This window comes from Odontesthes bonariensis, chromosome 14, assembly GCF_027942865.1.
Source record: "Odontesthes bonariensis isolate fOdoBon6 chromosome 14, fOdoBon6.hap1, whole genome shotgun sequence".
NCBI classification, from domain to species: domain Eukaryota; kingdom Metazoa; phylum Chordata; class Actinopteri; order Atheriniformes; family Atherinopsidae; genus Odontesthes; species Odontesthes bonariensis.
In genome coordinates this window covers 30,930,104-31,000,447 of record NC_134519.1, presented here as the reverse complement: position 1 = coordinate 31,000,447, position 70,344 = coordinate 30,930,104, and the positions used below count along the sequence as shown (strand labels likewise).

The 70,344-nt window shown below is 41.3% G+C and overlaps 5 protein-coding genes and 4 non-coding genes across 9 annotated transcripts; 6 read left to right on the top strand and 3 right to left on the bottom strand.

Moving 5' to 3' along the window:
* Positions 1-19,921: 19,921 nt before the first annotated feature.
* On the bottom strand, positions 19,922-32,374 carry ccdc39 (coiled-coil domain 39 molecular ruler complex subunit). Its single transcript, XM_075484007.1, has 20 exons — positions 31,886-32,374; positions 29,032-29,151; positions 28,774-28,920; positions 28,514-28,672; positions 28,281-28,373; positions 26,748-26,876; positions 26,410-26,601; positions 26,223-26,326; positions 25,994-26,126; positions 25,515-25,709; positions 25,228-25,392; positions 24,997-25,134; positions 23,418-23,626; positions 23,174-23,297; positions 22,945-23,104; positions 22,734-22,840; positions 21,214-21,354; positions 20,886-21,065; positions 20,668-20,768; positions 19,922-20,395 (listed from the first exon to the last, which is right to left on the bottom strand). The coding sequence occupies exons 1-20, from the start codon at positions 31,982-31,984 to the stop codon at positions 20,218-20,220; spliced, it is 2,874 nt and encodes a 957-aa protein (XP_075340122.1). The 5' UTR covers positions 31,985-32,374; the 3' UTR covers positions 19,922-20,217.
* Positions 32,375-35,134: 2,760 nt separating this feature from the next.
* dcun1d1 (DCN1, defective in cullin neddylation 1, domain containing 1 (S. cerevisiae)) lies at positions 35,135-45,452 on the bottom strand. The gene is made up of 7 exons (XM_075484006.1): positions 45,384-45,452; positions 44,552-44,765; positions 44,217-44,385; positions 36,192-36,322; positions 36,019-36,101; positions 35,835-35,931; positions 35,135-35,743 (listed from the first exon to the last, which is right to left on the bottom strand). Exons 1-7 carry the CDS (start codon positions 45,384-45,386, stop codon positions 35,667-35,669), a joined length of 774 nt encoding a protein of 257 aa, XP_075340121.1. The 5' UTR covers positions 45,387-45,452; the 3' UTR covers positions 35,135-35,666.
* Positions 45,453-45,706: 254 nt separating this feature from the next.
* On the top strand, positions 45,707-46,723 carry setd9 (SET domain containing 9). The gene has a single exon (XM_075482403.1). The coding sequence runs from the start codon at positions 45,747-45,749 to the stop codon at positions 46,593-46,595; it is 849 nt and encodes a 282-aa protein (XP_075338518.1). The 5' UTR covers positions 45,707-45,746; the 3' UTR covers positions 46,596-46,723.
* Positions 46,724-48,004: 1,281 nt separating this feature from the next.
* eif4a2 (eukaryotic translation initiation factor 4A2) lies at positions 48,005-52,814 on the top strand. The gene is made up of 11 exons (XM_075484005.1): positions 48,005-48,108; positions 49,023-49,080; positions 49,182-49,314; positions 49,525-49,664; positions 50,047-50,215; positions 50,311-50,420; positions 50,720-50,863; positions 51,246-51,383; positions 51,473-51,562; positions 51,843-51,922; positions 52,001-52,814. The coding sequence occupies exons 1-11, from the start codon at positions 48,080-48,082 to the stop codon at positions 52,143-52,145; spliced, it is 1,236 nt and encodes a 411-aa protein (XP_075340120.1). The 5' UTR covers positions 48,005-48,079; the 3' UTR covers positions 52,146-52,814.
* LOC142399571 (small nucleolar RNA SNORD2) lies at positions 49,354-49,429 on the top strand. The gene has a single exon (XR_012772877.1). It is a non-coding gene; the product is annotated as a small nucleolar RNA SNORD2 (small nucleolar RNA).
* Positions 49,880-49,954, top strand: LOC142399570 (small nucleolar RNA SNORD2). Its single transcript, XR_012772876.1, has one exon. It is a non-coding gene; the product is annotated as a small nucleolar RNA SNORD2 (small nucleolar RNA).
* LOC142399569 (small nucleolar RNA SNORA81) lies at positions 50,460-50,638 on the top strand. Its single transcript, XR_012772875.1, has one exon. It is a non-coding gene; the product is annotated as a small nucleolar RNA SNORA81 (small nucleolar RNA).
* On the top strand, positions 50,948-51,131 carry LOC142399568 (small nucleolar RNA SNORA81). Its single transcript, XR_012772874.1, has one exon. It is a non-coding gene; the product is annotated as a small nucleolar RNA SNORA81 (small nucleolar RNA).
* Positions 52,815-65,487: 12,673 nt separating the features above from the next.
* b3gnt5b (UDP-GlcNAc:betaGal beta-1,3-N-acetylglucosaminyltransferase 5b) lies at positions 65,488-69,410 on the bottom strand. Its single transcript, XM_075484004.1, has 2 exons — positions 69,104-69,410; positions 65,488-67,546 (listed from the first exon to the last, which is right to left on the bottom strand). Exon 2 carries the CDS (start codon positions 67,265-67,267, stop codon positions 66,110-66,112), a length of 1,158 nt encoding a protein of 385 aa, XP_075340119.1. The 5' UTR covers positions 67,268-67,546; positions 69,104-69,410; the 3' UTR covers positions 65,488-66,109.
* Between the last annotated feature and the right edge of the window lie 934 nt (positions 69,411-70,344).

The following is a 70,344-nucleotide window of genomic DNA, read 5'->3' as shown; positions in this document are numbered from 1 at the left end:
ACCTACCTGAGCATGATGAATATGTGGCCTCCTCATCCTCACCAGAAAAATCAGTTGGAGTTGATCGAGATGAACAAAGACTATGAACGCAGGCTCCAAGGTAAGTACACCTGTATGAGAAACTGCAGCTGAACAGGTGAGTCAGGTGACCTCCATGTACTGCAGCTGAGCTTAATGATCACATGACTGATGAGATCACAGGTGATCCCACCTTTCTTTCATCTCCTTCCTTGTTTATTTCCATTCATTTTTATTTCTTCAGCTCCTTCCATCCTTCTTTCTCCTTCGTTTATTTTTTCTCCTTCCTTCCCTCCTTTGCCTCATTTATCTATTTTCTCCCTTCCCTTCCTCTGCCCTTCCTCCTTTTCATTCTTCCTCTCCTTCCTCCCCTCCTTCCCATCAGCTTTCTCTTCATCTTCCCTTCCTTTTTCTCCTCTCCACCTATTCCTTTCTTTAAACCCTCTACATAAACAAACACGGCCTAACATTTTTTTCCACCTCCTCAGAAATGCATGTCAATTATAACCAGAAGATGCAGTCTCTGATCGAGGCGAAAGAGAAGGACCAAAACAGGACCGCCAGTGAAATAGACAAGCAGATGAAAAGTCACGTGGCATCTCTGATCAGAAATCACGACATAGTGCTGGAAAAAGCAAAAGCAGAATATAACAAAGTTGAGAAGGATCAAAAGAAGAAGATGACGTTGCTGAAGGTGAGCGGAGAGACAAGCACCAAGTCCAGTCTAACAGGACAGCAATGTCATCAGTTTTTTGTTGTTTGATGGTATTTATGTTGAAATCAGCTCGTCACTGAAGGCTAAAGCTGCTGAAGCTAAAATGGATCTGATGACTGACTTTAATATTTTCTTGAATGCCCGGATTTAAAGAGCTAGTAGACTAGCTCTTTGCTATTAGGAAACGTGTTAATGAATGTTAATGCAGACTAGAAGGAAAGAGAAACTCTTCCTGACCCTGGCAGCAGTCTCATGATACCAAAAAACTCACCTCCGACTTTAAATTTAGAGATCACCTCCCATCGAAAATAATTTAGTTCAAAGCTGATTTGTCTGTTCCCAACATATTTCAACAAGAAAGTGATAAAAGTATTACATTTTCACATTTAGTTTTTCATGCAGATGGTTCTAAAAGTCTTGAAGAACCTGAAAACGTTCTTCAGAAACAGCACAAGTGTGTTTATTGTTCATTCTCTCTCCAGTTTTAAAACGATTGGCCAAAACTGATGAAGCTCAGGTACCCCATCTTTTCTTTTTCTGCGGAGCAAAGCTGGAGCCTAAACTTTAAGGACTTCCACTTTGCTTTTGTGTCGCGACATGTCTCCTGTTGGGATAAGAGGGAGGAATCCTCCGTTCCTTTGCATCTGTCTAAAAATCGTCAAAATATGTGCTGCATATGGAGTAGTAGGATTTATCATATATGTCACCGCTTAATAAAACATTTTTGTTTCTGATAAGTTTGCCTGCAGACAGCAAGAGAGGGGGCAGAGCATGAAACTTCAAAATCCTTCAGAACAAAACTAAATTGTGAAAACAACATGATGCTGGTTTTTGCAAGCATGATTACAGGCTTCAGAGGGAGCTACAGAATTCGTTATTTTTCCTTAAATGACGCGGGCTGATATGAAAGTTATCTCTACAAGACAAACAAATTGCAATTTCAGCCTGTGTTAGACCTCGAGAGAAGTCAAATCTGATGCGTTGATCTATGTCGGGTTCTCCAAAACAGGGCCATATTAAGTCAATGTGGTGCCCCTGGGCACTAAACCTCAAGTGCCCCTAGGCTACATTTTCAAACGTATTCATTCAAAATCAGTAACAATTAAAGCAGCATCCATCTATATACAGTATGTAGGATTAGTCAAATATCTCCATTTAAAACCAATCAATTCAATTCACTATCAATCCAAACAGCATCCATATATTAAAATGTACAGATTCAAAATCTGTATCAATTTGAAGAGCATTTTGTCTATATTGAAATATATTATCAATTCAAAGAGCATCCACCTATGCAGCACTAACAACACTCCTATTATCATGGGGGACGTCATTGCCACAGCCGTCCCAGAGCACCATAAGTTGTCTCCCCGGAATGCCAAACCACGCACACTTAAAAACTTAATCAGGGTGCTTGCTCTTTTTCCAAATCAAAATTCCAGACTTTTTCCAGACTTTTTTAAAACTGATACTTTTTTTCCCCAAGACCTTAAAGGATAAGACCGGTTTTTTGACATTGGACCCTTGATTTCACATTATAACATGATGTTCTACTCACCCCTGCTTGTTGTTGAACATTTGGAGCTGTTCCGAAGATATTCGCGAGGCGTCTGGCTGCTCTCTTGAGATATTCGGCCATGAAACGGTTTCCTATGGGCAAGCTTATACAGGTACAAACTATGCTGTTTATAATTTATTAATTACTGTACACTAGCACTGATAACGTGGAGGTGCGTCGCTTACTTAAAAAAATCCGGGTTACTAATTTTGAATTTTAGCCGAATGAATAAATAGGCAGCCGGTCTGTGGGCTGTCTGTGGTAGTAGCACGACGATGACGTCAGTAACACCCACTTTACGACAAAAAAATCAAAATTACAATAACCCGGATTTTTTTAAGTAAGCGACGCACCTCCACGTTATCAGTTCTAGTGTAGAGTAATTAATAAATTATAAACAGCATAGTTTGTGCCTGTATAAGCTTGCCCATAGGAAACCGTTTCATGGCCGAATATCTCAAGAGAGCAGCCAGACGCCTCTCGAATATCTTCGGAACAGCTCCAAATGTTCAACAACAAGCAGGGGTGAGTAGAACATCATGTTATAATGTGAAATCAAGGGCCCAATGTCAAAAAACCGGTCTTATCCTTTAACTTTATGTAACTTGTGTGCCTACTGCCTACTTCAGATTGTACCAACTGTGTTTATTAGAAATGTTCATTTTCATAGGCTAGTATTCAATGAACAAATGCATTATTCACAGTAAATTATGCTTATACTGATGAAAATGTTTCAAAACATGAAAATCACAAGTACATGAATTTCATATCAAACAAGAGTCACAAAAACTATCTATAAAAATGAATGGATGGATGGATGAATGAATGTAGAATTCAGTCTCTTCACTCACATCTCATCCCATTAGGCTAATACAGTAAGTGAGCAGTTAGTAAAATTATAGTTTTATAGCCCACCTTCCTATTTCTCATTTCACAATGCCTTTGAGCATATTGTAACATTTTACCATACATTTATTTTCCATACTTTATTAAGACTTTCACACAAAATCTAAGACTTTTCAAGGTCTGGAAAACAGTGCTTCAAAATTCCATACTTATTAAGACTTTCAAGACTTGCGCAAGCACCCTGTTCATCACGGCCACAATGCGTCGCAACACCTCTCCAATACTTCGCCGCATCCTCTTTTTGTTGTCTGAGAACAACATCAACCGTACCGCATTCCGTGACCTCCTGAGAAGTGCGAGCAGACACTCGCGGTGGCTTGCGCTCTTCTCGTGGGCTGTGACTCTGTCCGGGTGTTTCCAGTCACTGTACCCCTCGGTGAAAGCATTTTGCTGCCCGGCCAGGCATTTACACGCAAAACAATACACCATGCCGGTTGAAGGGGAATAGATTAGCCAATCTCTAGACACTGACTGTTTGTTCGGCAGCTGGCATTGGAAGAGATCATTTGTAAGAAACCTGGTTTTCTTACTGCCGTGCCGTGCTGATGCTGCATATTTAGCCGCCCGGTTGTGGTAGATGGTGGGACCGTTAGCAATAGCCAGCTGGTTGTCAGCAGTTGTCGATGTTTTTATAAGGAAACGATCTAACACTGGAACATTTTTAATTGCCGCTAAACGCCTGGAGTCTTTTTATTTTTTTATTTTTCTCTTCGCACAACCACTCAATTGATGTCTATCCATTTATTTTTATTTTTACCGCGTTTTTTAAAAAACATGATGCATTTCACCATAGGTGGACTGGCTCAACTGACAGGGTGAGGGAGGGGGGTTAATGTTCACATTAGGCCACTATTGCTCAGAATTATGATATATCGTTGCTGTTCTTATCACATTAGTTTTAATAATGAATTTTATATGAATATTTATGTCAAGTGTCAAGTGTAATCATTTTAAGTGTACAAACATTCATGAAAAAAATATTTTTAAAGTTTGTCGTGTGGTGCCCCCCCACTGGCTGTGAATGGTTGGTGCCCCTGGGCACTGTGCCGCAGGCCCATACAGTTAATCCGGCCTTGCTCCAAAATCTGACATTTTCAGCTTGAGTCCGTTCTTGGAGAGGCTTTAAGAACACTGAGAAACTGATCATGAGCATTCAAGAAAAGATATCTCGTGATCTGGAAAACCATCTGTAAATTAACTCGTTATCTCGAGAAAACCATCAAAAAAAAGTTTATACGTACCACTAGGCTTCCGTAGTTCCTAGTTTGGATCAAAGCTGGACAGTTTCTGTGTGGATTTTGCATGTTTTCTGAGTGAATACGTGGGTCCTCTTCAGTTCCTCTAGCGTCCTCCCACAGAACATACATCTTGGGTTAATAAGTGATTCTAAATTGACCCCAGAAGTGAATGTGAGTGACCATTTGTCTCTGTGTTGGCCCTGTGATGGACCTGTCCAGGGAGTGTACCCTGCTTCTCGCCTGATAGAGGCTGGGACAGGCTCCAGCCCACCCATAACTTTGGATTGGGTTGGGCAGGTATAGAAAATGGATGGACAGATGTGGCTCATTAACACATGGGTAATACGCATAAAAGTGTCAGTTAAACCCGCACCATCCACAGGGAGGAAATGTGAGAGCAGAGAGTTAGCTCTGCAGTCATGCTGCTCTTCTTCTGCAGATGAAGCAGGTTTGCATCTGTTGACCTGCTCTGAGAGGTATAAAAGATGAAGACGTAGGAAATAGAACGAGTGTGGGAGTTTTCAAACAGGCAGAGGAAGGGTTCTGCCTAGAGAGCTTATGTAGAAATAACAGTGCAATACAAATACAGCATCATCTTTGAGGTGGAGATTGATGAGAACATTTTTTCACATGGCTGAGGTCTAGCCATTATGTAAAGAGCTCAGTTCCCAAAGATTTAAAAGTATAATTAAATGAAAACTTGATGTTACTTTGTGGTACACATGCCTCTCTCCCAACTTTTTGTGAGTGTGTTTCTGGTATAATCTAGATTTTCTCAACACAATACAGTTGTTCAGTGAAGACAATGATAATCAGTTCATGTGTACTTGTGTCTGTCAAATAAAACTTCTAATGAATTAACAACTTACATCTAATCTAGGTGTGTTTAAGTGCACTTTAGAAAACTTTTCTCGGATGGGGTTTAAAGAACCATTTGAATGTGCTAATTGGAGCCCCTGCATGTCATCTCTCACTACTGACGCAAACACAGGATGACCTGTTGTAATTTAATGACACGGAATCATTTGAAGGCAAACAGCATTTGTTGTCGAGCCTTGAAAAAAAATTCAGTGAAATGCAAACAAAGAAATTGTCTTTTTAAGTGAAGATTGATGCAAAAGAGTCATAAAATGGAGCAAGGATGATTGGTTTCACCATTACCATGTGTGCCATCTAGTGGCTGAAAGTGAAACTGCCGAAGGGATATCTTGCTATATTTGGACTGTACCTTAGAACTAACTTTTATATTGTTGCATTTTATTTTTCTGAACTATTTGTGTGCGTGCGTGTGTGTGTGTGTGTGTGTGTGTGTGTGTGTGTGTGTGTGTGTGTGTGTGTGTGTGTGTGTGTGTGTGTGTGTGTGTGTGTGTTGTGTCCACAGAGAAGATGGTAGGTGATTTCTGACTTTGAAAAAGAACATCTTGAAATGAGATCGTGCCAGCTGAGACACGTTAACATTAACATAGATTCCTCTGAGTGTAAAGGACTACTAATATGTTCTGTATTATAAATTGATTCATAGGTGTTTGTCGTTCTGCTGCAGCTGTTGCGCAGCCAATGCTTTTATTTTGAAAAGCTTAGAACAAGGAAGGTGTCGTAAATCGATTGTCGCAAACTGCGGTAGTAGCGCGAACTCCAGGGAAAAGAGAGGCGACGTGCTCCACAGCACGCGCGAAACTACCAGGGTGGCACGGGGTGGCTAGCCTGGCGACGCCATCCTACGTACTTCCGCCCAAAGATTTTGGCTCCGCACATAGTCTGGCCAAATCCCCCTACCTCGATTCGCTCAGTGTTTTGCCAATCAGCAAACAGTTGCGAGTGGTGACGCAGAACTCACGCGCGGAGTCCATTGTAGTCCATATAATTGTAGTTCAACCGCAGCGAAAATAAACATGGCGACGGAAGAATGCTAGAAGCTATCCATGAAGTTGTCTCAACTCTGGAGATCATTACACAATTAAAACGAGAGCAAGAGGAATGCCTCTTCAATTTTGTTAGTGGCAAGGATGTCGTAGCTCTCCTTCCAACTGGCTTTGGGAAAAGTTTGATTTATCAAATGGTACTGGTATAATGAAAGCGGATGTGGGAAGCGTGATTCGCGAGCTAGAGACTCGCGAGAGTAAGCATGAACCTCGGCGCATAACCAACGTCATTTCTAAACATTATGATTGGTTAAGGGAACTCCGTTACTCCAATGAATTTAAGTTGCTGGGTAAGGTCCTGCCCTCCATGGAAACGGATTCCTCTTGGGTTTTCCCAGACTGTTTGACAAAGTCAACAGTCGGCTTTCGCCCAGGCTACGGGGTGGCAGCCGCCACCCCTGAAAAGGGGTCTGCGTCTGCCACCCCAGTCAAACAATACCAACTGATGATTTATTGAATAATTATTGTTAATATCGTTTTAAAATCAAATCAAATGCAAAACAACCCGAAATCGGTGTCAAATTGCAGAATGTTACATTTGAAAAAGAAACACGTTGGTCCAACCCCCCCACCCATCACGAATGGTTGCATCCATATCGCAGCATCTCTTTGCCTTGACGTGGAGTCAGTGCAGACACAAGCTGTCAGATGGAGCCTGTAACATGCATCGAAGTGTAATATGGTTTCGAAACGTTTATAATTCCTCATCGATGGAAGGCACTGTACAAAATAAAAGTAGTATTATTATTATTTTCAAGCCAGTTCGGACAGACATCCCAAGTCTCCCGGAAAATAACTCGTGCACCATGCGCGTTTCGACTGCGCAGGCACGAGAGAGAGAGGGGCGTGGGGAGAGGTTGCTTGTGAAACCTGTGCGTATCTGTCCGAAGCGATGCTCTGTTCAACGAGCGTTCAGGGCGACTGCTTGTCAGAGGGCGGTTTATTCAGCAAAATAAGCCAATAACCTTCGGTGTGGGAGGGCTTCGATTTACTCTCTGACAGTCACCTAAGTTACCACTCAAAACTGTGCATCCTGCCAAATGGCAGAGGTAAAACCTATAGAAGCAAAGGTATACTTTAGCTCCTACAATGGGCTTCCTAAAATAATTGCCACCCTACAATATATGCCTGCCACCCCTCTGCCACCCCATGTATAAATCTCTAGAATCGCCACTGCTCCACAGTTGAACGGAACATATTACTAAGGTGATATTGTGGATTGCAAAGGTCCTTTAGCACCTGGTTGATGGAGGAACAAGGTTGTTAGTAGTGTTTTATTGTATAAATGTATATTTAATTATATTTCACGGAGCATACAAGTTGCTATCAAGCTTAGCAGTAATATTTTTCCCAGTAGAGGGCGCTCATGTTTTATGTTGGTAAGTTAGTCATGTTTAGCATATATAGGTTTATAAGTTTCAATGTTATATGCTATGTAAGGTCACAGACGGTTTTATCTTTGTGTATTTTGTTTTATTTCACAGTACAGTAAAATATTGAAGGAAATATTAACGAATAAAGGTAACATACTGTCAGAGTTACTAATAATGTATTTTATTCTGTATGTTTGTAGCTCTTACGGTGTGTTCACATGCAAGGCTGTTCAATAAAGGATTGTGAACCATCAGTTTGAGAGACCATCTTTTCAACCGGGACGCTACACTGAGTACTCAGTGTTCATCACTCCATCATTACATGAGAATTCAGTATTTATAGGTCGAACCACACCTATATTTGGACTCCACCATTATCTTTATTATCTTCATTATTACCTTCACACTTGTAAAGCTTCATGACTGCATCTTGGACGGTAAAAATGATCCAAAAAAATCAGAGAATCTGTACACAGATACAGAACAGTATTCTTAACGGCTTTTGTGGTAGTTTTTTGCAGTGGTTGTCAGAACCTCATTTTGCCTCGATGACACTCACACAGAGTCCCAAGGGGGGGATAATACCATGTGAACCACTGTATCAATCCCCTGAGCAGTCTCTTGTCCTGACACCCTCTTTTTGTTCGACTCCTCTCTCAGTCTCATATGAATAGGTGGGTCTACATAGTGAGCAGCTCTGGTTTCACTGTTCACTTCCTAGACACAAGTACACCCTTTGTCGAGGTCAAGGTTCTAAGAATCAGAGCAGAAAAGAAAAACCTCTCATCGTCACCAGTTTTTTTATATATATTACACAGAGTGTAATAATAAATAGATAAACACATTATCTGTTTAACAAAAAAAGTGATCATTTAATTTAAAGTGAATTACACATCAGTGATACAAATTGGAAAAAGCTTGCAATATTCAGACTCTGGTGATGTTCTTTAAAGTCAGAGTGAAGTCCATGTCTGGTTGAAGCCTCCGGATGATTGCATGGATCTGAAAGACACATCTTAAAGTAATTCATACACACTCACACACGGACAGAATTTAATTCCAGTCTTCCTGAACAAGGTTAATGAGTTACCGTGTTTAAGACGGGAGCAACTGTAGTTTCATTCAGCTCGTGGAAAGATTTAACAGAAGTCTGAATGATTGCGATTACTGCAAGACAAATATAAAGAAGAAGCATACATTAAATTAAAAAAAAACAACATTCAACTTCAAAGTCTATCTTATTCAATTCAATTCAATTAATTTTTATTTATATAGCGCCAAATACAACAAATGTCATCTCAAGGCACTAATAAAGTCCAATTCAAGCCAATTGGAATTTAATTCATTGTAACCATAATTATTCATAAAATAATCCAATTCATTCATATAGAGCCAATTCAAAAACAATTTCCTAGCTAAGGAAACCAACAGATTGCACTGAAAACTTTTCTTTTTCGGTCCAATCTCCCGGCCTGAGCGTGCCTGAGGCGACTGTGGAGAGGAACGATTCCCTTTTAACAGGAAGAAACTTCTGGCAGAACCAGACTCAGGAAGGGTGGCCACCCGCCTCGACCAGCTGGGGTTTGAGAAGACAGAAAGGGGGGGAGGGGGCCGCGGCGGCACTGTAACACCATTCAAAGGATATCTGTTGGAACAGGGAAACACGAGTTAATGACCACAATAATGTCACATATACATAAAGAGAGTAAAGTGAGGAAAGGTGTGACAGATGAGGCCCCCGAGCAGTCTAGGCCTATAGCAGCTTAACTATGGGATGTTTCAGGATCACCTGAGCCATCCCTAACTATAAGCTTTATCAAAAAGGAAAGTTTTAAGCCTGGTCTTAAAAATGGAAAGGGTGTCTGCTTCCCGGACATTTACTGGCAGCTTATTCCACAATAGAGGGGCCTGATAACTGAAGGCTCTGCCTCCCAATCTACTTTTAGAAACTCTGGGAACCTCAAGTAAACCTGCAGTTTGGGAGCAAAGTGCTCTGTTAGGAAAATATCTTACAATGAGATCTTTAAGATATGATGGAGCTCGGTCATTAAGAGCTTTATATGTAAGGAGAAGAATCTTAAATTCTATTCTGAATTTAATAGGGAGCCAATGAAGAGAAGCTAAAACTGGAGAAATATGATCTCTCCTGTTAGTTCTCGCCAAAACTCTGGCTGCAGCATTTTGGATCAGCTGAAGGCTTTTCAGAGAATATGTGGGACAGCCCAATAATAAAGAATTACAGTAGTCCAATCTTGAAGTAACAAATGTATGGACTAGTTTTTCTGCATCACTCTGAGACAAGATGTTCCTGATTTTAACAATATTATGAAGGTGAAAGAAGGCAGTCCTAGAAACCTGTTTTATATGCGAGTCAAATGATAAGTTCTGGTCAAAAATAACTCCAAGGTTCCTCACTGTAGAAGTAGAAGCCAAGGAAATACCATCTAGAGTAATTATATAGCTAGACAATTTCTCCCTGAAGGCAACGCTCAGGTCCAAAGATAACAACTTCACTTTTGTCTGAATTTAGCAGCAGACAGTTCTGAGTCATCCAGGTCTTTATGTCTTTAAGACATGCTTGTAGTCTGACCAACCTATTGGGTTCATCTGGTTTTATAGATAAGTACAGCTGAGTATCATCAGCATAGCAATGGAAATTTATGCCATGCTGTCTAATAATGTTACCTAATGGAAGCATGTATAAAGTAAAAAGAATCGGTCCAAGCACAGAACCCTGAGGAACTCCATGACTTACTCTGGTGTGTGAGGAAGATTCTTCATTTACAAGAACAAACTGAAATCTATCAGATAAATATGACTTAAACCAGACTAATGCAGTTCCTTTAATCCCAATAACATGTTCAAGTCTGTGTAATACGATACTGTGATCGACCGTATCAAATGCAGCACTGAGATCCAACAGGACAAGCACAGACACAAGTCCGCTATCAGAGGCTAAGAGGAGATCATTGGTAACTTTCAGCAGTGCAGTTTCTGTGCTATGATGCACTCTGAATCCTGACTGAAACTCTTCAAACAGATTATTTCTGTGTAAATGATCACAAAGCTGAGCTGCAACTATTTTTTCAAGAACTTTAGACATAAAAGGGAGATTGGATATAGGTCTATAATGAGCCAACATCTCTGAATCAACAGTTGGTTTATTAAGTAAAGGTTTTATTACAGCAACCTTAAAAGTCTGAGGTACATATCCTGTCAACAAAGACAGATTGATCAAATCCAATATGGAAGTGTCAATTAATGGGAAAACCTCCTTGAACAGTCTGGTTGAGATTGGGTCTAAAACACAAGTTGATGGTTTAGAAGAGACCATTGCTGTCGTTAGTTCAGAGAGATGGCAGAGAGTGGGCAGAAGCCGTCTAAATACAAATCAGGTTCTAAAGATACTTCTAAAGCTGCTGTACTTGATGATACATCACTTATAATAGTGGGAAGGACTCCACCAATCTTCTCTCTAATAGAAACAATTTTATTAATAAAGAAGCTCATGAAATCATCACTGCTGAGAGTTAAAGGAATAACTGGCTCAGCAGAGCTCGGACTCTTAGTCAGACTGGCTACAGTGCTGAAAAGAAACCTGGGATTATTCTTATTCTCTTCTATCAATGATGAATAATAAGCAGTTCTAGCTTTACGAAGAGCTTTCTTATACATTATTAAACTATCTTTCCAGACTAACTGAGGGCGTATTCACACCTACCTCGTTTGGTCCGGACCAAACGACCAAACGGACCAGATTTTCGTTGGTTCGGACCTTTTGGGATGGTCTGAATACAAACCACCGAACTCTGGTCCGGACCAAACAAGCGGACCGAGACCGAGCTGAAAGGTCGGACTCGGTCCGGATCAAACGAACCCTGGTGCGGATCTTTTGAAGGTGTGAAAGCAGACCGGACCTAATCCCAGACTTTTGCTTTTCTGTACCTCGGAAGCATCCGTCGTTTGTCTGCTGCTAGGTAACAGAACAGAGCGTCGTTCTTCTAATTACTAGACCGGCTGTGGTAAAGCTAACGAAAGACCGAATCAGCGTTCTCCTCCGTAGCCGCCTTGCCCTTTGTCGTCGTTGTTGATAAATTACTTGTACAACAGCATAGTAATTACACAGTTGTGAAAATAGCAAAACGTTAAAAAAAACATATAGTTTTGATTATATTAAAAGCAATAACGGCACGGAAAGCGTCCATGGCTACATTCACTTTTGAACTTAGCACTTTGTGTTGCGCGTGTCGATTCTGACTAATAGCCGAACGACTTCAGGGCGCGAGGCTTTGTTGACATATTTTGGTCCGTTTACTGAAATGTACAGTCTGAGAGCAAACCGCACCAAAATGAAAAAAAAAGGTTCGGACCAAAGCAAGTGAACTATCGGACTTTCCTGGTCTGAATACGCCCTGAGACTCTTCTAAATTAGAGGAACGCCACTGTCTCTCCAGCTTTCTTGCAGTCTGCTTTAAAGGACGCAGCTGTGAATTATACCAAGGAGCCAACCTCTTCTGACTGATTACCTTCCGTTTCAGAGGGGCAACATTGTCCAGTGCTGTGCGCATTGAAACTATAGTGCTGTCAACTAGAGAGTCAAGTGCTGCTGGAGTAAAGTTTAGGTAGTCGTTCTCTGTCATATCTGCACATGGCAGTGAAGAAAAGGATGATGGAATTAACTCTTTAAATCTGGTTACAGCATCCTCTGATAGACACCTTCTATATGTAAATTTCTTCTCAGAAACTGTATAGTCAAGTAATGTAAACTCAAAGGTTATCAAAAAATGGTTAGATAAGACAGGGAACACTGTTAACTGTTCACTCTCAATGCCATAAGTCAGAACAAGATCAAGGGTGTGATTAAGGCAGTGAGTCGGTCTGTGAACACTCTGAGAAAATCCAATAGAGTCTAATGTAGAATTAAAGTTCATATTCAGGCTGTCATTTTCAACATCTACATGAATATTAAAGTCTCCCACTACAATGACTTTATCTGTACTCAGCACTAACTGGGATAAAAACTCTGAGAATTCAGACAGAAACTCAGAATAAGGGCCAGGTGGACGATACACAACAACAAACACAAGAGGTTTCTGGGATTTCCACTTTGCGTGGGAAAAACTGAGAATCAGAGATTCAAAAAAGCTCAAACAAATCTTGGGTCTGGGACTGATTAGTTATTCTTTTTTTTTGTTTGTTTTAAACCTGCTTACCATTGTCTGCTGGATTAGTAGAGGGCAGGGCTGGTGTTGCCTGACCTGACTGAGTGAGGAAAGTAGTAGTCAGGGTTGATGTCTCAGGTTCAGACAAAGAGTAGGAAAAAGAAGCTGAGGAGACATTGACCGCATTTGAAAACTTATCACAGATCATACCTTTGTGACACTATCATTCCTAAATTTTCCAATGATCCCTTGCTGAGTTACTCACTTGTCTGTGCAGCACATGAGGCCAAACATCCGGCAAGCAGGAGCAGAGGCAGCATGATGAAGCTTGTTTCCATAAAAAAGGACAGAATCCAAAGCGGGACAATGGATCTTTCTGCCCCGCAGAGCCTCTGCGCAAGTATTATAATACCTTCACAGAGGGTGTGGCCCCTACGAAACAGTGCAGAATTTCCTCTAAGTTTGGTCTGAACTGGCTCAAATTCAAGTGGAGATTGAGGGCAAACAAAGCAATCAGTGAAACATTAATGGAGCCATTCATACAAAACACAGAGGGTATCATTAACCAGAGGAAGCCAAACCTCATCGGCCACTGAGAAGCCGAATATTTTGAATGACATCAGTGAATTTGAAATATAGAGAATGACCTGAAAAAGTATAGCAGCTGTACCTACAATTATAGTGTCTGTCAAAGTTTTCATCCCTTGTGGAGTCTTTGCTACTTGTTGAATAACAGCTTATAATTTGAATGGATGCATTTTTTAGATTCAGAAATACACAATATAGTCAAAACTTGGTGAGTGAAATGAAAAAAAAATCAAAAGTAGTATGGACACCCCATTGCTTTAAACCCCACAATTATGATCTGCAGATGCCAGTTATGTTCAAAAGTAATGGTTTTACTTAAGTCCACCCATGGGAATCAAGTGTCACATGATCACAGTCTATTTACACTAGTTATGAAAAGATGGGGTGTCTGCAAAATCCCTAAGCAAGCAGCACAAGGAGACCAACGGGATTTCCAAACAGCTAAAGGCTCCAGCATGGTTGCCGCGTCTGCTGGCGCAAGCGTTGTTGATGACGTCACGATTTCGTGCCGGCACAATATAGTGGCGCAAGTCAATGCGCCAGTTGTTGCAATTTTCTCCGTCACAGAGGTGGCGCTGCTACGTGAAGGTTACTGCTAACTACTATACAACGAAAAAAGTCGAGAAGAAAAAAATGCCATTGTCAAGAGCAGGAATACTGTCATCAATGATACTGCTGTAGTAATTGGATCATTTAAATTTTTTAATTCAGTTAAATGAGGTGAAGGTCTGAAGCCCCCGGCATCACCACTTGGAGTCTCTGCCCTCTTCTTTGCCTTCACGTATCTGTCCCGTAGCCTCTTCCACACATTCTTACAGAACTCCCAGAACTTCCCAAAGTTCTGCCAATCTCTGTCCACGAGTTTTGGGAGTTTACGTGCTCCCTGTGCTGTTTCACTGCAGTTTCACTTTTTCGGCGCAACCAAGTTACAAAAATCGACTGGTGCACGACAACGCCCTGCGCCGTCTTTTCAAGCCAAGTGCCATGCCTGAAACGTCATTTGATGTCACGGTCCGCCACCGCCGTGAGCGACGCGTCAACTGTAGCGGTGCGTTCAGACTGGACGTGGCGCGAATTTTTCACGCGACGTGATTGCACACAAAGTCAATGCAAAGATGCGAATTTGCGCCGGCGGCGCGAATGCCGCCGCACGAATGACAAGACGCGAATTCAGAAAATCCAACTTTGGCGAAATATTCGCGTCACGACAGCCTATCAGCGTTGAGATTCTGGACGACAGTGAGAAAGCAGAGAGGAAAATTCAACCGCTCCTCAAAACTCCCTGCGATGGACCTCCACTCCTCCGTGGTGGGCACAGCCATGAACTCCTCCACAAGGCAGTCCCAAAAGGCACTGACCACATCGCTGACAACAGAGGAGACCCCGACCCTGAAGCTGTTGGTGATGGTCCGGAAGGAGTCCCCAGTAGCTAGATATCTGCAGCACAGAAAATAATTCATTTAGCTGAGTTGTTAAAAACTATAGCAGTGGTTTTATTGACATGACTGCCTTAAATGCTCACTGGGTGTTGGGTGTGAAATTAACTTTTCAAAATATGAACATTAGTCAAATTCACCAGCTACTCAATAGTAAATTATTTCTTTATTTTCTGTATCTTAGTTAATGAGTAAAATATCATTTAAGAAATAGTTGTATTTAAGTAAAAGTAAAATGCCACTGTAGTAAACTAGGTAGGCTACATTAATTCAGGCGACATGAGTACTAGATAGTGATGTTTTAAATAGATCTTTTAAATTGATTTATCTGCCACTCACCGGAGACAGAGGGACAGGCGCTCATCCAGACGCAACTCCTGGAGAAGGAGGTGAAATTCTCCGAGCTTAGTGCGCCTCCGGAGGATGTCACTGACCCAGACACGACGGTGTGTGCGTTTCAGACGAATCTCGGACTGCCACAGCAGGTACAAGGACGCGATGGTACTTATGTCAGCCATGTTTGATGAGAGAATGAAATGGCGCCAACACACACACACACACAAATGCCAAGAGGTTTCCCGGTACTGGGCCAGCTCAGTCATCTCAGGCAGTCCAGTCCCTAATGATGATGTCCTTCTTAGTGTCCTGTGTGTTGCTGTTAAACAGTTGAATGGCCCATGGGACAAAGGACCTCCTTAGCCTATCTGTCCTGCAGGTGAGGGCACGGAGTCTGTGGCTGAACAGACTCAGCTGGTTAGTGAAGGTGTTGTAAAGGGGGTGTTTCTGATTGTCCATACAGCTGTACTGTAGGCAGCTATCCTCCTTTCCTATTATGTGTATTTTGCTTATTGTATTTTATTATGTATATGTGTGTTATGTCTTGTTTTTCTTTTTATATTTTATGGTAAAACCACGGTTTGCAGTCCTTTCTGTGTGTGTCTGACTTCATTGGACATCTTCATACTGGTCTGGCCGGCCAGCCTGTGGTGTTTGTTGTATACCTGCACAAGCACCTTTCTATATAGGCCTTTAGCCATCATTTTCACTGTCCCCACACACCCGCATTACATTTTTTGCCGCGTTTGTTGATCTAGCCCCGTTCAATAAAGTCCTTTATGGGTTCGATCTGGTCCTACAAGCCAGATATACCACGCACAATTTTTCCATAGTCCCCACTGGTTCCATTTATTTCAATGTAAATTCTGTAATATTGATCATAGGTCTGCGAATCTTCAAAAAAACTTTAGCTTCAAAAAAACTTGAACTTACATTAACCTGACTGAAGGTATGATTTTCATCCGTGCACCACAGTCTTTGGCCAACATCTGTTTCATTGGCATCACACTGCTCAGTCCCTGCTCCATCCTATAGGGAGCTCAGAAGGTGGGGCGGAGGGAGTGAGAAAGACTGTTAATATTGTAAATATAAATAAATATATTTTTTCTGGTTCAGTTCCTTCAGCATTATGAACTACATGTACACAGAAACACAGGCTACATTGTTAGCTTAGTCATTGGTAATTTTACATGTTTTCTGATGGGCATTGAATTAATTTGAAGCTGAATAAAACATAATAGTCAAGCTGGAACATCTCCTGGATAATGGTAAGTTCAGTGTGGCTACTCCTTATAGAATAGTTAGGCCCGTTAACAGGAACAGATGGATATGAAAAAGAAATCATTTTTGTCCAATAACACATGAAAACTAGATACAGCTTAATTTGATGGGGGGGTGCATAATTGAAATGTATGGAGCAACTGCTCCAGATTGATTACAGATTGTTATCTGTAATCAACTTACATTTTAGCGAGAGTTCATTGAAGTTTATAGAGCCACTGCTCCTGATTGATTACAGATAACATAACTCATGTAAGCAAGAGTTCACACGGGATTCGAAGTGCTACTTTAAGAGGCATGTTGAAACATGGTCGCTGGCCTTCGGCCAAGGGATAGCCTAAAGAAGAAAAAACTTAAAAAACGGGCTTGGTTAGAGACAAGAGAGAGTATGAGGGGAAAACTTGACATTGTGGGATTTGAACCTGCACTGCCGCAAGATATTTGCATGCCAAAGCAGTCACTATAACCACTGTACCACCACTTTGTTCATGTACAAATGTGCATGTGTAGGACTTGTATTCCTAAAATTAAATCTTTGTGAAACGACAATGCAGTGAACTTTGGCAACATTGCCACACAGAGATCTGTGCAGAGTTTTCCACAAAGCAGATCTGTGCTGAACTATCTTGGTCTGGCTGCCTTGATCAGCGATTGGCCGCAACCACGTCAAATGCATTGGCTGTCGGAAAAGAAGGAAGGACATTATTATCATATTAGGAAAACGCACGTCTTGAACGCGCGTATTGTCAGGTCAATACGCGCGTTCCTTACGCGCGTCGTTACCTAGACAACGCGCGTTCCTTACGCGCGTTGTGCGGAACCATCATTGCGGACGTAAAAAGCGGGCGGAACCACCATTGCGGACGTAATAAGCGGGCGCTTTTAGAGGATGAATTGCAATCTTAACGTGATACTTATATGCGCAATGTGGCACTTTAGGCTTGCCATACAGCCGGTCTGAACGCACCGTTACTCCAGCTTAAAGGGACACTATGTAATTTCTTCCCCCATCTAGTGGTGCAATTTTATTTTGCAAAGTTGAATGAATTTGCTCTCTAGCGCCTCCAGAGAGTCTCTATTATGAGGAGAGGGAAAACTGGCGGCTATTTCCGGGTGGTACTGCACTCTAGGGGCGCCAACGAAGCAGTGCAGAGCACGCCGAACTCTATGGTGGTACTATGAAATCCACCTTAGATGCAGCCATTGCTTTGGATATAATTTTTTATATTTTTTCATTTTAATTTTCCTAAAGGCATGATAAATTATCCTTTCAAACGGCACTTGGTTTGATTTTTTTAGACTCAGTAGATTTGTTTAAAATACACATTTATTGTCAGTATTGCATTACGAGTGACGTCACGCATGTGGCATCACTTTACGGCATGGTCAGTCCTAGCGCTGAGCTAGCAGAGAGGGGTTAGCTCAAATAGTTACAGATTTCAGCACAGCCCTTTTACATACTCTCTGACTAGCCTCTGGTTTAGCTTTGGTTCTTGTTAGCAGCACCAGGTTAGCACTCTGGCACAGTGGACGAGTGCCGTAAAGCAGCCGGTCGTAATCAGCTTTCTTCAGATTCCGTTAGCTAGATGCTAGCGGATACTGACTCGCAAATGCCAGACCTGTAAGAAAACAGAAAGCTATAACTCCCAGGTTATTATACTTTCGATATACATCCACATCCCTCTGTCAGAAATCACAGTATTATTTCCAGGTTTCAGCCGCTAGCGGGGACATTTTTTGAGTTATTAGCGCCAGCCCTATGGAAAATAGTCATTCTGCACTCGCTCGCCAGCGCCCCCAGAGAAAATCAACTGAAATGCAGCCAATTTTTTTATGATGGGGCGAATAGGAAGTGGAACGGCTGTCTGTAAAAGGGCTGTGGCACCTCACGTTTTCAAATGTGCGCTGCAACTTCTTGAACTACGGCAAGCGGAATGTGTCAAGATTCAAGAAGCTATAGCTTCAGACTCAAGGTCCATACAAACAAAAATAAATCAAGACACACAGTACAAAGGATTATATAACACACATACAACAACACTATGAATACAGATGACAGGTTACATGTCAGATAACATAACATCTCCTTTGGTGTGCAAGCAATGCAATTAGTCATATTCAGGGAGTTACCGGAAGTGACGTCGATGCAGCATTAGCATTAGCCGGCGTTAGCAATAGGAGCATTAGCAGCGGTAAATAAACTCCCGGTAAACTTACAAACTTTCTAATGCCTCGTTTTGTGAGTTAAGAGCCTATGTGTACTACGACAGAAGTTTGGTAACAATCAATGCATTATTAGTGGGATAATTTACGAGATAAAATCTATTTAGCTTTTTTTTTTTTTTAACTTTATTAGTAAATCAACAAAATAACAGTTTACAAATGTGAGCATAACGCCAAAAAGAAGATATCCAGGGGGAGCATAGGAATAATAATAAAAAGAAGAAGATGATGCACTTACAAAAAGAAAGCTAATGAACACAAAGACATATGTGCCAAGGAATAAAATCTATTTAGCATTAGCGGCTGTAATAAGTCATTTGGCTGAAATGACGTCACAATGACGTCATTTCTGCTTGTAGGCCTGGTGGGGAAATCGCGATTCGAAGTGCTTTATGTCCCTCTCGGCACTTCGTCATTTTTCATAGACCGGAAGGACATGGCAGCCTCCATAGAGCTTACCTGCTCTATGTAGATACAGACTAGTTATTCTTCACTCAGGAGGATAAGTGAGATTTTTGACAGAGATCATTTTACACCAATGAGGACTAACTTATGAATGAATATGTTGATTTGAGCTAATAAATGACTTAATTTATTACATAGTGTCCCTTTAAGGGGTTGTTTCCTGAAGAGGTTCATAAGGGGTTTAATTGAATTGAATTCAGTTTTATTTATACAGCGCCAAATCAGAACAAATGTCATATCAAGGAACTTCAGTGACACAGTCCAATTCATTGTAATCATAATCCCATCAAATCCAGTTCATCAAATTCAAAATGAGTCCACTTCATACATACAAAGCCAATTCAAAAAACAATTTCCAAGCTAAGGCAACCAAAACCTCTGAGACAGAGAAAGAAAGAAAAGAACTCTGAGGCCAATTAAAGAAAATGTCTTTCAGACATAACAGAAAGCATGTTATTTTCATTCTCATATCCGGGCAGAAAAAACATCTAATCTGGTTCTTACCAGGATTTAAAATGAGGTAAATAACCATGCACACTCACTCCATGGGGTTAATAACTCTGTCATTTATTGTCCAGTCAGATAAAATAACTTACTTCCTTTTAAATCATGCACCAATCATCCATGTCAGGGAAGTAAAGAGTAAGATTATTCTTTATCTTAAAATACCAAAAATCGAATTACATATGCAAACAAAATCTCAGTTTCATCAGCTCCTTTTTATTGAGATTTCTTTGAGTGAGTTACATTTTTAAAACAAGAGAGCATTACATAACTGTAATATCAAAAGAAAAGAAAAATTGACATGTGAAAAAACAGAATAACTCCTGAACCTTCTGTCTTGAATGAAAGCGTTAACACATCTTATAATGAAGCAGTAATTCTGTGAAACTTTACAAACTGTAACCCTCCCTTTCCACAAGTGTGTGGTCATATTTTCTCTTTACATCTGTGACTGAAGAGTGATAATAAATCAGCCATCAGGGGAACAGTGTACTAAAGGTTCTTTAACTTCTTGCTGCTGCCGTTACTACTTGTGCTGCTTGCAGAGCATCTGGAGGTGGTGAGAGGAGGGGAGGCTCCAGGCAGCTCCAAGCCCAAAACCACCGTCTTCAGCGAGGGGGAGGGAAGTCCAGAGGCTCTGGAAGTGCTGCTGGCTGGGGACACAGGACCCCTACAGTGCAGCAAGGGCAAAGATACAGAGTCAAATCTCCAGTCTTCAACTCTAAATATCTTATCTATAGATGAAGATTCTCTTTATGAAGGTTTTGCTCCCCGCATCCCTTTATATATTCCATTTACAAAGAAGCAGTATTATATTCATATATATATATTCTTATATTATATTCCTCATGCACATTTTCATCACCGGACCAATAGTTCATACTGATGACCCTCTGAAGGCAAACCTTCATGTCTCTAACATCCACATTTCTGAAGTCTGACCTGAGAGAAGCAGAGCTGCGGCCAGAGCTGCGGCCAGAGTTTACGGTGGAGCTCCGGCGGCTGGACGGAGTTGAAGGAGGAGCTGGAAGGGACAGACTGGCCTGAGAGACACAGAGGGAGGAAGTACCAAACTTTAACAGTAACCTGCAGAGACCACATGCTTCATGAACCATCCTCTAATAATGTAGTGGTAATTATTATTTTTTTTTACTTAGTACCTGCTGGAAGTAACTCTGCAGCACCGCTCCGAGGTCAGGATCTTCCTCCACTGCCTCACTCAGCATCTTGTCGACACTTTTGTTGAATTCTTTCAGCTCCCTCAGCTTAATGTCTAGCTCCTCAAAAGTCTCAGTTGTGACGTTCTTAGCTGAGCGGATGTCTTTGGTCAATGTGGAGCACTAGAAAACAACAGGGCCATACAACATTACAATGTCACAGAAACACCTTGTATTCAGAGATACCTGGACTGTATACTCACACAACAAAGTCTGTGTAAAACTCTAGAATCTGTTCTTTAAAAAAAAAAAAAACACCTGCACATCAAACCTGTTTTACGGCTCTGTTGACTTTCTCTTGCAGGCTGGCCATTTCTTTGTTCAGTTTGCCAATGAGAGACTGTTTGTGAGCGATCTTATCTTTCTCCACCCGCTTTTCTTGAAGCAGACTCTCCAAGGTATTGTTCATGTCCTAGAAATGAGGAGCAGTACACAGACACACACATAAACACAGAAATTGCTGTTACTAAAACTTTCTGATGTCTTATTTAAACAGCATCCCTGTAACTGACCTCAACAATAACTGATAAGACATTTCTCTTCCCATCATGAGAACCTCTCTGGATTCTTGTTCATGAACCTAAACAGGGTTTATTTTTCAATTTCGCCAACAACTATTCTGAACACTGGAAGGATGACAATAATAACAGTAATAGATAGGGGTGTCAAATTATCGCATGAATTGCAATTAATTAATTGCAGTCATATTTAGCGCGTTATGTTTTTTAATCGCATTAATCTATGCGTTGGGCTTCTTGTGCTTGTGTTATTAGGGGTGGGAAACAATGGTCAGTACCTGAAGTGGACATTGATTGGCTGTCATTGTGTTTGGGATGGTTTATCATAAGCTGATGGGCTCCCATTGTAGTTGGGAGAGCAAGGTGAGGAGCAGTGAGTAGACTTGAAAATGGAGGAACATGTGAGAGTTGTCGGTCCAATGAATAGAAAATTTACATTTCATAAAACGCCCCAACGGCACCTTTGATAAACGTAAAGTGATCTGTGTTCTTTGTAAGAAGGAGTTTGCTTACCACCGAAGCAGCTCAGGTTTAGCCTACCACATCAACACTAAGCACCCAGTCGCGAGTGCAGCCACAGCTGACGTTAGCAGCGAAAACGTTAACAAAGCTCTTCCCCATACTAAACTCCAGGAGAACACCCCGCGTGATGTGCTAACGGCACTGTGACTACTGCGTCTGTTTTATTTATTTTATATCATCTGAAGCAGAGGAAAAGCAACAAGTTCAGTGTTCAATGCTTATATTGCTCAGAAAAGTGTTCTTACTGTTTTTTGATGTGTTAATTTACAGCACTTTATATAGACCTGGTGTTTTATTTTATTTTTATTTTCTAATTATTTGGAGATTGACAAAAGGTTGAAACTTAAGGTTGCAGGCAGCACTTTGGACTAGTCTCAAATAAAGTGTAATTTAAAATGGCTAGGACTGCATCTGTTCAAATCTGTTAAAAACAATAAATTACTTTATAAAGCCACTTTATTTGTTATTTATCCATCTTTTGATCTGCCACAATAATGTAATCTATTTAAATGAAAATACCAAATTGAGGGCTTTTCTCAGCAATTTTTAGGTGAGATTAAAAAAGAGATTAATTATATCAATTAATTACAGATCATAATTAATTAATCTCTCATTTTTTTAATCTCATGACAGCACTAGTAATAGATAAGACATGTAGCTCATGAATACATGTAGCTCAACAATCTAAAAGTAATCTGAGTCTTGCTTTGAGTATACGGTCAGTGCTCTACACTGATTTGAAACAGCTCACCTGTAAGTCCTGTTGAAGCTCTTGGACGTTCCTTTTTTTATGCTTAAGCGTCTCCTCAGTCGCCCTTAGCTGCTCCTGCAGCTTCAGATGTTCCTGGTACTCTGGACCTTCAAGAAACATAGTCAACATTAAGAATGGGGAGATTCATAAATCACACAACACGACGAAAGGTCTGTGTTTCTAGCTTAGTTTAATTCACTGTCATACATACCAGATTTATTCACTTTGCTGAGGGATTGACGAAATGTAGAGCTACGGGTGTCGAACAACTGGATGGTGTTCTCCAGAGCTGTAGTTTCCAGCTCCATCTTGCAGATTTTAGCATCTAAGTCATCTCCCTTCCGCCTAAGCTCCTCTTTCTCTTGTACAGCCTGGTGAAAAGCACACAGTGGTGAGTCAGCAATGTGTGTGCCACATCAGAATGTGTGAGGACCTTTTACCTTTGTGATGTAGTAGGCCTGTGACTTCTCCTCTTCCCCCTCAGGAGGTGCCATTGAAAGCGCCATAACCTCAAAACGTTTCCTCATTATGGTGACCTTGGTTAGTTTCTCATTGAGTCCAGCACTGAGACAGAAACGTTTGTTAAATAAAGTCATCATAGTTTCATAAACTGTTCTCTCGGAGGATGCTAACAGGTTGACATAAAACATACAGAGAAGCAACACGTGTGGTTGGCCTTCTCACCTGAGCTTCTGCCTCTCCTGCTCGCTGATCTTGAGCTCCTGACTGACAATTTTTATGTAGACTTCGATCTCCTCTTCCTTCTCTTTCATGGCTCTCTGCAGCTCCAGCTTCCTCTTCTCCAAGGACAGCACACTGTCTGCTTTGTTGTACAGCAGGTCCCTCACACGCTTGACACCTAACTTTATCATTTTGTGCTCCACCATGTTGTCCTGATGAAGGATACATGAAATAAAGGGACAATGCAACATTCTCCAACCAGTCCAGAGTTCACACATGTTAAAGCTGATTTCTCTCCGAGACTCCACCCTTGTGCTTTCCTTGTGCTTAAGAGAACGGCGTTTTTTTGTGTTTTTTTTTGTTTTGTTTTAACGGCTCTGAAGGTCCCCTGTATGGCAGAAATAGTTATTCCAACATTTGGTTCATGATATTTCCACAGTACTTTGGTTTTATGATTGAATACATGCAAGCTAGTTGGCTAGTATTAGCATTCTAATGGGCTACATAAAGATGGCAAACACGGAAACATCAACAACAATCCTGAAAAGTTTTGAGACCTTTGCAAGTGTTCCACATTTTGTCACTTGGATAATAAAGTCCAATTCAAGCCAATTGGAATTCAATAATTAATGTCATGTTTCGGACTCAACCTAAAATGTCTTCAGTTCATTTTATTTTGATCAATTTACACAAAATTCTCCACAATGATGGAATGTTGGCCTTTGAAAAATACAACTATGAATGTTCAGACTCAATTAATTCAATACTAGGTTAAAGAGGCTTTTTAGAAAAAAAGAAGTGAGGTTGTGTGATGTACCTACGTGGAGTCGTTGTCCAAACTGAAAGCTAACCGGAAGGGAACCATCACAGAATTTTTTTTTCTGAAAAACTATATTCTGAAATCTAAAACTAATTCAACCTAAAAGAAAAATGTCACAGCGGTTTGAGCAACACTTTACTGTAGACTGTGTCACTTTTGTATCCTGCAGTTATCTATTTTGTTGCTACATTTCTGCAGTCCCAGAGCATCCAGGTTATATGGTCCCAGCCCATGTAAATGCACAAGTGACACAGAGTATGGAGTCTGCTCAAACCGCTGTGAAATTGTTGAAGTTGAGCTGTTTCAGATGTCGCTGTTCTGAGCAGCGGTTAGTTTGACGTACGTCACAAATCCTTTCTGATTCTCCACATTGAGAGCGCACTGAGAGTTCTCTGTGTCAGCGCTGAATCCGGAATATCCATCTGAAGCATCTAGGGATCTATGGCTGCCTCTGCTGTTGTTGGGAACAATCCTACAGGCATTCCCAACTCTTCCTGATACAGACATTCTCACTGAACCAGGTTGGATGGACTCTGTTGGGTTCAGGCCCACATTCTGGCTCAGACATGTCAGGTCTCTCATAGAGCTTTTATAAAATGGGACATTTTCAAGTTTGTTTTTTTTAACAAATAAAAAATCTGTTGTTCAATTGTTACCGTGGAGAAGCATATGCAGACTGACAATAAACACAACTGAATTTGATACATTTCAAGAAGAGTCTAACTCACAACTGCAGTGACTTTTACAACATCAGTTACTTACCTGTTTCCTCAGTTTGACTTGCTTCACTTCCTTTTCACTGGTGTTACAGGAGAGCATGAGCACCTCCACCTTATCGATCAGATCTCTCTTCTGAGCCTCTGATGTCTTCATCTCTTTCCTTAAACAGCGAATATCAACCTGAACAGAGACAGACATCCAGGATGTGAGATGGGGGATGAGCGAGGGGAGAAAGGATGAATGCAGGATTGTGTGGTGAGGTTTCAGTCTGACCTCACACTCCTTGAGCGCACTGGTAAGGGTTTTGACTGTCTTTTTCTTCTCCTCCAGGTCTTTGGTCAGCTCAGCAGCCTTCATGTCTAACATTTGTTTTTCATCTGAGTGAATGTCTCCCTGCAGACGTGCAAGTTTTCTCTTCAGCAGAGTTACCTCGGTGTCCTAACACAATCCAAGAACGCAAGAAGAAAAGCTCAACACATGTATTGGTGAGCCAGATCAAGAGAATCTAGATAGTTTGACTGTAAAAGGTTCAATCTGAATGTGATTTTTGGTAAGTTTGCCTGCTTATTCATGGCCCTCTGCTGTTTGGTCAGGTTCTTCTCCAGTTTTCTGAGTTGCCTTTCCAGGCAGGTTATAGTGGTTTTACTCCTTGAAACCTGTGCAACATATTCCCTTTCCTTTGCCTCGACAGTCAGCAAATGGTCTTTATGACGAGACAGCTCCCCCATGAGGTCACGCATTTGAACGCCCAACTCCTTTAGCAGGATAAAAGCACAGGGTTACACAGCAGGATCAAAGCACAATACTTTGTGAAAAAAAAGGTGGAACTATGATTGTGCTCATCTGGATTCTGGTGGTTAGGTTGTAAGCAGAGAATGTTCAGTAGAATTCTAACTAATCATTCATTCTCAAAAGTATGATCATTAAAAGTAACACGTCCAAGTGGAAAAACGACTTCTTATGTACACAACAATAACTCTTTGAGCTGAGCCTTTGGCAAACAAACTGTCCGTGTGGGGATTGTTAGACTACAGCTCACCTTGATGGCCTGTTCCTCGTCCTTGAGGATCTGGTCCATCTGAGCAGCCGTCTCCTCCTCACTGAGAGCAGTCTGGGTCACAAAGTTCAGCTTCTCCTCCAGTGCATTATTGTAGGCTCTGGCCTCCTTTAATCTACAACACACATACACACAAATAGCTTGTACTCCAAAGCACTGGCATAGTAATTGCTTCACAGAAATGTGTTCATTTAATTAATCATTTACTGACTTGTCATTGTTATACAGAAGGGCTTTCTTCATTCTGGATATTTGGGTGGTCAAAGACTCCACTTCAGAGGTTGTTCTGTCCAGTAAGCACTTGCAGCCATCCAGCTGCAGGGCACATTCAGATCAATCCCTTAGAATATGAAGCAAGACTCCCAGAGTACACATTCAGTACACTTTGAGAAGCTGACCTCATTCTGCTGCCTGATGCATAGATTCTCCTGCTCCTTCAGATCCTGCCGCAGTTTGGCGGCCTTTTTGTTTGCTACGGTTACTTTCCTCTCACTTTCCTTGTTGTTGTTCCTCATAATATCAAGCAAATGCTTCTGCTCTGTAATGGTGGCATTCCTCTCCCCAATGTTCTGGTTACCCTGGGAAATTTGCTGGAATGACAAAGGAACTACACAGCTGTTGCTCAAGCGTACTTTTCAGTGTGTACTCAAACACTGTTGGCTTTAATCGACTTCATATTCTCAGGCTTGAGTCAGTATGAATTTAATCTGCAAGAGCCCAAGGCCCTACACATTACCAGTGCACACTGCTGTAGTTCAGCATCTTGTTGCGTCATCTGCTTGATACTGTTTTCGAACTGGTGGATGAGCTGCTGTGACTCCACGTGGGCCTGGTGCAAACTTTCTGCAGTTTTATCCAAAGCTATCTGTTTGGATAGCAGAGATGTTTTTTAATAGAGAACAACATAGTAACAACTGCCACATTCTATATCAGGCACCCTATGAGAAGTGCATCACATTTGTTCTAATCTGGCATACATATTTGTCAAAGTCCAACAACTGTTAGTAAAAAAAAAAAAGAAAATATACAATGTTAAAGTTTTTATACAAAACTGTATTACAACGTCCCCATAACATGTATATTGTTTAGACTGAACAACCAAAGTTTAAAATATGACTGCTGTAGATATTTTACCAATAATGTCTCAGGTCTTGAGTCAGGCAAAAAAAAAAAAAAGGCTGAGACATGTGGGGAGTATTATGTATGTATACCGGACATTCTACAAAGGAAGGAAAATCACTGGAGGCTATCTGGAGCCTATCCCAGCTGTCAATGGGCAAGATGCAGGGCAAACCCTGGATGGTCCATCACAGGGCCACACAAACACACACTCCTAGGGTCAATTTAGAATCCCCAATTGCCGTAAAATATATACTTTTGCACAGAGGAAGCCGGAGAGAACCCATGCAGGCACGGGGAGAACATGCAAACATAACACCAAAGTGCCTCAACCGGGATTCAAACCAGAAAACCTCTTGTTCTGAGGCGACAGTGCTGTTCACCACATCACCATGCAGCCCTAAATGAGAATTTCCTTTTGGAATTTCGAACAGTGCTAAAAAAACTCAATATATATAGCGCACACCATGCAAACAGCATAATGGCCACAATTATCTCAAAAGAGAGATCACTTAGAAAAGTTTTCTCACACATAAAAATGTTCTTCTTTTTAGAAGCTTTGCCACTGAATGTTGATGGGCCAAAGCTTTTAGAACCACTGTGCCAATTTTATGCAGTTCATTTTAACCAGGTTCAAATTGGCTTGTGCACAAACGTGAAGGGTTAAAAACCGGATTAAATTCCATTAGAGGGAAATGTACACACTTCACACGTTTTCCACTAAATCTCATTTAGTCTTAGTCATCCACACATGTCTGTTGTGCCTTTCTCAGCACAACAAAACCAGCAAGGCTTTAAAATCATTGGCTCATTGAAATGAGGGTTTAAAACAGGTTCATTTCAAAATCCCTGAACGTGAATGCTGTTACAGTGGATACACTGGGGTAGATCTGATGACCTCTCCTTTTGACATGTTTCTGCAGTTGGGAATAAAGTGCAACACGGTCCACAGTCTGAAATAAACACACATTACCTCAGTCACGCTGTGTCCATTTTAACAAGCCATTGACTGTATAGCCATGCTGTTTTTGCAACAGTAATGAGGGTACAATCCCCTGACTCCCCAAAGTGTTAAAATGTTCAATGTGTTTCTTTAAACAGTCTGTATAGTGTTCTGTGCTGCCTGAAGTCCTGCGTTTTCTTCCATTACCTGCGCAGATACAGTCTCTGTCAACTCTTTGTCAACCGCTTTGCGTTTTTCATTTGCCTCCAGTGTCTTCCTCTCAATAGCCATAGTAAGTGACTGTAACAGGGCAGATTAGAAGACTGTTAGATTACAATCAGTCAACACTTGTAAATGATACTGTAGGTTGAAGCTTTAAACAGTTGATGATAAGAGAAGCATTTGTTTAGCTATGGATTTAATTTTTTTCCTCCCTTTACCTTGATCTTTTGCTCATCTTGTTTAGCGTACTTGATGATGGCCATCGTCTCCTCTTCTTTCTGTGATGACTCCTCCAAGAAGACATCCATGGTCTGCTGGTCCCAGTTCATCTGATGTCTAAACTCCTCAAGCTTCTGTTTCGCCTTGAACAACTTCTTCTAAAGATATGGACAAAAGGTTAAGAGTTAAAGAGAAACTACCAGGCTAAAACAGCTGTAGCTGATTTTGTTTTTTTGTACAGCAAATGCAAATGATAGACCTCTATCGTGTCTTTCCTCTCTTCTGAAGACCTGAGCTCATTTTCATTCTTGGCAGTCTGCTGAGCCAGGCGACCCGACTCTCTCTCTGCGAGGGCTGTCAGATGTTTCTCAACCTCTATGTCTCTTTCCTTTGCCTTCAGCAGCGCCTACATGCAAGTAACAACACACATTCGTCCTGTGCACATAAACTTGTCATTTGAAGAGAGCAACACTTGACTGGTTCATAAGTAATATACAATATCTTCAAACATTCTTACCTCAGAATTTTCCAGCTCTTGTTTAGCATCTTTGAAATGTTTGGCCATGTCTTTCTTTTTATTCCTTTTTGCCTCAAGTCGGTTGTTCACTTGCATCAGCTCCATCTCCTGTTCATGGATCTGTTGATGAAATCATCACATTACAAGCAAAGCATGTATGTCATAAGATCTGCAGAATCTCTTTTCATCTGAACAGCCTGAACGTCATCATAAAATGATAGTATAATAGGTTAGGCCAAATCGCAAGATAGCGAGGTTTCAGGTTATTTAGCACTGCCTTACTGGAAGAAGGTTGCTGGTTTGAATGTTTTGAGGGGCTTTTCAATGCCAAGTTTGCATAAATCAAATCAAATCAAAATCAAATCAAATTTATTTATATAGCACATTTCATGTACAAACAGTTCAAAGTGCTTTACATAAAATAAAAGCATTGCAGCAGGGAGTGCAAGAAGCATTAAAAATACATAAAAGAATATAAAGAGAAACAAATAAAATCATTTAAATGAATTTAAAAACAGGCAACAGTCTAGATAAGTTAAAAGATATTTCATGCATAGACACATGAGAACAGAAATGTCTTTAACCTGGATTTAAAAATGTCTCCATTTGGTGAAAGTTTAATCTCCACTGGCAGTTTGTTCCACTTATTTGCAGCATAACAGCTAAATGCTGCTTCTCCATGTTTAGTCTGGACTCTGGACTGGACCAGCTGACCTGAGTCCTTGGATCTAAGAGCTCTGCTGGGTTTATATTCTCTGAACATATCACAGATGTATTTTGGGCCTAAACCGTTCTGGGATTTGTAAACCATCAGCAGGCTTTTAAAATCTATTCTGTGACTGACTGGAAGCCAGTGTAAGGATTTTAAAACTGGTGTGATGTGTTCAGATCTCTTAGTCCGGGTTAAAACTCTAGCAGCAGCGTTCTGGATGAGCTGCAGATGTTTAATGCTCTTTTTGGGAAGTCCAGTTAAAAGAACATTACAGTAATCGAATCTACTGGAGATGAATGCATGGATGAGTTTCTCCTGGTCTTTTTGGGAGAGGAAACCTTTCATTCTGTTGATGTTTCTGAGATGGTAAAAAGCTGCCTTGGTGACAGCTTTGATGTGGCTGCTGAAAGTCAGATCTGAGTCTATCAACACTCCGAGGTTACGAACTTGGTCAGTGATTGTAAGGTCCCGAGTCTCAAGATATTTACCAACGCTGACCCTCTTCTCTTTGCTCCCAAACAGAATGATCTCAGTTTTGTCTTCATTTAATTGTAGAAAATTCTCTCTCATCCAGGTGTTTACTTCCTCCAGACACTGACACAGTACGTCTGCTGGGCTGGTTAAATACAACTTTCTCAATAATCTTGGATATAAAAGAGAGATTAGAGACAGGTCTGTAGTTGTTCATCATAGAGGCGTCTAGTTCTCTTCTTTAGGAGTGGCTTAATGGCAGCTGTCTTTAGTGTCTTGGGAAAAATACCTGATGCCAGTGAGCTGTTAACTATTCGTAGGAGATCACTTTCTACTGAGGTAAAAACAGTTTTTAAAAAGTCGGATGGTATTATGTCCAGAGAACAAGTTGTTGATTTCAGATGCCGAACTGTTTCCTCTAGGATTTTTAAATTAACAATATTAAATTGTGACATAACGTCTGTTTACGTGCACGTTAGCATGTTTTGTTTTGTTTTTTTGTCTTGTTAGTGTCTGTGTTGGTCCTGTGACGGCCAGACAACCATGAACAGGATGAAGCAGGTACAAAAAAACGGATGGATGTATTTCATCCAAGGAGCCTCTGCTTCATACTACCTATCACCATGGACTGTGTAAGTCTGGTACATCTGATATCTGCGTAAAATGAACAAATCTGTACTTAACCAAGACCAGCAAAAACAGAAAAACCTGGCTCAATGCTCTTTCAGTGGAAGCTATAGCATCAATTTGAAGTAGAAAGTAATTTTATTTCTTTTTTTGCTGCTAACTGCTGGATATTAGAGAGCTTATATCAAGACAAAGGTGAGGCTGGGGCAGTTGGAGGAGGAGTTGCCACCCTCAGAGGGACTGCTTCATCCATAAACTTAGATTGGAGAAGAGGAGGTGTCCCTTTGTCAAGTCTTGCTCAGTCGTTGTTACTATAGCAAAGCATATTTCTGAAAACAAATATTTCCATGGCACAAATCTACAAGTCATTGTTGTGTAGGATATATTTACAGACTTTATCTCTTATAGTACAGCAGGAGAATCGAAAAATAAAAAACTGGATAGCAAAACCAAATACAGACGGCTCACAAATCCCCAAGTGAGTGAGACAGGCGAGAAAGGAAGTGAAGAGGAGGAGGACATGAAGACTGCAACAGACAGTTTGTCAAAGTTAAAAAAACAAAAAAACAAAAAAAAAAAACTCATCACACAACAGAAGAAGAAACTGAGTCGGGAGTTGCTCAGTGGAAAACAACAACAAAGTGTTATCAACGGACAGTTTAGCAGAAGACTGGCATCATTGTCAAGGCTTAGCAACGGTTTGTTTGCGCTGCTAACAATGAAAAGATTTTTTGATTCCATGTTATTAAGGCAGACTAATGGTACAACACATCATATATCCACTTCACTCTTAAAGAATTCAACAATCCTGCACCTTTCACATTAAATTTCAAAGCTCTCTGAGCTGAGCAGAGCCCCCCAACGTTTAAAGGTAACAGCACCCCTCGTTGCTTTGAAACCGTTTCAACGTACGCCTAACGGTCAGGTCGCTTTTGGCGTTTGAACCGTGTTTCTCCGTCAGGTTTAGGGTTTGGACAAATGAAATGTAAATAAATGAAGTTTTGTTATTACGATAAAAACCAACTGCGCCATAGATACACTTACCTCCTGTAGAAGAGCGCGGTTTTCTGCGTTGAGTTCGGGAATGCCAAAACCTTTATCCCATCCTATATCACATAAGACCTTGTCAATTAAGCTCGACATTTTCCTCTGGAAAGCAACAAAACAATATCTACAGGTGATATATTTATTCTGTATAACAGTAGCAACTGAGGCTGCAAGTCGTCCCTCTCCCCAGGTTGCTGTAGATGTGGTCTGTTGTCAGGTGTCCTTAGCAACCACACGTGCCTGTAAGTTGTGGTCACCACAAGGGGGCGCCCGAGAAAAGAGAGAATGCATTGCCTCGACGACCATTATCCGTTCAACTGATAAATTTAACTATGTCCAAAAATTAAGTTGTCAAAAGCAACTTAAACTATATTATACAAAGACAGAGTGACTCAAAATCTGCCTACTCATTATCTGCATTATCTTAATTTCCATAAAATTGTCAAAGACAGCTTCATCATGACTTGGAGTGATGCACAGAAACAGCTTCAAGAATGTGATACTTCAACATAGGACATAGGCCGTAAGGTGAACCTCGAAAACTCCTTCAGAACACCAGGCTTGTTCCGCGCTCTCCGAACCAAACACGCTTCAGCTCATAAAAAGATTTGAGTTATGTTGAGGTTTAAAAAAAAGTTTCGCCGCTCAGAACACATTACTTTTTTAGTTCGCAACGTTTAAAGGAATAACTAGTGCCTGGCAAGGCGTATGTACATATTCGGCAGGCGTAATAACAATTTGGCTCGCGAGAGGTGCCACGTTTGAAACGTCATCAGAATGGACGAATCGGATAGCTGGTATGTCAGCTGAGCTGGTAAACAAAAACAGCACCGCTGCAGCAGCGCGATCATCCAGCAGTACCGAAGAAGACGAAATTTCGACCGAAAAATTTGTTACATGCACATATCTTCTGTTAAGCATGAGGAAACACAGAACTTCACCTGCACAAGGTGGAATGGAAGGAATCAGAAGGAACAAATAAAGAAGCACTTGCTGAGTTCTTATACGATGCGTGGCCACATGCTGATCTTACAGCAGTGGGAAGAAACCTCAGCTTGTACATAGCACATCAACACCAATGTCACCGTGACTGTACTGGAAGGTGTGCAGTCTGTTCGTGCTGTGGAAGACCTGCAGTGTGACCACGAAGAATGTGACACTGGTGTTTTTGCATGCACAACATGCTGCACAGGAACATAAGACTGTCATTATTAAGAGCCCTGACACTGATGTAGCAGTCATTGCTGTGAGTCTGCAGAAAGAATTGCCATGCAGCTTGTACTTTTTCACAGGGAAGGGCAACAGAACACGCATAATGGACATTACCAAGGTGTCATCAGCTCTCGGAGCCAGTGTGTGTTCAGCCTTGATTGGGATCCATACATTCACTGGGTGTGACACCACAAGGCAAAAAGAAGACATTTGCTGTGGCATGCGAGAAAGATGTCTACCTGAAGGCTTTCAGAAATCTGGGGACTGAATTTAACTTGGACCACTCTACATTTGCATTACTTTGCAAATATGTATGCCATTTGTACGATCAGCCAACTGCAGAAAACATCAATGAGGCTAGGTACAAAGCTTTCTGTATGGCATCATCAGCCTTGCCAGAATTATCTATCTCCCCAACAAGTGATGCCCTCCACCAGCACTGCAAAAGGGCAAATTATCAGGCTAAAATAATAAGGTCATGTGTAAAGCAAAAGATTGGACTCATTTGAATCGGTGGTGGAGAGGAGGACACTGAACAAACTGTTATCCATCATGGATAACCCCACTCATCCTCTCCACCAGCTGCTGGTTGGACAGCGGAGCTCCTTTTCCAACAGGCTCATCCAGCTCCGCTGTCACAAGGACCGTTTCAGGAAATCCTTCCTACCAGCAGCCATCACCATATACAACACCTCCCCTCTGGTTGGAAGAGAACTTCAACCTCAATAGGCTTGAAGTCTCTCCTAAAAAACAATAACAAAAAACAAAAAATACTGTAGATTTGTACATAGTAAATGTTTATTCACTATTTTTTATTTATTTTATATTATTTTATTTTATTTCATATTTATTTTATTCTCTTCTATTTGCTTGTTTTTCACTACTTTAATTGTTTTCATATACTTTATGCTGCTGCAACAAAACAATTTCCCTAATTGGGATTAATAAAGTATTAATAAAGTAGACTTGTGAAGGTGTTCCAGCTGTTCAAACACCACAAAGGAAACAGAGGATAAAGAAGATGACAGCTGCCCTGACACTGACAGTGAGGAATAGTGTATGTGTGTGCCAGCGTTTTTTTTTTACCTTTATTCTATTCCATTTGTATCATTCCTTTTATTATGGTTATGTATATAAGTTTATGCCGGTTGATGTGTATGCCCTACTTGTTTTGATTTTGTTATGTGTTGTATAGTTATTAGTGAATAAATCAGCGAGCCTAAACGAAAACGGGGTTCACCTTACGGCCTAACAAGCATAATTTCTTTTTGTTGGTCGTCCCAATAATTCTCTGAAAAACATCCAGCTGATCCAAAATGCTACAATAACACCTCTGATGAGAGCTAGCCGCAGAGATCATATTTCTCCAATTTTAGCTTCCATCAGTGGTTCCCTGATAAATTCAGAAAATAGTTTAGAATTCCTCTCCCTATATTAAAGCTCTTAATGACTAAGCTCCATCATACCTTAAAGATCTTATAGTTCGATATTTTCCAAAAAGAGCTCGTACTCCTGCAGTCTGACTTTGTTCTCAGACTGCAGGTTTACTTGAATTATAATATAATGAATTGGCAGTATACAAGTTAGACTCACTTTTATTTGACAAAATTTAATCGGATTACAATGAACCGGACAGTACCTTTAAAGTACCTTGATATGACTTTGAATTTGGGCTATATAAATTAAACTCAAGTTGAATCAAACTGAATTACTTCGTTCAACTCCAAAGCAGGTGAGTAGCGTCCGAACAAAAGATAAATTTTCTTTAAAGCCCCTTTTACGATTTTGCAGGACCCTTCGCTGAAGTTGTGTTACAGTCATTAAGTTATACCTAAATAAAATCATTACCCTAACTGGAAAATTATCTGCTCATCAGAATCAATGAGATCTTCTATATCAGGAATAGGATAGCAGAGATAGGAACAAAGACCTCCCCTATTTTGGAGGGCATTTCTTTCACCTTATCCAAGTCATATGAAACCTTATTTTACCTTCTTTTTAAGCCCAAAATGCATTGAGGTCTGGGTAAAGATGATGAATTGAAACATTTATTTTTATCTTCATACATTTGTGTTTAAACAGCATTGTGATTAAAAAAAATTACAATCAATGTTTTATACTGACATGTCACACAAATGCATCATAAAACAAACAAAAAAATTAAGAATGCACACCAGTAATAAAATTCAATATTTAAAGAATAACCCTTTGCAAACCCTTGAGTTTACATAACCATTTAGGCGTGTCTATCTACCTGCCTTTGAAGACAACGAATGACATGGGCCAAGGTGTTGACTCCTCTTCAGTTGGCTTGAGTGCACAAAAGCTCAATACTTTAGACGAAAGTTCCAAAACCATCACAAGCTGACCAGCAAAGAGATATGCCTTTTATATGTGTATACAAACAGACACATTGTTATAAAGTCTCTGAAGTGTAAAATATTTCAGTCCTGAGTGTTGAAAAGGCAATGAAGTTCTCAGCTCAGTGCGGTTCACTTGTTCTCCATTTACTGCGTCCTCATTTGTAGAAACCTCGAATGGATGTTTCTTGTGTAAAAATCAGCCATTAAACTGCCGTACTTTTGGTCCCGATGTGCGGCCGTGCAAACTCCACAAAGTCATCAATAAGGACAGGCCATGCTCCTATTTATAAGGCAAAAACTGTTAAATGACGGTCCAATATAGAGGACAAAAAAGTGGAAAAAGGGAACCTTCAGTGAGTAATTTTACAAACCTTCCTCATCATAATTTGACATGTCATCTGTGATCATCGTACTGAAGTCAAGTAAGAGATTCCAAGTGTCCTTGGGAATAGATCTTTTGTGGTGTTCCTGTAAAAACATGTGGAGCAAATTTAATAAAGATGCTGAGATGTAATTTTCATGTTCAGAGAGGCTATAGTGTGACTATCAACTTACAACTAAAAATTTGTTCCACAAGTCCAAGAACTTGAATCTCCCAGCCAGTACTAAATTCCAATATGCGATTGCCATATCCAGATCTGTAAGAACGCCAAAAGAAGATCAATGGAAATGCATAGAGAAAACAAAAAAGCTGACGAGCATTACGATGGATAAGAAAAGATTCTTACCCAAACCTTTCTGACCAGGATTCTTAGCAAAATTAAATGTAAACTGGTAAAAGTCCTTAAATTTCCCTTGGTCCTTTAACTCTTGCTCCATCTTTGGCAGCTGAGCTTTTAACTTGTCTATGCTGTCACATCTGTGAAAACAAGGCATGTGGTGTAAATGAAACAGGCCATCCTGAGGCTGCAAGTCAAAAATCTATCAGAAATAACTTAAACGGAACAGTAATCAAATAAACACACATAAACAAAACAAAAAAAAGGAGTCCACAGGCGAGCCCTGCGGGATAAAAGGGACACCCATAAAAAGACATACTTTCAAATAAAGGCAGGGAGACCCTGAAACAACTGAACAGCAAATGAAGACAAATGCAGTCGAGGCCTGGCATCACAAAGAAGTTGTGACCTGGAAAAGGTTCTGAACAAAGTATTAATAGAATAACAATGTTCTCTTTATGGTTTTGATAATCTGTCAGATTAGATCTGAGTACCTTAAAAAGGTTTCGAAATATTAATCCTTCAAAACACCTGGGGGTGTATTACAAAGCAAGTCCAAAGCAGCGAGGCTTTGTTTGCGTTTGTTGTCTCGACTGAACCTAAATCAGCAGCCTGACATAAGTGCTACACAGGCGGTAACCAACTTTCTCTGATAAACCAGCTGTTTGTTGTTCTTTAAGCTCCGTGCGTTCTCACATAAAAGTCGCTGCTTGACACATTTTGAGCTCCATCCTCACAAAAAAAAAAACCTCAGCATAGACACATGCACATTTGACTTGAGCCACCGTTACATTTAATATGCATGCACGAGAGCAGGAACATATCGTCAACCAAAGTTTGCCTGACGCCACAACACATCGGGCTTCATGCAAGAACCGTTCGTACGCACAGATTTGTTCTTAAGTCGTGCCTACGAGTGATTTAAGAGAATTTGCGCATTCACCAATCTTTTCGTATTTTACATTTTCTTTCAGGTACAAACACAATTTACGAGTGATCCAGAGCTTCGTAGGAGTTTCGTAAAATAGTCCGCTGTTATTCCAATCAAGTTTGCTTGACTAATAGATTGTATATTTAATTACTTTGAAGAAAACATAAATAAATATACATTATACCCCATAATTATGCTGACATTATTCTGTTTGACTTAAATTCTGCACTAATTGAAGGTTAATTTGACTTTGTATATAACATGGTCAATGCGAAGTGTAACCAGCGGCTGTCTTTCTACTTTTGGATGCCTTAGTGCGTCAGGCTCTTGGAAGAGACTGTGTGGAGACAGACGAATGGCTGACATCGCAATTTAGATTGCCAAGGACTGAGCTGCTGCAAATATGCAGCTTGCTAGAGCCACAACTCCAGAGAGAAACACGCCGATCAAACCCAATTCCACCACATGTCCAGATCCTCACCACCCTTGGATTTTTGGCCACTGGAACCTTTCAGAGGGAGATTGGAGACAGATCGGGGGTGTCCCAGTCCTCTGTGAGTCGTGCGCTCCCCTTGGTCATCAAAGCTCTCATCAGTTTATCACCCGTGTTACATCAGATTCCCATACGCCGCTCTCCAACAAGTACAAATTAAGAGACTTTCATGACATGGCTGGACTGTAGACCTGTTCAAAAAAAAAACTTTTTTTGTTATTTTAAAGCCAATTGATATGATTCCCATTCTCCATGCTGTGGAAAGGCCAGATATAAAATTATTTTGATTTTGGACCATGGGAAGGCCTGCCTCATGAACCATGAAGTTTTAATGTTTATTTTTGCAAAAAACGCCTGACATTTTGCCTCATAACTTCCATATAATTAATCATAGAGCATTATGAGAGGTACCATATGAAAGCTGATGAAATGTACTTTCAGGTGATACCCAATATATTCATGAACTAGACAGTCATGGTAGTTTTTAAAGCAAAAATGTGCTAAATTTTGGGCGATTTTGGAGCTTTCAGATCAGACATCACATCATTGTACCTGTAACATGTACATGAATCAACAAATATAATGGCAGATTGAACTTTGAAATGAAATATATTTACAGTAATAGCCTTGGAACATTGAAAATAACATTTTCAGTACATTAGGAACACAACTTCAACAACACGGCGACAAAGAATAAATGCTCGGCACAACTTGAGCCAAAGTTACATGGATGCTTTTAAGAAAAATCCACCCAAATATTGTGCCTTACATTGGGATGGGAAACTGTTGGGAGATGTTTTGGGAGAAAAAATCCCAGTGGAAAGTTTGGCTGTTCTGGTTTCGGGGGGCACCTGAGTATGAGGAGGGAAAACTCCTGGGTGTGCCCTTTATTGACAGCTCATCAGGCATTTCACAGAGCAATGCATCATTTGAGTTACTTACAGCATGGGGGCTCAAAGAAAACATAGTTGCCTTGGTATTTGATACTACAGCAAGTAACAGTGGCATCCACAGGGGTGCTGCAAAGCTGCTGGAAGAAAGGCTAGAGAAAAAAGTGTTTTACTTTGCATGCCGCCATCATATATTGGAAGTAATAGTTGGTGCTGCATGGGCAGCTGTGTTTGATAAGGTGAAAAGTCCTGAAAATCCCTTCTTTAAAGAAGTAAAGGAAAAGTGGGATGATTTGAGGAAGGACAGGCCAATGGTTTTGAAGGTAGTTGAGAAGAATCTGAGAGAGAAGAGGATGCAGGCCATTGCTGTCTTGAAAAATTTCCTCCAAGAAACAAGTCCAAGGGCAGATTACAGGGAGGTCACAGAGTTGTGCCTCATCCTCTTCGGTGAGGTACCCCCGAGAGGCATTCACTGGGCCAGGCCAGGTGCAATTCATCAGGCACGCTGGATGGCCCGCAATATCTATTGCATGAAAATGTTAATGTTTTCTCAGGAGCTTGGATACGACAAGGAAACAGTTGTGAAGCTTGAGAGACTGAACAAATTTCTATCACTGTTTTACACTAGCTACTGGGTAACATCCAAGGCTGCTGCAGACGCTCCCATTCATGACCTTCAATTCTTCAAAGATGTCATGTGGTACCAACAGTTTGACGCTGAACTTGCTACAGCTGTCATGAAGAAAGCAAACAATCACCGATGGTACTTGACACAAGAACTGGTCACATTCACATTGTTCAGTGCACATCCCAGCATGACTAAGTCTGCAAAAGAGGAGATTGCAGTCAAACTCTCAGAAACAGAGAAACCCGAAAGCTACAGAATGGGTAAACCACTGTTTCCCAGCATTAATCGATCAAAAACACTTGCTGATTTGGTAGGGCCAGAATCACACTTCTTATTTGATGCACTTGGAGTTGAGATTGATTGGATAACTCAACCAGTGGAAACCTGGAAAGAGTATGATGGGTACCGATCGGCTGAAAAGTTTGTTAAGTCTGTCAAGGTGACTAATGATGTTGCTGAACGGGGGGTGAAAATGATGTCTGACTTTGCCACTGAGATAACAACCAATCTAGAGCAGAGAAGTTGTCTGCTTCAGGTTGTGGAGTACCATATGAGGAAATTTGACAGCTTCAAGAAAGCCACACTGAACAAACGATAATGTTATTGAAATAACTGACTCTCCAGTTCCTATCTATAGTATGTAATTACTTTCATGTTCAACCTAATACACCTGGTTTTGTGTTCCTAATGTACTGAAAATGATATTTTCGATGTTCCAAGGCTATTACTGTAAATATATTTCATTTCAAAGTTCAATCTGCCATTATATTTGTTGATTCATGTACATGTTACAGGTACAATGATGTGCAGTCCACTGGACCTGTTCAAAAAAAAGTTTTTTTTGAACAGGTCCAGTGGACTGCCAAACATAATCGGAGCAATATACACATGCATCACCCGTGCTGTTGTGGAGCACACTGAGCTGAAGGCCAGGTGGGTGTGTCTGGATACAGCGTTTATTTTCATATCAAACCATTTCTTTTTTATTTCAATGACATTACGAACAGGTGACATGTAATTAACAGCACTCGTAATTGCTTCCCATTTCTTGGCTTTAGCAGGTCCCGTAATTCCACTGCTGACACTGCTAAAAATGACAGATTTTCCTTTTTGGATCTCTGAAAGCAGAACTTTAATCTCAGAGCTCCTAAAGTTGTACTTTTTGCACCTTGATGCCATTCTCAAGACTCAACACTCAACACTTCGTGGCACAGGAGAGAGGAAGCACAGCCTTATATGGTATAATTTAGGGCGTGGAGTATGCAAATCTACTATCCTTGTGCACATGAACTTAGATACGCACGGGTGGCATTCATCATTTACGCAGGTCGTTTACACACTTTTTCCGAAGTTAAGAGCGCTTGTTGAATGTGACGTGGCGTGTTCGTACGAGACCTTCTTACGAAAAAAGTAAGAGAAATTTAGAATAAAAATACGAAAATGTTCTTGCATGAGGCCCAATGTTCCAGTTGCAACTTTTTCTAGTCTGGTATAGAGAAGCTTGACTTTGTACGACTTTGGTCGAACTAATTCTTTACATGTATTTTAAATGTTAATATAAAAAATACTGTAGCAAAAATTAATTCAAATAAAGGTCTAACAGTGTTCTGTACACAGAGGTTACACAGAGATAAAACCAATTTTATCTTATTATTGGATATTCACAGTGATAAATACTATCATATTAATCTACTTTCTAATCTGTGTTCTATCAGCAGCAACATCAAGTCTGTACGCGGATCTTGGCAGCAAACCAGGACCATAAAAAAAGATATAAACATTTTCTCCATCACAAAGAATAAAAATCCATATAGGTTCCTGTGCCGATGTGATGCATAACGCTTGCTCCGCTAAACATGACATACAGCATTTCAGCACATATACAAAACATTAGCAAGTTATTAAATCCACAATATAAATTGAGCTTTAATTAGATATATAGGCTATAATGCGGTATATGTAGAGCAGTTACTACAGGGATCTCGCCACTTTAAAAGGAAGCCATCTTCATAACCTAAAAAAAGTACCTGGTGTAAGTCTGACATGCCTCACCAGCCCATTATTGTGTTGCAGTCCTTCACTATGAACGCGTTCTCCAAACTGGATGTGAATACCCGACATCAAAGCCACATGTGTTCCCTTGAATTTATTATATAGTATATATATTAATATATTATACTAATACTTTTTGGTAAACCGCTAAAATATATATTGTGTATATATCGTGTACATGACTGATTTGTCAAAAAAGAAAATTAACAGTCCAAACAAAACCTGAAACCTTCTCATCCCGCCATGTACATGTAGAGATGGAGTTGAGCACCATGTGTCACTGAAATGTCGTGGAGGGGCCGAACATCACTCTTCCCAAACATCATATGGTGTGTTGATAACTGTGGTGTACGAGTGGTTTCCAACTTTTTCCTAGAAGCCTAACCACTGGTATCAAGAAGAAAAGCTGTTGCCGAGCCTGTGTGGTTGTACAAATCATGCTCAAAGCGTTTTTTTGTTTGTTTGTTTGTTTTTAAAAAAGTACCCTTTCAAAACAAACATATTTTCTTTTCCCATAAAACTAACGGCCACCATAGGTATTTCATGACCTGAAGGCTGGAAATGCAGAAGTCCAACACTCATGACTCCTTCAATTAAGACTCATCAGCATCTGTGGAAAGATGATTCTTTTCCATCCACAGCATGCTCATTGGATGAATAAGCTGGTGCAGAGTAACGGCACTGTAGACATGGATGGTGACCGACTGTTTGAAAAGGAAACTGTTGTGGATCGCAGTTTGACATTTTAACTCTGCCTTCCCATTTCTACACGAGGACCCTCTTAGGACTGTATAATGTTGGATTCCAGACCCACTATTCGCTCGCTGGAATTATTGCAGAGAATGAATGTGACTGCGAGGTATGCAGTTTAAAAACGCATCAGTCACTCATTTACAATGTTAAAGATTGTTCCATCTAAAGGAATTGTAATCTTTCTCCCAAGCAGTTGCCCACACAACCCACCTCTGTGTGTGACAGCGCTTCATCCTCACAGATTTTTTTTTGAACAAAATGAGTTATGAAACCTACTGTGAAGTGAAAACCTCCGGCATCTACTTTGTGCATCGTCACTACTAAATCATCGTTTACACTACCAGACTTAAAGCCCAGTTTTCATATCAGAAAAATGTCTCAGATCTGAGGCAAACCAGCTTTTCAATCTGTGGTCATCAATCGCTACCAAAGATGTGATTTGTGACATATCTCAAGTCCCGTTTGATTTTTAAGGAGTTGTCAGGGGAGGAGTTTTGAGTCATCAGCAGGTAGCTACTACCAATGAGATGACAAGAGACGGGGTCAGAGGGTATGACAAACACAACAAACATGACCAGGGTGAAAAAAAAAAAAGACTAAATACTCATGTTCTCATCAGCAGTTAAACAATGGTGAGAACACGAGACACTCCAGAGAAACAAGCCATGGAGAGAAACTGACAGTTCTGTTCAACATCCAGGTGAGCAGACGTGTTTCACACTGTAACGTTGCTTCATTAAGCTCAGTCAGATGTGTAGGAGGGTTAAGTCAGTGGAGCGTGACCCTCGGCACAGATTACTCGTGTAGTGTGATCACACTAGAGCTGTTTTCCCACATTAGCACTGGAGATTTTCAGAAAAAAGGGGGGGACAATTTGGTCCAGACCTTTTCTGAAGTTGTTGCGCACACAAGCACATCATAGCAGCAGTGTTGTTTTCGTCAACGATGACGATGACGAAATCATTTCGTTGACGCCACTTTTTTTCATGACGATAACGAGACGGTGACGAGATAAACATAGCTCTCTGATGACGAAAACATGACGAGACGTGTGTGAGTTTTCGTTGACGAGACGAGAATGGACGAAAATGTTAGTGGGTGATCCGTCAGACGTTTAAAATGCATGACATTTCTGCTTATTGTGTGTGTGAATTAAAACTTAAAAAGTATCTGCTGCGGCACCTTAAGGCTCGCCACAGGGATATTTTTTTGAAGGTAAGTTACAAATGCTGTTAACATAATCGATAAATTTCATAGTAAGCTAATACATTAGTACGTTTTCCACATACTCCTGGCGCAAATGGGCTGCTAACTTCAGGCTAAAGTTAGCTTTTGTTACGCTAACGTCAATTCATTATTATGTGTGTGTTACTTTAGCAGCATGTTTAGCCATGTTTACATTCAGTGACGGTGTGGTTATCTCTTTGTGTGTACGTTCTGTCAGCACGTAACTTGATATGTTAAACAGGTCGAGTTACTGTTATACGTAGAGTCTGCTAGCTTTAGCCTAAAAGCCACAAGTGATGTTGTGCAGCCCTAACCAGGACCTGTGCGTTTAGTGCGCTTACAGTAAAGTTGGGACACACGTACAGAATGAAAAATCAGAAAGCTTTAGTACAGGTCAGTTAATAAGCTATGTATTTTTGTTCTGCTTGTTTGATAGTTAAGACCATACTATTTTCTTAACACGGTAGACTATACTTATTTTTTTTAATTTTTTTTTTACTAAAACTAGACTAAAACCTTTTTGACTTTTCGTCGACTAAAACTAGACTAAAACTATCACATATAGAAGTGACTAAAATGTGACTAAAACTAATAAGCATGTTAGTCCAAAAGACTAAGACTAAGACTAAATCTAAAATGGTTGTCAAAAACAACACTGCATAGCAGGAGGCTTTCTGCAAGAAGTCCAGAGTGAATGTTGCAGACATTCGGGCCCTCACATGCCACAACTCCAGTTTGCGTGAGTACGAAAATGGCTTATGACTTAAACACTTCCGATCACAAGAGAGAAATGTAATTTAGTGTGAACAAAACAACACCGAAAATCTAAAGTCTAAACTTTGCTTAAAGGAACAAGCAGCCCCAGCCAAAACCACACACACACACACACAACGTAACGAACCCTGGCTCCTCAACAAACATGCTTAAAGTTCAATTGAATTTGAATTACTGTAACTCATTTAATCGTCTTTGTCTGTAAATTTATGATTTTTTTAAATAATAATTGATCAGAAATGTTTTTGCTTTTTTTAAAATAACTAATCCAACTCTTTATTCTCACCCCTGGTCCGTCATGCCACCCATAAACTCTTGTCTTGAGAACTCGCATTGTGTTGCTGCCCTGAACTTCCAGGCAATGAGAAGGACACTTATACTGGCAGGGTCCAGACCCAGGTCATCACAGAACTGCTGGATCCCATCAATGCCTATTTTGTTGTCATCGTGAGGATCTGAGCAGAGGAGCACAGAAGTGACTTGACATGTATCAACAGCTAAATAAAAACGTTTCTTCAGTAACATGGCAAGCACTGAACCTATAATCTCGCCGAGTTACAATAGGTGAGCTGTGAATGTGATCATTTTAATTTGATCATTGTAGTGGTGCTTTCTCCATACCTCTGTATCTGCTGTACAGCTGCTCGAGCTTCCTCTTGTCCAAGGCCCCCTTTAGATTTGAAGCGTAGAGCTCTGGATTTTGGAAAAACTTGTCTGTGGCAACATCTAGTTTCCAGTCATTCTGAGACAGACAAGCCACTGCAGTCTTCTCATTTGATTGTGTGAAAATCACAAACTGACGAACTTTATCCTTCTGAGAGGACTTCAGCTTGTTCTACACAAAGACATGCACACAACACACAAATTCCACACAGATGTTGTGATAACGCACGACTGGAAATAGCAACACGGCACACACTTATTTTCTCGAATGATTTCACTACACACGTCCATAATATGATACTTCAGTTTGCACATCACAGCAGGAGTCCAAAGGAAAGTGTCACATGATCACTCCAAAAGGTAGGGGTTAGCTTTATGAACAATGGTCAAACAAAAACATTCAAAATGACAGAGGAACAAGGTTTCTGCAGAAACCGACTTGCAGTGTGTTGAATGGCAGTTAGCTGGCATCTTAACAAGAGTAAGCAAACCTATTCGTGAGAGCCCATCTACAGCATCGCAAAGCTGGTGTCGCTACAAAAGTATGCTATTTTGTTTCTCAGTTGGCTTTAAGACTAGCAAGCTTAGCAAGCTAACTAAGCGAATCGGTTAGCCTCACCGTGAGCTAGTTACCTAACGCTAACGAGAGAAGCTTCGTTTGCTTTCATCATTTGAAGCTAACTTTCGGCAGTTTTCATATTGTATTGAACACTCCGTGTTGACAATTTATATACCTGCACACTGGTATTGTTTTCACCAGGGAACAAGACTAAAAAGAGTCATTTCTTACCATGTTTGTCTTGGCTTGACTCCCTTTCCTCCCATCCAGCAAGCTAACGCGTGTTAAGTTTTTACAAGAGAAGCCTTTTCCGATTCACGCATTTCTCTCCAAAATAATAGTATAAAATAAATGAGACAGTGAAGAAATTTCCGAAAGTATGACACTTCAGTTTAATTTTAATTGCCAACAACATTGTGTGTGTTTAATTTAGACCAATAAATTATTTTATTGTAATTTAAAAGAAAAAAAACTGTTCCAATTTTAAAAGGTGTTACAGGCGATCTCTTTTATTTCTAAGTATCATGTCGGAAGTAACTGGAGAATTTACGAAAGTAAGCTTATCCTCAACTGAGTTGTTGTACCTATTTCTGGATGTTTACTGCGGCTCTCAAAAGATTTCAGAGTAAATGGAGGTCTTACAGACACAGGTTTGTGCCTTGGGTTGTGTTCAACATCTCTAAAAACGAGAAAACTCTGCGTCAGGTGACGGAGAGCTCGAAAGACAAACTGATCACAGATGAGCAGATTTCACAAAGCCTGCTGAGGCTCTTCAGACTCTTGCTCAGAAGTCATGGGGGGCTCCAGGCAGCTCAGGCGCGCTTTCTGCCACGGATTTCAAGTGAACAAGAACAGCATGGAGGATATCCAGTTTGTGGAGACGATGCTATGTTACAGTCTCTGGGATTCTGCATTGACCGGAAGCCCAGTACTTTACCCTTTGCAGGAACTGGGGTGTTTGTCACCAAAGGATTTGTACCCAAAGGAGCTGCAGTTGCCATGTATCCTGGCACGGTCTATCAACCCTATGAGCCTATTCTGCTTCAGTCCATCAGAAATCCTTTTGTATTCAGGTGTATTGATGGTGTCTTGGTTGATGGAAATGACAAAGGCATCTCCAAAATGGTGTTCAGGTCATGCAGTGGCAGAGACAGAATGGGTCCTTTCTTGACTAGTGATACCAGCTGGCTGACGGACAGTCCACAAAACCCACTGGCTGTGGGTCAGTATGTCAACAACTGCTCCAACAAAAGGCCTGCTAATGTTTGTTATCAGGAGTACGATGTGCCAGAGAGGTTCCCCATCGAGCTGCGCCAGTATCTCCCTAATGTCAACTACAGCCAGGAGACGCACAGGCCTCTACGCTGCGTTGTCCTAGTGTCACTCAGAGATATTTCTGCAGGGGAGGAACTCTTCTCCAACTACTATACCATTGTGCGTTAAAGTATCTCTACACTCCAACAGAAAACTGGACATTTTTTAATAATTCAGAAATATTGTCACTGTATTCAATGTACACACTGTGCACTCAGGACTCCACTGTAATAAAGGCAAAACTGATGTTGCTTGAATCTAAATCCAAGTTATTGTACTTGTGGAAGTGGCGCAGATACTGCTGGGTGTCTTAAATCAGCACATAAAGTTACCCATATGCTTTGGTGGAGACCTTAAATCATTTAAAGCATCGCATTGTCAAATAAGTTAGTGTTTGAGATTCACTGGTATAGAACATAAAGAAGCATGGGCATAAACTACTCATTTGGACAGTAGAAGAACTTCAAATGTGTTTACATCACTGCCTGGTAACAGAGATTCAGCTACAGAGCAGTTCTTACTGGACCCGACTGGACATTAAACCAGTTTTGTTGCATAAGGGGATCAGATGCTCTGATTCAACCAAGGATTTAGAGAGAAGTGTACAGACGATGACGTTACAGGGAAATTCCTAGACTGATTGGATGTTTAATGAGTGAGAATCACTGCTAGCAGGAAAAAATGGTTGAGGGCATAATCAACAGATAACTATGAGGTCAAAATCAGATCAGCAGCAGCTCTTCCAACGTATCTTCAGGGATAAATGACAACAGTGGAGACATGAGGCCCAGCATAAGGCACTCAAAACTCAGAGCAAAGAGAAGCAAAAAAAAGAAACAAGAAAGAAAACCAGTTCTTTGGAATTATTCATGTCCAGTACATCCTGCATTTGAATGTTTTCAGAAGGAAGCATTCCCCCGATTTATTTCCACTCTGGCCCACAAAAACTACTTCTGTCAGCAGGAATATTTAAGACTGGTTTCAATGTACAGTCATGTTTTCTGAAAAGGTACAACATGCCAGACATGTCACTGGCCTCAAGAAAGCAGTCTATCTTTTAACCAGTCTCTGTCGTTGCTCCACCATTGAAACTGTTTTAAGCAATACACACTCAAAACTACCACAAAGCTAACTTTCTGGTCATATCTACATTCCCTCTTCTAAATGCCTTAAAACAAAGCGATTGGACAGTGACAGACACGCAATATAATAATGACATTGTCTTGTTCTTAACGTAGTACATTTTGTTTTAATGAACTATACTGGCCTCACCCGAGCCCTCCAAAAATCTTGCACAACCTTGTCAGATCGATTTTTGGCCTATCAGGGACACTGTAGCAGCCTATGCACCAACTATTACTGCATTATCCGTCCGCTGAAAAACATAGTCCGAAACAAGTTTAACATTTTATTAGTTTGTACTAAACGCATTTGGATATTGACATGGTTAAAATAAGTGTAGTGAGATTCATAGATTATTTGGGTGATCAGAAACTATTTTGTCAATGGAAGTGAGCATTACATCTATCTCTGAACATAGTCCGGCTGCATAAAGGCAGTTGGCAACGCCATCAGCGATCTTTTCAGTTGCATGCTGAAGTTGTGAACGGACCATGTCTAGCGATTCTGCTGATTACAACAGGTAATGCAATGTATTTTGTCACTTCCTCGCAATATACTCGATGTTTGGTTATACTTAAACACGTGATACCGCTTAGCAACGCGTATAGTAATATTTTAGCCATTATCTTGTTAGCTGGGTCACAACTGCTTTTGGGTGATTTGGTAGCTAGCAGTTAGCTTTGTGACGTTAACTACCCAGCTGCACCGCAATTCTAATTTACCGTTGGTGCCCATTAAATTAAATGTTTCGGCTTTGTCACAAAGAACGTGAAACTTCTCGGCAGTTGTTTTTATTTGATAGATAACATTCTACTGCTGTGGCTGGAAGTTGTCAGAGAAACCACCGGCCTATACTGCATCTTGGCCTAGTTCTTGGTATAAGCCACCGTTGGTTGTACAGGCCCAATTATCCGACATATTGGCCAACGGCGAGGGAGGCAGAGCACCATGTTGAGAAATAATGTGCGTGTACAAATATGTAGTTAAACGCTTCTGTACTGGGGTTTAGCTTAAGTATAATGGTTGGGTGAACAGGTCTGAATCCTTTTGAGGTTACATAAACGGAAATTTTGGGAGGGCAGGTAGTTGAGCCCGGCTCGTGCAATTTGACACGTGCGCCCGCTGAAGCTCCCGGCTGTGAAACGAGATACTCTGGGCGTAACCCGGACCACTGTAGACCCTCTAACTCTAGGTGTGACATACGCTATACGTCTTAGTTTCTTGGCGTGAATGCTAAATAGGCATTTTAAGAACCAGCATGAGAGTTTAGGTAAAATTAACTTTTTCATGAACTTCGAAAAAAAGACCCAAGTCTCCTAGAAATCCGGGTTGAGTTGTCTCTCCACAAAACTCCTTTCTTCCATTTATTTATTGTAATATAAGGTCTAATATGACACTTACAGAGATTTGACTCTCATTACTTCTTTGCAACAGCTCAAGAGATAGAGACCATGGGGGGCCAGATGGAATGGAGCCTGATGGTATCATTGAGGTAAATCCACATCAAATATACATTACATTTATGACTGGCTACATGTATATAGCCATGAAAATCTTCAAGCAAAGTGGCTCAACATTTCTTTCTCACTACAGAGCAACTGGAATGAGATTACGGACAACTTTGATGACATGAACCTGAAAGAAACTCTTCTCAGGGGAATATACGCCTACGGTTTTGAGAAGCCATCTGCCATTCAGCAGAGGGCAATCATCCCTTGCATTAAAGGTATATTAATTACATTTACAAGTGAATTGTTTTGTAACGGAGTGAAATGATGCTTTACCATCTTTCGGGACTTACCCTAAAATGGGGACAACTTTTTTTTTCTTACTGATCACTCATCCTGGTGAAATTTCATCATGACAACATTGTCAGAACACTTTTGACATTGTTTTATAACTATTGAATGTCTTAACAGTGTTTCCCTGCTCGTAGGCTATGACGTCATTGCTCAAGCCCAGTCAGGCACTGGCAAGACGGCCACATTTGCCATCTCTATCTTGCAGCAGCTGGACATTGAGCAGAAAGAGACTCAGGCTCTGGTTTTGGCTCCTACCAGAGAGCTGGCTCAGCAGGTACGCTGTTCCTGAGGTCATGATAACCTCAACAGTGTCTCAGACCTAGGCAGCATACTGAGGACACTGTTCAGATACTAAGGTACCATCTTTTTACAAGTTTGTTAAAATTCTCAAATAGAGATCATCCTCTTATGATTGGTGCAGTCTCTGTCCATGGCTGCATTGATCTAAAAAGTGATTTGGTTTGACTGTTTGTTCTTCTGTGGAAAATTGAGTGATATGATGCTATACCATCTTTCGGGACTGACTCATGAAATGGAGAGCTTCTTTTGCTTTACTGATCACTCTGAACAGTTATTCTCGACTCTTTGTTTTGACGCAACTTGCTGTATCTGTACTTACCTATCCTGAACTGTCTTCACCCCCACCCCTCTGTTAGATCCAGAAGGTAATTCTGGCTCTTGGTGACTACATGGGGGCAGCCTGCCATGCTTGCATCGGCGGGACCAATCTCCGTAGTGAAATTCAGAAGCTTCAGGCTGAGGCCCCGCACATAGTGGTGGGCACTCCAGGTCGCGTCTACGACATGCTGAACAGGAGACATCTGTGTAAGTATGGTCCTGCTCCTGATGAGTGGAAGATGTAAATGATGAATAACACATGATTCAGTCCATTTGAAAGCTTATTCCATGTTTATCTGCAGCTCCAAAATATATCAAGATGTTTGTTCTGGATGAAGCTGATGAGATGTTGAGTCGAGGGTTCAAGGATCAGATCTATGAAATCTTCCAGAAACTGAGCACAAACATTCAAGTAAGTGTCTGTTGGGCACACAAACGGCAGATTAGACACCCCTCAGCATCTACAGAACTCTGCTATAATTGTGGGATCCAGATTTTCTGTTTCATGCAATAATGCTATCAGAGTATTGCGCTGAAGGAGATTGTTATGCACTGCGCTGAAAATGAGATGTGGTCGAACCGCTTTCTTAATGTTCTTTGGCCTCTGTCTCAAGGTTAAGTGCTACACTTGTTTTAAATTGGATGTTTTATGTAGAGGTGCTGCACCTACTTTTGTTCAGGTATCATGTTAACCTGTTGTCACTCCTCTAGGTGGTCCTGCTCTCAGCCACCATGCCAGCTGACGTGTTGGAGGTGACCAAGAAGTTCATGCGAGAACCCATTCGCATTTTAGTGAAGAAAGAGGAACTTACCCTCGAGGGTATCAAGCAGTTCTACATAAATGTGGAGAGAGAGGTTGGTTTGGACCTTTCAATGTAATAACAAACCGAAGGTAGCAGTTATGAAGGTGGTCGTGTGCTGCAATAAACATCAGAAGTGCCCTTCTCTTTTAAGCACCCTGCTAAAACTGCAGGAGCCAAGCCTTACAGGTTTAGCTCATGTGGCCGTGTCAGCATGGGTACACCAGGGAAGGAGATTAAAGGCACAGTGTCGCAAATGAGATGAGGAGGGACCTCTTTCTTAATGTCCATTTTCCTTTCTCTCAAGATCCTGTGTTACACATCTGTCTCTAAATCTGATGTTGTATGACTTGTTGCAGGCTTTGCACTGCGACTTCTCAGGTTAACATTCAGTTTACAACACACTAATTGTTTTGTTCTTTAATGGCTGTCTCCAGGAATGGAAGCTAGACACACTTTGTGATCTGTACGAAACTCTGACCATCACCCAGGCTGTCATCTTCCTCAACACAAGGAGAAAAGTCGACTGGTTGACTGAGAAGATGCATGGTAGAGACTTCACTGTCTCAGCTCTGGTATGGCATTCTCAGTCTAAATCTTCTGTCACAGCTAAACATTAAACTTGCTACACATTTCCCAAACTAAAGTTATTTTCCATTCACAGCATGGTGATATGGACCAGAAGGAGCGTGATGTGATTATGAAAGAGTTTAGGTCTGGCTCAAGCAGGGTGTTGATCACTACTGATCTTCTGGTTAGTATGAGATGCATGTCATGATTTTCTGAAGTTCAAACCCAAAATGTTTTTTGATCCTGCAGCCGTCCTAAAATGACCAAGCAGACACAATTTTGGGAAGATAAGTGCTCGTTCTCCACAATGGGTTCTTCTAATGTAGGAATCTGTTACTTATACACAAGCAACATTAATATAATTGCTATATGATTAATCCGCTCTGCTCTAATCTGAAATTTGGTTTCCAAATGTGATTTTTATTTTTATTTTTATTTTTTAAATATTGTTTTTATCATCATAGGCCCGTGGGATTGATGTACAGCAGGTTTCCCTGGTCATCAACTATGACCTTCCAACAAATCGCGAGAACTACATTCACAGGTAAGGAGACTTATTTTGTGCCAGTTTGTCTCCTCGGTTGCCTACATTGGATTGATATGGCTCATTCTTGCTCTGCAGAATTGGTCGTGGTGGCCGTTTTGGCAGAAAAGGAGTTGCTATCAATTTTGTCACTGAGGAGGACAAGAGGATTCTTCGAGACATCGAGACATTTTACAATACAACCGTGGAGGAGATGCCCATGAATGTGGCTGACCTGATTTGAGCCCTGAGAGGTGGTTGTTTTCTTTTTCTTTTTTTTTAACGCAGTGATAGCGATCGTCCACTTGCATTGTGCTTATATTATTCGAGGGGGAAAAATTTCTCAATGCTAAACCTTGGATCAGAGTTTTGGTATGTGTTAAAAGCGAGGTGACTTCTTTGGCGGTCCCTCTTGGACAGTTGTAGATTCTAACCTCGTCAGCTGGCTGGTTGGAGCTACAAAGCCATGGGGTCTGTAAACATTAAGGTCCTTATCAGGTGTTTCTTTCCATGTTCAATTAAGATGCGTGTATTTGATGTTCTCCACCATTTAGTAACTTACTTGTGGACTAAAAGGTATAAGTGCTGTATAAAGTCTGCAAATTATGTTATGCTAACATATGTGCGATGTCTTGTGGGCCTGCTTAGTAGAGGCACTCCTCATAATATACTGTAGATTCACTTGTTTTGTTTCTTTTGTGAATGTCTTTAATTTAAATGTACCATGTTTTTTTTTTTTTTTTTTTAATCCCACTTGCTATATTCGAATTCCTCACTAGTTGGCCATATTTTACTGAAATGGTTTTACCCTTGACAGAGTATATTGCTGCCCCCCTTTCCCCAACTACTTTACAGATTTCATCCTCCAGAATTGTATGAATGTCTTAATAAACTGAAAATTGCTGTAAGCATACTTTGTGTCATGATGTTTAACAGTTGGAGGAAACAGCTTCCTTACATGTGACCTGAGTGAAGACCAGCGTCAGTCCTCGGATGCCACGTTCATATCTTATGTGGAAGCAGAAAGGAGTGGAGAGAAGTGATGGTTGCAGGGGGGGAAAGCTGTGCTGCGGCGCCACCTGCAGGCATAACAGCAGTAAGGCTGCTAAAGGAAAAAATTCAACAAGTAAATAAACCTGAAAACGTGTAGTTTATTGCGCTTAAACTATCTTATTAGCTGAATTTATCGACTTTTCATAAAACGAAAAATGATTTGTTTTTGTTTTTAATCTGCCCATAATACCCAGGGGGCAAAGCGAAAAAACACACGGAGCATTGTAAAAGGTTCGACACCAGAAATGTTATCTAGGACCTTCAAGGATCACAACCCGGTCAACTAGCTGCTGGAAAGCCACAGGGGGCCAAAGACCCTCTTTTTGGGACATGTTCCTGGCGGAATTATGTAAATGCATATATAGGCACTACAATGGCATAAATAGTCACACACCTGTAAAATTTGGCAGCGAGTATCCTGACACAGGGGGAAGCAGGAAAAAAAGATTCTGGGGCTTGCTGCCACTCCATTTTAAGATATCACCCTCAACATCCCAAACAAGTACTGTTCGTCTGACAAATTCTCATGAAAGTTAGTATTTTTCAGCGCTTTATGGTGAATATCTATGCCTAATATGTATATAGAAAACTTCCCTAATTCATAAGCTTCCATTTGAGTCCAAGATAGTCTTTCTATCTCAAAGATTGCACTTGCTGTTGCCAAAAGTCTTCTCTATTGAGAATGAGGAGTCATGTGACTCCGATCGGCCATGTTGGCAGAAGAATCTATTGGTTGCCAGGGGCAACGCCATTAACTTAACGGATATCTTCCCGCATTTGTCATTTCGGCAGGGCAGAGACGAATACAAAAGAAAGAAAGCAAAGCAATGGAGAGAGATAAGGCGAAAGAAAAGGGACCTTACAGGGACAAGCTTATTACAAGCGCAAAGCAGCGGTATTTGGAGAAACTGTCCAGCATCCAAAATATTGATCCTTACGAGCTCCCTGCAGCAGAATGGCACAGAGACCTGGACCAGTTACCTCCGTGCACATATATGGACATAGTCAATTATCTTGTCTTTGGTGTAAGTTACTACACTATGCAGGAGTTTAAAAGTCACAAATCTTTGGAATCGTACGAGACTTTCTGCTGTGGCTGGGTGCAGCACTTGGCCATCTACAAGCCTCCAGGTGGCTCTGGTGATGATAACAGCGTTGTACTGGCAAAGGTAAGGTTCTTGTCATGCATTTTAGTGTGTTGTAATTACATTGCATTTAGACACTTCTTGACCAAAATGACAACGTAATTAACTGCGACTTGTTTTGTAAACACTAGATTAACGAGATGTTCAATGTACACAAACGTTTCCAATGTTTTGATGTATGCTAAAGCTTATGTTTAGGTATTTAGTTGTCATTTGATTTTAGCCCAACGACACATACTGTAGCAGGTTATTGTGTTGGGTGTTGGGGGCTGCAAAGTGAACAAACCAGTTCTGGGTTGGCTAGGGTACTTATGTGTGATTGCAAGGCGTACATTCCTGGTTAGATTACAGCCATTATCAAAGTGTCTAAAGTGTAGACTGTAACTTGAAATAAATGCTTTTTACTGTTTAGTTTATTTAACTTTATTTATTTTACAGGTCCTGCATTCACAGAGACTCTGAGCCTCCACTTACCAGTCCAGTGGTATCACTTCAGTTGTGTGGGGCTTGTGGACAGACCCTCCGCTGACACGCCATGGTTTTGCTCTTCTTGTGCTGAATAGTGTTTCTTTGTTCTTTTGCACTAGTAACAGTATTATTTTATTATTGCTTGTTGTCAATGTTTACATGCTGGAAATTTTTATACTTTTTATTCTGAATGCACACATGTTCTTTTGCACTGTTAACTTTTCCTAGAGGTATATTGCATTCTGCACCTTGCGCCCTTATTCTTTTTTCCTGTTCTGTTAATAAACATTGTTAAGCCATATCAAGTTGTTTCAAGCATTTATTTCAAACAAATTAAAAGGTAATGAACAATGAAGAATGAACTCAAACATTTATTTCAAACAAATTAAAAAGTAATGAACAATGAGGAATGAACTCAAACAACACTTTTGCACATGTTCGTTAAGGCACAGCAAACAGTGACAATCTTATCTAAAGGCATTAGGTTTTCACCCTCACATTTGAGCAGCATGTGCACAGGTACAGTTGAATGTAAAAAGCTGAATTTGTCCAGTCAGCGTGGTTCTCCAACATCTCATATGATGGCTTACCTACAACAGAATAAATAGTTTATTAAAAAAAACCTATGCAATCAATGGCAAACCCATCACAGAACACATGCAAAATAAAGATACAGACTGAGAGGGTAACGCTGCTCATGGTATGACAAAAGGGCTGAAGGGGTACACATTAACACATTAGCCACATTAGGGGGTAGTTAACATTCATTTTCGAAGAGGCAACAGTTTGCAAATTGAGCATTTTCGAAGAGGCAACAGTTCGCTAGTTAGCTAGCTAGGCAGCAACGTCAGGTGCACTTCAGGGTTTGCAACAACATAAAGTAACTTCGTAGCTTTAAGAGACAACAACATAAAGAGATTTTTAGATAACGTACCCGAGTAGGCGTCCACTATTCCGGCACGTCAACGTAACTCGCCGGATTGGATGCCTAGTTGTCGCCGTGTTGCTACTACAGTGGGTGTGTACAGAGGGGCGTGTAGAATGGCTCCGGGGGAAAGTAAATAACTTGTGATTTTAACCAACCGAAGTTTCTCCCTCTAAAAATTTGAGTTTTGGAGGGAAATTAATGTGTATAAATCGTCAGCAATGGAACATTATTTCATATTGTACCATGGATCCGGATCTGCGAGCGAGGAGAGCTGCTATTGAGCTGCTGCTGCTGCTGCTGCTGCGACACAGGAGAACATATGATCTACTGTCATTGGATAACGCACTCCGTCTGCCGTGGCAAATTTGCATAAAGTTCGGCCGACGGTAGGCGTCCACTATTCCGGCACGTCAAGCCGTATCCAACGCATTCAATTCATTTTCAATGAAATCCGGCCGATCGTTGTCGCCGTGCTCGCAAAGCATGCTGGGATTCCGGCACGGCGAGCGGCGGACCTGCGGCACGTCAAAAAGTTGGGCTCGGCCGAACCAGAGAGTCTCTATCAGAGTCTCTATTATGATAAATATGTAAAAGGCGTGTGGCCGTACTTTATGTAAATTTGCCACGGCAGACGGAGTGCGTTAACCAATGAAAGTAGATCATGTGATCTCCTGTGTCGCAGTAGCAGCACAGCAGCTCTCCTCGCTCGCAGATCCACAGCCATGGTGAAATACGAAATAATGTTCCATTGCTGACGATTTATACACATTTATTTCCCTCCAAAACTCAAATTTTTAGAGGGAGAAACTTCGGTTGGTTAAAATCACAAGTTATTTACTTTCCCCCGGAGCCCCCGTATGTTCTATCTACAACCAGAGAGTCTCTATCATGAGGAGAGGGAAAACTGGCGGCTATTTCCGGGTGGTACTGCACTCTAGGGGCGCCAACGAAGCAGTGCAGAGCACGCCGAACTCTATGGTGGTACTATGAAATCCACCTTAGATGCAGCCATTGCTTTTGATAGAATTTTTTATATTTTTTTATTTTAATTTTCCTAAAGGCAGGATAAATTATCCTTTCAAACGGCACTTGGTTTGATTTTTTAGACTCACTAGATTTGTTTAAAATACACATTTATTGTCAGTATTACATCCCGAGTGACGTCACGCATGTGGCATCACTTTACGGCATGGTCAGTCCTAGCGCTGAGCTAGCAGAGAGGTGTTAGCTCAAATAGTTACAGATTTCAGCACAGCCCTTTTACATACTCTCTGACTAGCCTCTGGTTTAGCTTCGGTTGTTGTTAGCGGCACCAGGTTAGCACTCTGGCACAGTAGACGAATGCCGTAAAGCAGCCGGTCGTAATCAGCCGTGCGTTATTCAGATTCCGTTAGCTAGATGCTAGCGGATACTGACTCGCAAATGCCAGACCTGTAAGAAAACAGAAAGCTATAACTCCCAGGTTATTGTACTTTCGATATAAATCCACATCCCTCTGTCAGAAATCACAGTATTATTTTCAGGTTTCAGCCGCTAGCGGGGACATTTTTTGAGTTATTAGCGCCAGCCCTATGGAAAATGGTCATTCTGCACTCGCTCGCCAGCGCCCCCAGACAAAATCAACTGAACTGCAGCCAAATTTTTTATAATGGGGCGAATAGGAAGTGGAACGGCTGTCTGTAAAAGGGCTGTGCTATAACTTCGTATACAAGCCCCTCTGTACACGCCCACTGCAGTAGCAACTCATAGATAGACATGCGCTGCACAGTCTTATGTTCTATGTTTTTAATGTTTTTCTATGTTTATGTTGTATGCTGAGTGTGTGAGTGCTGTATGTTATGCAGTGATTGTTGGAAGCCCAAGACAAATTTCCCCCTGGGGACAATAAAGTACACTCTACTACTCTACTACAACACGGCGAGACTAGGCATCCAATCCGGCGAGTTATATTGACGTGCCGGAATAGTGGACGGCTACCGTAAGGTCCAGCCAGCCAGGCAATCCGGCGTCTCCTCGTCAGGTCAGACGCCTGCTCTCCCTGATGCTGCATCCATTTAGGAAACCGAAAAAAAATGTATTTCGTTGTTCCTATGTTTCCCAAACGTATTATGTGAGGTACTTAAACAATTCTTCACACAGCAGTGATTTCCAGGTATGTTCTTGCAATTCCGCACTGTTTAAACTTACTGATGTAAAAACACACGCGTACAATGTAAACGAACGGAGAGAATGGCGTTTTCTCGCTAGCATTCTGCCAACATGGCGGATAGGGGCGGGGCTCTGTGCTATGACGACAACTCCTCATTCTCAATAGGATCTCCACATTGCATTCATTTTGAAAGACGAACAGAGGAACGCGATAAAGGCTTTTATCGATAGAAAAGATGTTTTTGCCGTCCTTCCTACAACAAGTGTGTGTCGCTTAAAGACATGGTTGGTAATCCTGTTCAGAAACACATTTTGTAATACTGGGTGAAATGGTCCGTCTATCCTGAGAGAAATCTATAAAAGATGTATTTAGAAAAAGGGACGAAAATAATCAGACCTCTGTGGCAGCTGCAGGACTGAGAAAAAGAACAATATCAGAGATGTGTGGTCAGGAATGAAGAAGATCACAGGCCTCAAGCAGAGGGAGGATCGGATGGATGGAAGTCTGGACAGAGCAAATGAGCTGAACACATTCTTCAACAGGTTCAGTTCAGGAACAAGCTCACCATCCTCCCCTCCTGTTCCCAGCCAAAGAGACATCCCACCCTCCTCTGACTCACAGCTTTCCTGTAACATCTCCACCTCCACCTCAGTCATGGATTCTTCTGCTTCCACTAGTTTGTCTTCAACCCAATCAGGAGATGCTGCTGTCCCCTTTGCCTCCCCTCCCACTTTTCTGTTTCTAGAAGTCAGGTGAAGAGGCAGTTGGAGAGACTGAACCGGAACAAGGCTGCAGGTCCAGATGGTGTCAGCCCCCGAGTCCTGAAGGCCCGTGCAGAGCAGCTCTGTGGGATTCTGCAACACCTTTTCAACCTTAGCTTGACCCAAGAGAAGGTACCACTGTTGTGGAAGACATCCTGTCTGGTTCCGGTACCAAAGAAAACTCACCCTTCAGACATCAATGACTACAGACCTGTTGCCCTGACATCCCACATCATGAAGGTCCTGGAGAGACTCCTGTTGACCCACCTGTGTAAGCAAACCAGCACATATCATTACCCCCTGCAGTTTGCTTATCGCCATGGAGTTGGAGTTGAAGACGCTATCATACACCTGCTTCAACAAACCCACTGTCATCTGGACAAAGCAGGCAGCAATGTGAGGATCATGTTCTTTGATTTCTCCAGTGCATTTAACACAATCCAGCCTGATCTGCTAAGTCTGAAACTCCAGAAGACTCAGGTGGAGGCCTCAATCACCTGGATTAATGACTACCTGACAAACAGACCACAGTTTGTCAGACTGAAGAATTGTGTGTCTAACCAGGTGATCAGCAGCACAGGAGCACCACAGGGGACTGTACTCTCACCATTCCTTTTCACTCTGTACACTTCAGACTTCCAGTACAAGTCAGACTCCTGTCATCTACAGAAATATTCAGATGACTCTGCAGTTGTCGGGTGTATCAGAGATGGACAAGAAGCTGAGTACAGAGAGCTGGTGGACCGCTTTGTGGCATGGTGTGGGAACAACCATCTCATCTTGAATGTTAACAAAACAAAGGAGATGATTGTAGATTTCAGGAGAAACAGGGTCAGATCAAACCCTGTTTCTTTCATGGGAGAAGAAGTGGAGGTGGTTGAGGAATATAAATACCTTGGTGTTCATGTGGACAACAGACTGGACTGGAGACACAACAGTGAAGCAATCTACAAGAAAGGACAGAGCAGATGTTGCAGATCTTCTACAAGTCTGTTGTTGAGAGCGTCATTTCCTCTTGCGTCATCTGTTGGGGCAGCAGCATCAGAACCAGGGACCTAAAAAGACTCAACAACCTGATAAAGAAGGCTGGTTCTGTTCTGGGGACGACTGTGGAACCTCTGGAGACAATAATGCAAAGAAGGATTTTGCATAAAATCAAGAGAATTATGGACAACCCTGAACATCCTCTCCATGAGACTGTTATTGGAAAACAGAGTCTCTTCAGTCAAAGGCTTCTTCAGTTTGGATGCAAAACGGACCGCTACAGGAAATCTTTCCTGCCCACAGCCATCAGCATCTATAATAACTCCTTGATTTAATTGAGCTACATCAACATTTAATTTCCCTCTTGGATAAATAAAGTATTTTTGAATTTGAATTGAATTTGAATCTGTTATTCAGGAACTTGTATGCTCTCAGTTTGCCCAGATCTGAATCCTCAAAGTGATCTGCTGTGGCTGTATACACAGCTATGGTGAGGTCTTGTGCCTGGTTAAGGAGGTCATCTGTTATGGCATCGGTTGGGTTCCCACCAAATTCTTCAAGTGCAGGTATGTCCAGTACTGTTCTCACCCAACTCTACTACCCCTCTACTACTACTCTATTACAAGCTACTACCCCCAAGAGAAGATGCATTTCTCCTGCACCTGAAAAGGGCTGCTCTAGCGACACTCATTGACAAGAGCGCACACATTTCCAAGCCAGAAATTCCCTTATGCACATAATTTGGATGGTCTATGGATAATGGAAAAGCAGTTCCCATCCCTTCTACAAAGCCAGCCTGGCCTGTGTCAATGAACAAGACAATCTCATGTGGATGTGTCAAAGGCTGCCAGAAGAACTGTTCCTGTGCAAAGAAGGGAGTTCCATGCTACATAGGGTGCCGTTGCAACAGATTAAACACTGCCACATTGGAGTTCAGTGACAGCAGCAGTGAATCAGAGAGCTAGATACTAATACTAAAACCTGTTCTACCTGCTGTAATTTGGACATGTATATGTCAGGTTACTTTTTATTTATTTTAATCACAATCCTATTTTCTAGTTCTGGCCAAGAAGATGATTATTTTTAGCCTGACTACGTCATACTCACGATTCTAGTCAGAATGTGAGTCTGATACCGCTCGATAGAGATTTCAGAATGGCGGGGCGTGTTTCAACTGAACCAGGAGAAAAAATGCCTCTTCGCTCAATTGGATAGACCTACAACCAATCAGAGCAACGTAGTATGTGACGTAGATTAAGCGACACACACTTGTTGTAGGAAGGACGGCAAAAACATCTTTTCTATCGATAAAAGCCTTTATCGCGTTCCTCTGTTCGTCTTTCAAAATGAATGCAATGTGGAGATCCTGTAGAACAGACTCGATCGCAGAATCTACACACCCTAGCTCTCCAGCGGCAGCCATGTTTGTTTCAAACGAATTCAAACCAAGCGCTCTTTAGTGACGTAGTCGATAATGTCCCTGTTGATCATCTGTCCATCATCATATAAAGCCCGCCCTGGCAATCTGATTGGGTCGACTGTTTTGATGTCGAGCATAGAGATTTCCCAACTGAGCAGAGCCAGACCGAACTTCCCGACCAAAAATTTTATGGGCGGGGCTAAGTTCGGCTGGCACCCAGGCTAGGTTATTTTATGTTCAATTTATGAAAATTTAAATGAAAATAAATGTTTTGCTGCCAAGAATTTTGTTTCTTTCATTATCAAAATAGGATATTTTTCATAAACACTGAGGCATTGATTTGCACAAATGATAGAAGAAGAAATTAAGAAATAGCACTGAACCCCATTTGGTAGAACACTGACTGGAAATTCAGTTTCAGTACAATTCTCGATTTGGGATATAGAGAAGACTTTTGGCAACAGCAAGTGCAATCTTTGAGATAGAAAGACTATCTTGGACTCAAATGGAAGCGTATGAATTAGGGAAGTTTTCTATATACATATTAGGCATAGATATTCACCATAAAGCGCTGAAAAATATTAACTTTCATGAGAATTTGTCAGACGAACAGTACTTTTTTGGGATGTTGAGGGTGATATCTTAAAATGGAGTGGCAGCAAGCCCCAGAATCTTTTTTTCCTGCTTCCCCCTATGTGTCAGGATACTCTCTGCCAAATTTTACAGGTGTGTGACTATTTATGCCATTGTAGTGCCTATATATATGCATTTACATAATTCCGCCAGGAACATGTCCCAAAAAGAGGGCCTTTGGCCCCCAGTAGCTTTCCAGCAGCTAGTTGACCGGGTTGTCCACCCAGGTTGTGATCCTGTAAGGTCCCAGATATCATTTCTGGTGTCAAACCTTTTACAACGCTCCGTGTCTGTTTTCCCAAAAACTGGGGTTTTGCCCCCTGGGTATAACCCTTTTCTGTAAACAATTAACCTTGATTGGGTCCATTTACCAATTTTTTTTAAACTTTTCTTCAGCATTTGAACCAGAAATTAATTCGTACAAAGAACGAGAAGTTCATTCACAGCTCGAACCGCAAACTGTCTCAACGTCAGTGGTCATGTCGTTTTCCAAGTTAATGAGATGGTGCCTCCCCGTCATCCGTTTTCTGTTTCAAACTGGTTTTAAAAGGCATGAACGCAGATAAAAGGGCCATGCTGCTACAGATGCGCATTCAAAGGTGCGTCTGTGCTATGAAACGCTCTTTCTTTATACGATATTATGTTTGCAGTTACATTTATAAAACTGTTATTAAAGGGATAGTTCGCCTCTTTTGACATGAAGCTGTATGATATCCCATATTAGCAATATCATTTATGAACATTTTCTTACCCCATGCTGCGTCCTGTGAGCTGAGTTTTGCCGTCCACGAAGGTAGTCCGGCTAGTTGGCTGGGGCTTGAAAAATAAAGCGTCTTGCTTCTCAAAAAAATATGCGTTCAAAAGAGTAATACATTTGCATCACAAAATCGTTTTGCATGAAAAAGTCAGACCTCACTTCGCTTGGCGCTATTTTTGCCTCCCTTGATATCAATGCGTCAAGCCACCTAGTGATAGCTGCACCTGTTACGGTGTTTGCTGCTCGGAAGCAGGGGACTGCTCGGTCTGCTCTTCGGTCTGCACAGTTTACATTGGACGCATTGATATCAACCGGTTCTTAATGAAGTAAGTGAATGCGTCCTTGAACATACACCAATAACTTGATTCTTTGTGGAAACTCACTGCTACATTAGCTATTAGCTTGGAGAAAAGTATGCCCTTTGTGTTATTTTATCCCTGCAAACAAGTAACTTAAATGTCTCAGTAGCCCCTTTCACATATCAGTTATGGCTTATCAGCCAAAAATAGAGATCCTTGTTAACCTGCTGTAGTTCTTTGGAAATTCACACACGCTAAAACAGAGGGGCAGCAACAGTGTGCGCTTACACTTCCAGCTGGCGTGGCAGAATCAACTTAGGGTTGATGGTTGGAGGGGCGAGTTCCATCAAGCCAGCTTCCCTTCTGTCACCTACCTGGCTGGTGTCAAGGGCTCAGAGTCTTATCAGCGACAGATCAACTTTGGCAACCTCCCCATGCTTCTTCTGTGCTTTCAGTCACATCAAATGTGCATCAGTCCCAGCCTGAAAGTGTGAAGTATCCCTCCAAATGAATCATGTTCGCTTGCAGAGATACACTCACATGACTGCATCTCCTCTTACATCAGTGAGTGAGTGTAACTGTGCATATTCACTTGGAACTGACTGAGAGATCAACTGAACTAACAGATGAGACGGTTGTTTCAAGATGTGATTGACTTAAAAGAATTGGGTCAATGGTTCACAAACTTCACAACCCTACAGTAGCATCAAATTCACCTGACAGACACCAATCTCTTCTTTTTTTAAACACTGTAGATGAGCTTCACTTATTCTTAATTCAACCCACAGGCAATTTTTGAAAAAACAGTTCAGATGTGAGCAGATGGCTGTGTTTTGGGACCCATCCTATGCTTTTGTAATCGTTGACAAGGAAACAGAGCAGCTGATTGCAGAACAGCTAATCCTGCTATGCTCAGATTTCACGATGAGGTACCATAAATAAACATATAGACAGTTCAAAGTGAGAGAAGATGACGTGAAGAGAGATTTTCATGGCTTAAGAACTGGGTAACGCTGACATAGTTACTGTGTCATATTAACAGATGGCTTTTTAAAAGGAGGAGGTTTGGCTAAATCAAATAGGTGAAAATATAAATGAGAATGAATTATACAGAAATATATATATGTAAGAACATTTTTTAAAGTTTATAATACAAAGAATATAAAAGATTTAAAAAAAAAAAACACTGGTAATGTTTTAACATGATAATCAGGTCATGTCTTTGCTTGTCAAAAGGTCCACCAAACTTTGGATCCATCATTTGGGATTGGTAATTCCCTTGATATGTTCTAGTCGGTCACTTATTTGAGAAACAACCAACTCATTTGTTTCTCAGCAGGTTGGTGGGATTTATTTCATGTCCGTTGACACAGGCGCACCATTGACCTCGGTTATTACTGTTAGCTGTGTGCCAGATGCCACCGTGGATCAGACACTGACGACTTTCTGCCCGATGACGAAGGTATTTCTGGGTTTCGTATCACATGTCAGATGGAAAACGAAATTCACACTGAAACAAATCATTGAAGAAAAGTCACACTGAGCACTTTGCCAGCAAAAACACAATTCTTCACTGATAAAAAGGCGTAAAATGTGAAACCCCCTTTGCGCAACATGCTTGCACTTCTACTCAAATGAGCTACTATGCTGCTCAGTGAACTGTTGCCATGGTTACAAGAGCAAACACCAGGAAGCACTTTAGTCCGAGTTGTAAAGCATCCAAAAGGGTTCAGATCAGGGAGCTATTTATTGGTATTGTGCATATTCTACAATGCTGAAATAGATACAAGAGGGAAAAAAAACCTTTAATTTTTACTTGAAAAAATTGTGGTCTAGACATTTATGCTGTTGAGCCATTACAGCTCTCCATGACAACCTTATTTGTTTAATTTCAATTATGTTTGTTTTTTTTTTTACTTGTAACCCTGTCATGAGGATTATTGTGCGATGATTATTCATGCCAACCTATCCATTTCCATTCTGCAGTTACATCTGACATGCTAAAATGAACTTGAACTGAACTTTTCAATGATCACACAAACCTTGTTTTAAAAAAATACACAAAGTAAAATAATAGCGTTAGAATTCATGACAACTTGTCTTTACATTTTATTTTGTGTCATCATCAGCTTCGATGAAGGTCAAAGCAAAGCTAACTCTTTGTAGTTTCTATAACAAGCTAAATTAGTGGTTTGGAAATTAATGTGGTAAAAGTGGAAAAAATGGAGCAAAAAGGAGTTTATTTTACGTTTAAAATGCCAGTTGAACTGATTTACCCGTTTCAAGTCTTTGTGTTAGACCAAGCTAATGGTCTCCTAGCTTTAAGCTGCAACGTCATCAGAGCAGCATCAATCCTTCTCAAAGTCAGCAAGTTTAAAAAAATGTTGCTGTAACAGACAATTCTAAGACTTTTGTCTCTAATTATCTCTGGACAGAGGTGCTGCTGTGACATAGCATTTCAGGCAAGCTAAAATCCTGCCTACAGTCTGGTTACATGTCCTCTTTTAGCCTGTCCTCTAATGGCTTTGAGGATTGTTGCCTAATTTGCCATTTCTGTGGTTGCTGAACATTAAATTTCTCAACCACCACTTTAAAGAAGAATAACGAATCATTTTACAGCATGTCTTCCACTGGAGAAAGATACGGTTATGGTATAATAGTTCTTTCACTGTTTCTCAGTCCTGTGGAGCTGGTCCATGCATCCACTGATGGCGGACAAAGAAGGATCCTGTTTAAACCACCTGACTTAAATATCTTTGGTATGGGGGAGAGAGAGAAGGCAGAAAATCATACCTCTAAACAACAGAGTCATGCGGGAAGATAAGTGAAGTTCTAAGTTTCACAATTTTCCCTAAAGTTATGAAATATCTGAGCAAGCTGAGCAAGAGAGGCTTTCAACCGCTTCTGTGTTTCTTAAAAGATGATTCTCTTGTTCGTTTCCTGGCCAGCGATGAACTCTTTACACACACACAAAAAAAACAGCTTTACAACAACAGATTGCAGACTTTATTGAATTAAAAAAAAAAAATTCACAAATGTTATCGAATTGTTCATCACTTAACCCCCCCCCATCCACAACTTTTAGTCACACATCTATTCTGCTTTTGCACTTCATGACATGGAGACGACGCATTCCTGCTTCTTCTTTTTACTCTTCATATAATGAAACAAAACAAAAAAAGGTTAGATTTGCCTCATATGAACACTAACATTTCAGCCAGCCTTTTGTGTTGTGAAAGGGTGCAAAATCCAACACAGTGAGGAGGTGAATAATCTCACAGCTTGTTTCCCATTAATAAGAGGCTTAAGGTTGAGTTAGAACAACATGTAAACAGCATCTCTTTAAACCTTTTTAATCACATTCTATGGTCAGTGTCAAGCCAGAATTACAAATCCACCAAGACTACAAGTCAGCAGCACATGGATGATCTCATATTAGCAGTGAAACCTAAAGTCTGATCTGACATGTCCTGCAACACAGAACACGGTGTTTGTTGACAAGGATGCCTGATTGACAGGACTGAGGTAATATTTTCATTTCTGATCCTCATTTCATTATGACGCACTCATACTCCCTGTGTCGCACACTGACATGCCAAACCTTAATATTACTACAAAAATGCTGCTTTGCATGGATAGGTGGCATAAGGTTTACACAGGAGAGTCATTTTCACGGCTGTACAGTACAGCCTTCCTAACAGTCCGGAGGTCGTCCGTTTCACCTGTGGGTGCGTCGCCGCCTTCCATAAGTCATAAATATCTTCCACATGGCCATGTGATGTCATCATCTGGTTGTAGATACAATGGTGGTAAGGCGCCTTGCCCTCCCCTGAGAAAAAGATATTGTCCTGTGGTGACAAACCGATGGCGTTGGCACAGATGCCCATGAACACATCGTCTATGTAAAGAGAGGCATTCAAGGTCAGGGAGGCATGGTAGATTTTATCCGCTACATCACTGGAGACCACATAGCCGGCCCCAGCTGTGTAGTCAGGGTAAGACAACCACTGGTACATCTCAAAGGGTACAAAGTATTTGCTCTCCTTCCTGCGGATGGGGGGCGCCCCTCTGTGCACCCGACCGATCCAGAGGTCCGTGACACCTCTGCTGCTCACGTCCCGCAGGTAGCTCACCAGGTTGGGCATGTGGACAAAGATGTCGTCATCAGCAGTCATGAAGAAGCGGGCGTGAGAGCAGTGACTGTGCATCCAGTGGAACTGCATGATCAGCTTCAGGGTCAGGTTGTGAAAGGAGTCCAAAAAGTTTCTTTGGATCAAGTCCCCATGGAGACGGTCCTCCTTTCTGAGCTGCTCCTGGATGCCAACATGACTCCTCCTGCTCCACTCGGGCTCGTCCCTCTCTATGTGAATTGCTCCCAAAGCGAACACCACCTTAACTGTCACCCCCAGAGTGTTTTGGATGTAGGTCTCGTTGCCCCAGGTGCATCTGATGGCATTCCGCCTCTCAATGTTCCCTGGGATCGATTTGACAAAGAGGAGGAGGAGGACGTCCTTGTTGTCGCACTTATCGGGGTGGTCCAACAGGTAGCGAAAGTTGCTGAAGCGTAGGGCCGACTCCCGTGGAATGGTGAGGCTCCTGTTGATGTAGGTGAAGCTGTTGATTATGTAGCGGAAGGAGTAGGACTTGACGTGGCTGACAACACTGTTGTCCAGCTGCTCCCAGCAAACCATCATCACTGACAGCACCAGGCAGGTGGTCATCAGCTGCACACACTGGAATTTTCTAATCCGGCGGAAATTCAGGAACATCCTGGGGTCTGGTCAGCCAATGGCAGTGGTCCCTGTCTGGTTGGAGATGCTGATGTGGGTATTGTCTGTGTGTTGGGAAAAGGCAAGATAACGCAGGTTCAGAGTGGTGTTACGGTGCCTCAGAGCAGCACTTGCTGGGTCTTCCATCCTAGGCTTTCTGCATTCAGCAAAAGGCGTACACAGTGGTGGGAGTCACTGGGCCTGCCAGGAAACATCCTCCATCACTGCAGAGTAAACCAGCAGCTGGAGAGTCATCTTTCACCCATGTGGCCTAAAATTCTGGAAGAGACAACACAGACTTTTGTGAGTTTAACTCACTTTTAGAGCCCTGATGCAGCGAACCAGAGGTGCTGCTTCCTCTGATAACAAAAAGAGGAACTGGAAAACAGGTTATACTGGTCAGTCTGTCCAACCAACAGTTGCCCTATAAGGAAGTGAATAGTGACAGATAAATGTCCCCACCCCCCAAGCAAAAAGAGTATTTATTAATTGAACCTGGCAAAGTCCTTTAAGTCCAAGCACAGACAGAAAAAAAAAAATCGTTTGTGCTTGATTATGTACACTCAGCTAAAAATAACACCAGCTGAAAAGTCATAGTTTAGCAGGTGGGAATATGAGGGGCAGTGGTGGTTGGGGGTGGGGTGGTCACTGAATGCAAAAGCTAACACAGCAAAGCTTCAATTCATGTCCATCCATAATGGAAGGGTTTAAAGCGTAGACCCGCTGAAATCGCTGAGAGTCATGGAAAGAGTTGGGACACAATGGACAGTGTCAGAATAGCTCGGCAGCACAATGCAGGACGAGAATAACCTGCTTCCGCCTGGGCCTGAGCTAAAACCAAGGGGGGATCATGACGAGCCCAGGGCCCGGGGCTCGCTCCGCTCCCCATGAGCTTTTCAAACATCACTGCATGCCCTGAGCCTAATGGGGTCACTGACTCAGAATCTCAAAAAAAAAAAAAAAAAAAACACACAGACATCCTCCCTCTGCCACACAAAAACCCATAAAACATAACATTAATGCATACGGATATATAACTCTTATCATCCATTCGACAAAAACATAAAAACTTTTATCGGCCATTATGGACATACATGGATATGGGCACGTGATGTGCCCGTAAATTTCACAAATTATTAAAAGAAACTTCATTGTAAAGATGATTTAAAGTTTGACACATCTGCCTTAAGCCATAGCTCTGAAAATCCACTCTGGATCTTAAAAAAAACATCAGAAATTGTTGAAGGTACTCGATCCCTGCTGTTCAACACAGTGCTGAGTGAACCAAAATGTGGTTTCTGGAAAAACAAATCTGTTAGGAATACAATGACAAGCATGGGCACTTTTCTTGTAATAATAAAGCAAACTTTGAAGAAAGAATGAAATCTGTGTAATAAGAAGACAAGATAAGAAGCCAGACGGCATGTGTCTGACGATAAGGGAATTGTAATGACTTTCTGACTTAACTGACTAAACTGACTCACATCAAGGCTCAGGCTCATGTTACAGGTGGGGAACAATAGCACACTCTGTGACTGTGCTCGATCAGCATTGCATTTTTCCAACTTGGCATATTATTTGCATTGCCTGTGCTGCTGTGACACAGTTTTACTCTTTGACCTACTGACGCTGTCTCTCTACACTATGTGGTGCGAACACGGGTGCACAGCCCCACTCTTCCCTCTCAGCTGCATCTAAAACAAGTGCTGTGAAAGTGAGACCACCTCAGAAACATACTTCCAAAGTCACCATCTGTATAAATAGCTCTTAAGCACAGAGGTGGGTGGGGTGGCCGAAATATCCCAACATCACTCAGCTGATCATTTCAACACTTACCGGCAAAAGAGCGCATCGGTGTGTGAATCCAGCAAAGTTCTCTTTCCCTCACCCAGTCTTTCTCTCTGCTGCACACTTTTTTTCTGCTTGGAGTTTACGTCCACTTCACATTTGAGGAGGTGAAACGCTTGTCGGAAGCAGGATTTGGTCCTTAGTGAAACAGTCAAACCCTCTGTGCGGAGGAACAGTGTGTGTCTCTGTGAGAATATCTGTGAAAGTGTGTGAGTTTTTTTCTGATCCCTCCACTGGCCTGAGTGTGTAGAGCGCATACTGTGCGTAAAAGAACCATTTGCCCTGCCTCTGCTCAGCTCTTTCCACTCCCTCCCCACTGATAGCTGAGTAGAAGGTAGAAAAGTAGGGGGAGGACTTAAAGGGGAAGTTCGTTGTTTTTTTAAACCTGAACCTTATTTCTGGCATAAAATACATTCATCTACTCACCGATAACAGTTTGGTGAAAGTCAGCGTCCTTCGGAACATATTTAGATCACTGGAGATCCATATAACAGGAGTGAACAGGGCATGGACAATACAGCCTCTAAATAAGGCATTATCCATCTTTATTTCACCAATACTTTAAGACGAATGAATGAATGAACGCGTACTATTGCACTGTTAGCTCAGAGCTGCCGTTAGGGGTGGGCGATATGGAAAAAATGTTGTATCACGATTTTCTTGCATAAAATCACGATTTCGATTTTTTATCACGATCTTCCATCCAAAAAAAAAAAAAAAAAGAAAGACCAATTACAGTAGAGTTAAGTCGACATGCTGAACCACAGAAGAGCTAAGGAGTAAAAGAAAGAATTTGGCAATCAACACATTGTAATTCAACTGTAAGCCAATTCAAGATGAAAAATAAATGATCATAATGACATGTAGCAGCAGTGAACAGCTTGTAATTTTCCCTTTGCTGTTTTCACCTAACATTAGCCTGTACACCCTGGGTTTATTGTGTGTAAATGCCAGAATAACCACAGCCAAATAAATCCACCACAAACTGGACATCTGTATCCGTGTCTTTTAACGGGGACACACACCATACACCAGCATTTAAAAAAAAAAAAAAAAATCATCGCGCTGATTGGCAAAGGCGATCTATACGGTTTCTCTAATTTGGTAGATCGCCTGCGATTCTCCACTCTTCCTCGCCAGTCACGATTTTATATCGTCAGATCGCGCACCCCTAGCTGCCGTGTTGTTGTTATCCGGGGCTATTGGAGGGGGGGCTTTCTACACACGCG

Bases quoted from the DNA above. Each gene is read 5' to 3' on its own strand.
- setd9 (XM_075482403.1), top strand. From the start codon at position 45,747: ATGTTTACTGCGGCTCTCAAAAGATTTCAGAGTAAATGGAGGTCTTAC.
- ccdc39 (XM_075484007.1), bottom strand. From the start codon at position 31,984: ATGTCGAGCTTAATTGACAAGGTCTTATGTGATATAGGATGGGATAAA. The intron at 28,921-29,031 runs GTAAGAATGTTT...ACTTGCATGTAG, and splicing joins AAGAGCTGGAAAATTCTGAG to GCGCTGCTGAAGGCAAAGGA. The intron at 20,396-20,667 runs GTCAGACTTCAG...GCTGCACTGTAG, and splicing joins CGCAGCTCTGCTTCTCTCAG to GGGTCCTGTGTCCCCAGCCA.
- dcun1d1 (XM_075484006.1), bottom strand. The intron at 44,386-44,551 runs GTATGGAGAAAG...TCCTCTGCTCAG, and splicing joins GCTGTACAGCAGATACAGAG to ATCCTCACGATGACAACAAA. The intron at 35,932-36,018 runs GTAAGTTGATAG...ATGTTTTTACAG, and splicing joins TGTGGAACAAATTTTTAGTT to GAACACCACAAAAGATCTAT.
- eif4a2 (XM_075484005.1), top strand. From the start codon at position 48,080: ATGTCTAGCGATTCTGCTGATTACAACAG. The intron at 49,315-49,524 runs GTATATTAATTA...CCCTGCTCGTAG, and splicing joins AATCATCCCTTGCATTAAAG to GCTATGACGTCATTGCTCAA. The intron at 50,864-51,245 runs GTTGGTTTGGAC...GGCTGTCTCCAG, and splicing joins ACATAAATGTGGAGAGAGAG to GAATGGAAGCTAGACACACT.
- b3gnt5b (XM_075484004.1), bottom strand. From the start codon at position 67,267: ATGTTCCTGAATTTCCGCCGGATTAGAAAATTCCAGTGTGTGCAGCTG.